At 41.3% G+C, this 72,089-nt stretch overlaps 1 protein-coding gene across 1 annotated transcript; it reads left to right on the top strand.

The window, feature by feature from the left end:
- Positions 1 to 23,772: 23,772 nt before the first annotated feature.
- On the top strand, positions 23,773 to 60,479 carry LOC308087648 (C-type lectin domain family 6 member A-like; the record flags this gene model as incomplete). Its single annotated transcript, XM_080431685.1, has 6 exons — positions 23,773 to 23,860; positions 58,361 to 58,483; positions 59,331 to 59,504; positions 59,630 to 59,745; positions 60,067 to 60,173; positions 60,374 to 60,479. 6 exons carry the CDS (start codon positions 23,773 to 23,775, stop codon positions 60,477 to 60,479), a joined length of 714 nt encoding a protein of 237 aa, XP_080287811.1.
- Between the last annotated feature and the right edge of the window lie 11,610 nt (positions 60,480 to 72,089).

Below are 72,089 nucleotides of genomic sequence, written 5' to 3'. Positions count from 1 at the left end.
CTGATCTGACAAATATTGGTTAATTGAATTGCTTGATCTACTGGCAACTACTTTACGAGAGCTGTGGAAAGTCAAAGACGCAGACAGACAGATGAGGGTGAAAACAGAACTCTCCGCCCTGCCTTCCAGCTTGGTCAAGATGATTATCAAATCATGACATGGAAAGAATCTATATGTTCCATATATGCAACTATATGTAACCTATATGCTACATATAAGGATCATATATGCGCATATATGTGCATATATACCACATATATGCCTGGTATAAGCTCCATATAGGCTGCATATATCTCACATATAGGTCAAAATCAGGTGCATATATGTGCATATACAGGGTATATAGGTCTCCTATATAGCTTGTTTATACCCTCATATAGGTCATATATGTTAATACAAGCCATATAGGTCTCCTATATAGCTTCTTTATCCATATATAGGCTCTATATGTTCATAATACAGGACATATCTTTCAGTGATCACTGTTTGAGTTCTTGGGATAATCTCACTAACATCTCTTTCAAAGAGTCTCAGCATGTCTATCTGATCACTAGTTGGGAGAAATATAATTATATACTTCATTAAGATAAAGCATATTAAACTTGAACTCAAAATGATTTCACTTGTGGGTCAGCAGTGAATTCTAATTTGTAGGTGATTATCAGTTATTAATTTTTTATTATTACAACTGCAGGTCACAGTTTATGAAAACCTGCAGATCCTGTCAGTCAGTTCGGTCCATTCCGTAACAAATCTAACATTACATTGCGGACCGTACTCTATATCTGACCAAGAAAGCATATTCTGACTATATCATATGATGTCATCAATATTAAGCCGATATTTGGCAATGTCCATATATGGCCAAGATAGAATTAATTTACAAATCAAGACTATCATCACCTGGAAATCCATTCATGAATATAACAACACTGTCCTCATCAAACCCTGCATATCCACACGTGGAGGCCACTGAATCATCACCTCCCAGATAGCAAAAGATATTAATTCAATGTTGGATTTTGGTCAGATTGGTTATTTTTGGTTGAGGTTGAAAAAGCTATGTTGATTCAATGTTTAAATACAGATACGATTTCAACATTTAAAAAAATGTCATTGAATCAATTTAGTATAGATGATGGTTTTTCAATGTTGAAATGCCCAACAATGAATTGACATTGTTTCAACGTGTAGTGCTGATATTGCACCCCCCCCCCCTCCCCTCCTCCCCCTCCCCTCCCCTCCCCTCCTCCCCCTCCCCTCGCACCCCCTCCCCTGCGAGAGGGTAGTCGTCACAACTCGCGAGACTGGGACTTGAGTTTTTCAAAGGAAACATTGGCGCGAATTGAGGCTTGTTGACAATTCACAAATACTAGACAAACTGGTAAGTCCTTTACAATATAATGTATTATGCAATTCATATACCATCATCTGGCTGTCATCGTTTGACTAAATGTTAACTTGTGAATTATTACCGTGGCAACTACAGTGCAGACCTGAGCTTGTTAGCTAGCATGCTAGCTAATAATAGTTGACTGAAGTGAGTTCTTATGGGAATAGAATGTACTATCCCGTTCAGATACCATCACCCGACTCTCATCGTTTGACTAAATGTTATCTTTATGCTGTCCGGGGTTTGTAGCTTGTGTTAGTAAATAGCAATGCATGTTATTAAAGCAGCTAACATGCTAGCTAACGTTAGCCCGCCGTTTTGTTAGCATGTTTCGTGATTAAAATGTACTTTCATTTGTTTATCTGTGTGTATACAATAACAGATTATTAGCGTTTTTAACAGTTGTATAATCATTGTTGTAACCAGCACTACTGTGAAGCAGTTCGTTCATTTAATAGTGGTGAACTAACAAGGCAGAATGTATGGTGCTAACTCACTAGCTACTAGTGTTCCAATTCACTTTGCCGGAAGCACTTCCGGTCTAGACCGGATACGGAAACTACATCCGTGGTTGCATGTGTGTATGTGAAAATTTACCGGATATAGGAGGCGGGATCTAGAGCATAATAGAAACCAGGTTAGCTCATGGAAAAGGCTTAATACTTCGGGTAATATTTTTGCCATTTTAATGAAGGCACAGTTAAGCTTTTACTACACTAAAGCAATTTAGCCTGGTGATAAATGTGGAGAAACAGCTGTGGTGGAAGAAGTAATCAGATATTTTCCTTAAGTAAAAGTAGCAATACCATAATATAAAAATACTCTGTTAAAAGTAAAAGGCCTTGTGTTCAAAATGTTACTCGAGTTAAAGTACAAAAGTATTGGCATCAAAATATACTTAAAGTACCAAAAGTAAAATGTTTGAAAATAGCAGATCTACAAGCTCACAACGCGTCACGATGCAACATGTGGTGAGCTTGTAGATCTGCTATTTTCAAATGTCCTATGTATAAAATAGGGCTAAAGTGGTTAATGTAAGTTTTATAATAATTTATATATATATATATATATACATACGTGTGTGTGTGTGTGTGTGTGTGTGTGTGTGTGTGTGTGTAAAATATTTTGGAAGGACCTGATAAATTAATAATTTGGCTGATATATATATATATTGTTTTGTGCATATATTTATTGAATTATTTGTTTCCCCCTAAATTTTCAGGGTTGTGCTACAAGAGGACTGGAGAGGATTCACTGCAATACACAAGGCCTGGCCAAGTATAATAATTATAGCAGCACGGGCACCACCTCTTTTCTATTTAGACCTGTTGTAACCTATACGTTGTTATACCATTCAATCCGGGAGCCACCTCTGTGTCTCATTAGTTGTTGCTATATGTATGGCAACATAATGTTTTATTATTTTTTTTTGTAAAAATGTTAACGTTTTCAGAAAACTTAGGTTAGGTTTTAGGAGGTGTTTTTAGAATTGGCCTAAGTCAGATGAGCCAGAAAACAGCAGTGTGAAGCGATTTTTTTTTCAAGCCACCTAATTTTCCAGGTACAGTGGTGACACTGTCAGTTATGACACTAACTGCTACACCTACTTTAAGTATTGCCATGTATAATTCCACTTTTTATTAATTTATTAATACAGTGCTGCCAGAATCCAGCCAGTACCCTTCTGTACCAACACCAAATGCAAGCAGTGGTATGTCATTAATTACTAACATGGCAAAACCAAATGTAATTGCATGAAAGCTTTACAAGCATTTAGTTCAGGTTATGTGTTCAAAGGTTACAGCGTCCACTATTCATGTCTTGTGTTCCCTTCTTTTAGCCTCTGGAGGAAGCTGCTCGGAGGATAACCAGCCTAATAATGGTAAGTGAACCACTTCACACTACTACCTCAGGGTGGACAGATTGTAAATGTGCTTTAGATATAATTCATAGTTCATGTTTTGTGTTCTCTCATTTTAGGCTTTGGTGGAAGCTTCTTGGCAGAGTTGGAGTCAATGGACCCCTGCAATCATGGTAAGTAGACTAATAGGCTAGATGATTCTCTCAGCCACTCTTAGTGTGTCTCCAGTCTGTTTCAATAGGTGGTGGTTGGATTTCTAGTCCTGCCTTACTGGAGACCATACACTGACTGGAAATGTTAGTTAAATGGGTGGAAATGTAAAGTTGAGTGCATATATGAATTCAGTGTCTCACTATTTTGCAAGGATCTGTTAATGTTGGCACGATATTATATGAGAACTTGTATTTTACAGTGACTAATTAGGGCTATTTTAATCCATTTCAAGAGGGAACCACACTGGACAAGTAAGGAATGGTATGTCTGTTGTCCCTGTGTCAACAAGAGCCTTTTTATACATTTGTGATTATTTTATTAGCCATTACTAAACAGTTGCTGTGCCTTGGCTATTGTGCCATGACATACTGTAACTTATTAAAGACTGACATATTTGAACTTATAGCTCCTGCTACTCTAAACATTAAAACATACAGTCTTGATAAATTGCATACAAGCTTTTTTAAATATTTTAATTGTCCTCTTTTTAGACTTCGCTGGCAATCATCACCCCCAAGGCTATAAAGGTGAGTTAACTAACACATTCTCAAATCACTTTTTTTTTTTACCACCAGACATGCACTAGGTACACTTGCTAGTGTATATGGTGCTCATTGATAACTACTTTGATGGTGCTTATTTGCCTTATTTTGTTCTGTCTGTCTTTCTCTAGGAATGCCAATGTATAACTCCAGCCCCTACCACACTGTGCCATCAGAGAAAACAAGGAATAAGAAGAGGGCCTTCAAGGACACGCTGATGCAGGACTGCATGTTTGGTGAGTCAATCTGCACCTCAAAATACTAGGTTTACTACAGTGTATTTGGCAATTTTTATGATGGATATTTAATTTAATTAAGTATTTTAACTTTTATCTCAAGTAAATAAGAACAGATGCATTTTCCTCACCATGGAATGAGCCTGATGGAAAATGCATCCACTCTTAAAGAAGCACTTCACCCATTTCCAACCTTAACTTCATACAAGTGGTCCTCTGTAATGCTCACAATAAGATGGCACCATTTCTGTCTCAGAGGTGGTCTTTGCCTGTGGACAGTTCAGAAACCTGCCTACCAGTGACATCATTTCAAGCTAATGGACATTGAAAATGATGACCTGTCATGTCACTGGTAGGCAGGTTTCTGAGCTGTCCACTGCCCTCCTCTGAACAGAGTAGACATGAATGGTGGCATGTTTTACGAGCATTAGTGTGGATCAATTATATGACTATGGGGTTGAAAATGGGTGAAGTGCTCCTAAGGCCACCTGCCAGCTTTCTTATTTATCTTTATAATGTTTTTTTTTTACTTTTTTCCCCAGCGGCTGCTCGTCAATTTGACCGAATTGCTATACAGGAATGCACTGCAGAAGTGGCTGCGTTCTGCACCTGAGAGGAATGGCGGGGTACCAAGGAAAGAAAGGCCATTGTCTTACGTCTAGTCCTTGACCACTTAGCAGTCTTGTGTGTTTATTTTTCAGAGTACAGACACTACTGGGAGGCGAACTGCAGTCCTCCGAACTGCAGGCCTTCCTACGATCCTTGGGGATGATGACACAGAGTTCTTCAAGACATGCTTTGTAAGTTGTCTCTAGTCCTGACTATTTCATTCCACACCACAGGATTCCCAATTTATTTTAACACTTGTTTTTGTTACTTTGATATATTTTAGTATTAGTATTACTTATCTTCCACTCAGCTTCATCAACACTTCTGTATAGCGCGTGCCAACGTGTCGTCACCACGGGGGGGTGAGGCATTGGGCGTGGCATCGGGCAATGTTAAGTCAACCTGGTTTTTACCCCTCAAAGATGTCCGCAGCTACCAAAAGACACTTGTTGACGCCCCCTTCAGGATTTTTGGCGCGCTCTATAGCTTCTTATTGTATGCACTGATGACCTATCTCTGAAAGGACCCTTTTAGTGGTATCTCCTGTCATTCCAAAGGGTCCAGTCGCAGCTCACTAGAGTCACCCCATGTGAAACCCAAATGCTTTCAAAAACTAAATGATAAAACAAATGTCATTTATCTATAGACACAGGTATCTGTACACCTTCACTTGTCTTAATGAGGGGATCTACTAATATTTCCTTTAAACTTTTATCCCACGATTTTGTAACCCTATTTTTTACACCCAGTGCCAATTGTCTATGTAATCCTGGGCACTACCTTCCCTCTGCCAACCTAGGGAGGCTAGGGCCGAGCTCATGCCTCCTTCAATGCATGAGAGCCAACTGACCTTCTTGTCACCTGACAGGGGAGAGTTTCCCTGGTTGGACGTAGCGCGTGGAAGGAACACGTTATTCCAACCAGTTCCCTTCCCCTCCATCAGGCGCCCCGGCTGGCCAGGGGGAGGCAGTATAGTGACCAGGATTACTGCATGTTTTTGTGAGGGTACCTACCCTAGGAGACACGGGGAGAACATGCAAACTCCACACAGAAAGGCCCTTTCGCCAACCCCACCTAGGGTATGGGCACTGATGACGCGGAGGAGAGAACACACCCCCAGCGCCCACAGCGTCCCCTGCGGGAATCGAACCCAGGACCTTCTAGCTGTGAGGCGACAGCACTACCGACTGTGCCACCGTGCCCCCCCTACTAATATTTCCTATAACTAATTAATGAAAGTCTAACACATCAATCTTCTTCTTCTTCTTGCGTATGTCATCAGATCCTCAGCTCCGTTGCAGCAAGCCAGTCCAGCGTCTCGTCATCCAGGTTCATCAGGCCTAGGTCGCCATGTGGTGGGCGGTGTTTCGGGCAGCTGGTCATGATGTGTTCCACAGTCTGGAGGGGGTCTCCAGGTTCACAGTGGGCACTGTCCGAGAGGCCCCACTGTTGCATTGCTGCCTCGACGGTCATGGCACGATGACCTGTGCCATGGCCTGCTGTTCTGATGGCTCCCACCATTCATCTGAACGGAGCTGGCGATCACGTATCCCCTGCACTCCTCCACAGTCACCCAACACAAACACCAAGCATGACGAATGTCCACTACCATGGAGAGGGTCGTTCGATGGCGACAGACATCCTAGCGGTCAGCGAGCCCCGACCTGACCTGAAGGCAAGATGGGAGGAGGCCCAGAGCACCTCCCCATCGTTCGACGAACTGATGGACCAAGCGGACGTGCTGATGCACTACGGTATATTAATCACAACATGAACATTAGTATTCACTCTCAACAATATTCGGTGTCCGGAGCGCTCTGCTTGCTGCTGAAACATTGGTAATTCATATTGGTCTTATAACTTCTGTTATTGGTTAGGGATTCACATTTAATTGTAACTAAGATTAGGGATTCATTAATAAAACATCAATGATGAGTAACTTCTGTCTGTCTATTCTCTTGGGTCTGTGTCCTTCCTGAGCAATCCAAACGATCACGTTCAGAGGTTTTGCTACCAGATAACCAGCAGGTAACTTAGGATGTGGCCGCCAACAGCTCCCACCTGTGGGGGAATGATGCTCTATTCATATACTGTAGGTGGCCCAGCCATAACAGAAGTCATGTTGAAATTGTACTGGTATAATTACAAACTGGAGTAATTTAATTTAACCTGGTGGTCAAACTGGATGTCCATGTACTTCCCAAAGCGACTTGAGTTGTCATTCTTCAGGGTTTTGGCATTTCCAAAAGCCTGGCAGGGGAAAAGGAGTGTCCCGGAGCTTAATTTAATTTAATTTAATAATTATCTTTATTTTTTATCCAGCTGTTTGACACTTTAAAAGCCATAATGTTTCATGTTTTCATATTATAACTTGTTTAAATAAAGTGTTAGAGTTCTACATTGGGGTTTCTATTGGATTTGATTAATGTGTACAAACTTATCACCTATTTCACCTATTTTATAGGTGATATAGGTATCATATAATTATGTTTCTTTGCATATATGTAGATATAGGTACATACAGGTCATATATGTACCTATATGTTACATACAGGTCATATGTACCTATATGTTACATACATAAAATTGGCACCTTTCCTATATGTATATGCACATATATGTACATATATGCACATATATGCACACATATATGCACATATATGTACATATACATATAGGAAAGGTGCCAATTTTATGTATGCGAACATATATGCGGTCCTATATTACAAACATATATGACGCATATAGGTTCTTTCCATCGCGCGCGCATTGATCTTTTTCAAAAGGGTACAGATCAACTTGAATTTCTTCCCTACATGAAATGAAATTTCTATAAGTTTTCTGAATGTGAAGTTATAGGATCAAAGCTCACAGGCTCGAAAGGTGTAGGACTGGACAAGTCTAGACTAGAAATATTGCATAATTGGTATAACAAATCTCGTATCACTTCTTAAAATATCATGCTGCCTATTAGATGTCGATAATAGGACTAGCTAGGTATGTGTCTGTGTGTGTCTGTGTGTGTGTGTGTGTGTGTGTGTGTGTGTGTGTGTGTGTGTGTGTGTGTGCGGGTGCGTGTGCATGTGTGTGTGTGTGCGTGCGGGTGTGTGTGTTCGCGTGTGTGTGTGTGTGTGTGTGTGTTTCACACCCAAACAACTTATCCCTATGGCATTATTTACTACACCTTCCATCCCTAATTCAATATTAAAACATAAATATCCAGGCAGGCAATGAAACCCATCGGATAATGATATTCATTTAGAACTACAGTAGAATCATATTTACAGACCAACATTGTCGTTATAATAGCAACATTTTCAAACCTGATTTGATGGTCACCAGAGACAGAAGATACTAGTACACTATTTCACTCATATTTTCAGAAATTGTTTCTCCATTTTCAATTTTATGGGTAAGAAGTTGTCGGTATACTTAATTGGGTTTAATGCAGGATGAAGTAACTCCTTGAACATCACTATGCTTTTAATTAGATTCTTTATCCCACTGTCTAACACAGATATAATGTATGCATATGCCAGGGTAAGCTAATCTTCTGCCCATCTGCTAGCTGTATAATGACCATCTCCAATGCAAGGCTCCCTCCGCTGTTCACATGAAAAACACTTGCATACACTGGCTGGGATTCAGTTGAAACATACATATAAGCCTCTTTCAAAGACTGCAAATTAAAATACTTACTTATTTACAAAAACTGAGAACTTATGCAGCTTCCAGATTCCAGCTACCTTTGAAAATCATAACAACCTTAAGAACAGTGGCACGTCCCTTTAAGTTGGAGCTGCATTCAGATCAAATTAGTCGTTATTGAGTCAAAGTGTGACATTTCATGTCCATATGCGTCCAAGTGGGATCAAGCAAGTTGTAAATGTTCAAATGAGTGTGCAAGTTCTTTTTTTAAGCATCATGCTGTGGGGGATATACACAGGACAGCACAGTTATTAAGTAGAGTTATAGTTCACGGTGATCTCGTCCATGTTTATAATACAGTTTGTTCAATTTACCAGAGGCAGTATTTCCTTAATGCATAGGTATTGGTAGGCTACCTTAAAGAGTTAATACACACCTCCCAAGGTGTTGACGAAACCTTTAACTTTTGTTATTGTTTTTCTGTCTGAAATAAACAGAGTGCTACTTGGCTCTTCAAAGAAGCACACATCTCTGTCATTTCTCTTCCCATGGCTAAGGTGTCGGAACCATGGTCTGCCAGGCAGCAGCCGCCACCTGGCTTTCATCTCTGAATTCACCACAGACATCCAACCCATGTCAGGCAAAGACAATCCCATGGCTGACTGCCTCTCCCGTGCGGTCATTGGCACTCAGACTCTACCTCAGAATCGATTATGCCCGGATGGCTGTGGACCAGGCCTCAGACCCTGACATTCAAGCATACAGAACGGCAGTCACTGGCCTCCAGTTGGTGAATGTCCCATACGCCGATGACGGCACAATGCTGCTCTGCGACGCATCTACAGCACTGCCCTGTCTGGTGGTGCCGCAGGTCTGCAGAAGTTTTCAACGCCATACATGGCCTCTTACACCCAGGCAGTAAGCCGTCACAATGTCGGCAAAGTTTGTCTGACATGGCATGAGGAAGGACATTTGTGACTGGGTCAGAACCTGCGTGGCATGCCAATGTGCAAAGATCCATCGCCATGTTAAGGTCCCATTGGAGCACGGCCACCAAGGTATGGAATAGTCTAACCCCATCCCTCAAAAAATGCAGTTCGCTGGGCTCATTTAAAATAGCCCTAAAAACTCATCTTTCTGGAGGCCATAAGAGGAGGTAGTACCAGTTTCCCGGTAGACAGACGACCCCCCTCCCCCTTTTTTGGTATATATGTGTATATATATATATATATATATATATATATATATATATATATTATTATTATTTTTTTTTTAAACTTTTTTTTCATGCTTTTTTTTGTACATAGTGGTATTTTTTCTCTGTATTTTTATGTTGATATTTGAACTGTCTGGTTGCTATATGTCTATGAAATTTATTCAAGGACCCCAACGGAAACTAGTCCGTAAGGACCTTTTGGGTCGGACCTTTTAGACAAAAGTATTATAAATCTAACTGTGTTGTTTTACATTCTTTTGCCTAATAACAATGTCAATCAATCAATCAGCAATTCACAGTTCCTGTGTTGACCTGGTGGGACCCCTTCCCCCCTCCGGGTTTACTCACCTCCTGACTATGGTGGACCGGACCACCCGTTGGCCTGGGGCTGTCCCACCGTCGGCAACGACTTCAGCTGAAGTGGCCCGGGCCTTCATTGGTACCTGGGTCGCCCGGTTCGGCGTCCCCTCTGACCTTTCCTCTGGTCAGGCCAACGGCATGTGTGAACGCTTTCACAGAGACAAGAAGGCAGCCCTTGAGGCTGCTCTCCGAGACGACAGCTGGGTCAACAAACGTCCATGGGTGATGCTGAGAATTAGGACTGTGCCAATAGACCATATTCACACGGCGGCCATATTGCCATTAAGTCAATGAAATGCCACCCCAGTTGCCACAGCAACGCAATGTTAAATTCCAAAATGGCCGCCGTGTGAATATGGACTATAAGGAGGACCTCCTTTCTTCCTCGGTGGAGTTGGTTTATGGCCAAACCCTCAGTGTCCCAGGTGATTTTATTCCCCACACTACAGTACGTCAGCATCTGATCAATGGCATACTCTCCTGAACACTGCCCAAACTTGCCTGCTAATCGCGACCTCGCACCACTGCCTGCCCCAGGTGCACATCCCACCCGGCCTTGCGAGCGGAGGGGTACGTGTTCATCCGCCACGATGCCCATCGGGGACCCCTGCAACCGCCATGCGATGGTCCTTACCAGGTTGTGTAGGCTGGCGACAAGGCATTTGTCATTGACATCGGGGGCAGGCTGGATCGCGGTCTCAGTGGAACGGCTCACGCCTTGGATCCCCCGAACGGCCACCCGGCACCTGCTCACCATCAGCAACCTTCTGTCCCCCTCCCGCTTCACCCCCCTCTGCCTGCCCAGACGCTTCGGAATAGCTTTGGCTGGGTCCTTCGGGGCCCTGGTCGTTTCACTGGGACAGTTCTTGTGAATTCCGTGGGGACGTGTGTGATGGATATACACACACACAGGGCAGTTATTAAGTACAGTTATAATTCACAGCGATCTTGCCTATGTTTATAATACAGTTTGTTCTATTTACCAGAGGCTAAGAGTTAATACACACCTCCCAAGGTGTTAATTATGACGTAATTACCTCTGCGACAGGTCTTTTGTTATTGTTTATCTGTCTGAAATAAACAAGTAAAAAGAGTGCTACTTGGCTCTTCGAAGAGGAATAAATCTCTGTAGTTTCTCTTCGCGCACCTGCACTGCTACAGTGTATTAAATCTTATAGATAACATTGCCACTGCTCGAGGTAGTCCAAGGCACTTGCCTGGAATTCTTTGAATGGGATGAGGAGAGTGTGGAAATCTGACATGGGCGATGCTCAGGCGGCTGTTTGTGGCTACAGTGGAGTCAGTACTGCTGTGGTTCTTAATTTCCCCTTGGGGATCAATAAAGTATTTCTATTCAATTCTGGGTGGAAGGAAACAATCTTCCGTTCCATCACGAAACTACATTGCACACCGAGAAAATCTTTGTGCAAAGATGACAAAAATAAGGACCAATCAAGGTTGTGGGTGGACTATGTTCTGCTACTTCAGACACGTACGGTAAGAGACACAACATGATTTTATTATTTTATTTTCACATACATTTCCAAAGTTTGTGAGACGGGCCTATTTTACAAAATAAGCTTGGTCCAATTGACCCCAAATTTGAATAATATATTGAGCGACCTCTACACAATGCAGAGCCACAAGCGATTTCACTTGGACCCATAGGGAGCACCACAAATGTATTAAACATGTGGGAAGGTAATACGCAGATGTGGCTTTGATTGATTGAATACTTTATTAACACAATTATTAACAGTACAGGTAGTACAGTCAAAGATTATGCTTTGTATTACATTGTAGTACATTGTAGTACATTGTAGTACATTGTACTTCTATTTGTCCAATTGTTTGTGCCAAATAAAATGTAGTCATGTGAGATTCATTTTAATTTGGCCATGGCCAAAATACTGGCAAATCTCAAGCAGCGAGAGTGTCATCAAAACGCAGATAGTGCATGGTTCCTCTAATGCTTCTCCGTGGCATGGTATGATTGAAAGCTAGATAATGTATCAGAAGACAAGTACTGTACTCTTCTCAATCCTGGTTATGTCCACCAGTTACGTATATACAGTAGTCCTACAAATGCCTCCACTTCATCCTCTGGCAAATCCCAGTTCACTGCCCAATCTCTATGGGTTTCTGCTGTGGTCCTATATGGACTATATATGCTCCGACATTTCCATGTTAAGCAAACATACTGCTCAGAGGACTTTCAATATTGGTCTGTAGCAATTCCAGGTATTTGCTCAACCCACCCCGTTCCTTCTTTTGACATCACGCCTCACAGAACCACCAGTCTCTCTTTCAGACACACATTCTGTGTCAGAATCTGTATCAAATTTGTTCATAACATTGATTAGAGCCATTCTCTGACTCCACTTTTAGTTAGTTAGTTAGTTAGTTTTATTTCGGTCATAATTTTTCTTTTTAAACAAAACAGTTGAATATACATTGCAACTTAGTCAACATGATGACTATTTGGCCGAAAAGGTATGGGCTGAAGCCGAAGCTTATTTTGCCCACCTTAATATCATTTAAAATAAAATTATCATACTGTAGTAGCTTAAAGAAAGCGTAAGCTCAAACAAAAGAAAATGAACTAACACAAATTTTCAAATATTACATTTCAGAACAGACGAAACAAAAAAGAAACAACATTTCTGGTCACAATATCTCTTCATACGTAAACATTTGTATATACCTTTTACGAGTTTCGTTATAACAATATCTTCTATTACTAGTATTATTTTTACCATTACTATTTTTAATTTTCATTACTATTTATATTACTTTCATAATTATATTTGTATTTAATATTTATCAATATATATCAATATATATCAATATATATCTCGATATTTTCTTCATATACATCATATATGCATTCTAATACACATCCACAAACATATATGTATGTGCATATGTAAGTACGCACACACACACATATATGGATACACAAAATCCTCTTTTTACTTATTTACTACATTGATGCTATATATCTATCAATTACCTTTGCTTTATATAATTTCTTAAATGTTTTTATTGAGTTGGACATTTTAATGTCATTATCTAAAGAGTTCCACAGGTTTACCCCTATAACTGATAAGCATCTCCCTTTGGAGTCGGTTCTTGCCTTTGCTTTCATAAAGATCGCGGTTCCCCTGAGCCCACTTAGGCCTATCTCTATTCTCTAGCAAGTCCAAAGTTTGCAGAGACGTGTAACACAACTTATTTGCAAACGGCATAATTTGCAACAGTACTAACCGTGTAGCCTATGTGTGTACCTTCATAGCTCCCCCCCGAAAAAAAAGATATATTTTTTCTTCACAAAGTAAATACTTAAATCAATAAACTATAGCCCATTTCCAATGACAAAATAGAGGATAAATACAATTGTTATATTATTCATTATTTAACAAAATATTAATTTAATGTTCTTGTTTGTGTTATTATTATTAGTTAGAATTATTATTATTATTAGTTAATATGACAATCATAACTTGAAATGTATTTCTAATGACACTACTGTATTGTATGCCACTTATGTCCAGAGAGAAATACATGCCACTTATGAGACTGTGTGTGTGTGTGTGTGTGTGTGTGTGTGGGGGTGTGTGTGTGTGCGTGTGCGTGTGCGTGTGCGTGTGCGTGTGCGCGCGTGCATGCATGCGTGCGTGCGTGCGTGCGTGCGTGCGATGCTTTACTGGTACAGACATGATGTTACAGTGACCCTAACCTTTGACCTCAGTTCATCCTCAAGTCCAAGTGGATGTTTGTGCCAAATGTCATGTAATTCCCTCAAGGCGTTCCTGAGATATTGCATTCACAAGAATGGACAGTCATGAGGTCACAGTGACCTTAACCTTTGACCACCTATTTCTAATCAGTTCATCCTTGTTTGTGGTTGGGGAGGTTGACAGATGGACAGATAAACATACTTTTGTATGTACCGACAGACAACCATTAAATGTAAATGCCTCCTGTCATGACTGTTGCCGGCGGAGGCATAAAAATGTATTTCTTTTGAATATCAGCTTAAAAATAGTTTTCTCTTAAAGTCGACCCACAAAGCATAGTTTGGACTTTTATCATGAAATTGCATTTACAAATGCACAATGCAGTAGGAACTTTAACTTGATAAACATGATTTCTCCTAATCTTTAACATGAAATTAGTCGTCCCTATTTTGGGCATGTTATGATACAGTACAGTCAAAATTGTAAGTGATGCGATGCGAGAGTAAGGACTAGCGAACACCAACTCGGGACTCCTGAATCGCTGCCCTCCATACCCTCCTGTCTAGCATCAGGGTCTTGAGCTCTGCAGTGTTTTTAGGTCCGCTGTCCTGCCGCAGTGTATCTGCGTATATGGATATCCTGTGGGGTTCACAACCTCAGCCTGATGGCCTGAAAGTCTAATATATCCCCCGAGTGACAGGGATATCCCTTTGGCTTAGTGGTTAAGATGTTGGCTTTCAACGCGGGAGACCCGGGTTCGAATTCCGGGCATTGCAATGGTGCCGTAACCCGGAGCGGGTTTCCCCGTGGGAGGAGGTGAAAAGGGAGGTGAGTGTAACAGAGTGGTTCACAACCTCAGCCTGAAAGTCTAATATCTCCCCCGAGCGATAGGGATATCCCTTTGGCCTAGTGGTTAAGATGTTGGCATTCCACGGTTCGAATCCCGGGCGTTACATCTACAACCACCGATCCAACCACTATGCCCATATACAGGGTATGGGCATATACTAACGACATCAGGGATCTCCATATATGGGCATAAATGGGACACAGATAGACAGGTACAACGGGTACTCTGACAAAGCCCCCGACATTATGACTCAGACATATCGGTCGGATCTGCGGTGTGAAGTAGGTCTCTAGAACCTCTAGTGATAGAAATAATGTATTCATCATTAAGTAATTACATGTCCACAAAAGGGAAAAAAACGTTGGCACTACGTACACCTTCTCCCCGGTCCCCAGAGACAAAACAATGATAAGTTGAGGACCCCGGTTCAAGATGGTACATGCTAACTTTGCATCATTTTAGAGCAACGATAGATAAAAACACAGAGGTGAATTTGAAGAACTGTAAATCCCTCACAAATGTAATTTGCCTTAATCATGAGTTATGTTGTCGTTAAAACTAGGACCCAGGAAAAAAATCTGATACTGCATTTCACAAGGTCAGCCAGACAGTATTTTTTAAGCTTACGGTTAGGGGTTATATACACTTTAAATACAAAAGTATATTTTAAAAAGTGAGAAGATGGGATATCTCATTAGACTACTGTAGCCTACATGCAAAGGCAGCAGTAAACTCAATGCTGCACATTAGATTTTGTGACCTATATTGCAGTCCAACCTTCCAAATAAAGCAACCACAGTGTTAGGCTCCAGCATGTGTCCTGTCGTTATAGTGTTTTATTGGGTTGATCCCAATTCTTATGTTTTTCATCCACACGTCCCTTCACTTTCTTGTATCATAGCCCCTCCCCCTTAATGAGGTACGGAAAAGATGCAAGGATGTGAGAACGGAGGAATTGATTGGGGTTGTTTTATCAGATGAGACATCCTTGCTCCGTGAAGCGTCATTTTAAGACATAATATCAATTACTTATGACTAGTCCATACCCGGTCGACGCATCCGCCACATGATCTGGCAACCCGGGAGGCAGTTCGTCCCATAGCTGGGCAGGCCTGTAACCGTAACCAAGGCGACATTCTTTTACACAAAAATGCTAATAAACAGCTGAGTTTTGGAATTTGGAATTGGAATTTCAGAATCAATTGTTCCAGCCACTGAGGAGAACCGGGCAGAACCAATTTTGGCCTCACCACATTTTGGTCTCACTCAGAGGATTCTCAAATTATAGGAGGATGTCGCGCACAGTTGGATCACTGGTAACAGTTTGTATATAGCTTGTTATTGCTCAGAAAATATGTTGTATTGGGTGCTGTATTTCTCTCTAAAGTTATTACTAAACAAGTTAATATTTTTAATAATTTCCTTCCACACAACATGACATGTCAAAATAAGACAATAAGCATTGGCTTGAATGTCCCTTAATTGAACTGTTTGATACTAATTCTCCCATAGATCCCCATATGCACAACAAAGCATTGTTAAAATAAAAATCTGAGATTGATCGGGAGGGAGAAGGTTAATTGAGCTTTTATAGGTGAACGGAAGCAACTTGATTGTAGGTGGCCTGATTGTAGGTGTGGTTCGGCTCCTGAACTTCTGCTAGGAGCTCCATTAATGAAAACTGCAGAATGAATGAACTGCTTCAACTGCTTTGGCCACTGTTTTTCAGTGATAGGCCTATTTAATGAATTTCATTATCTCGCTTCCAGTTTGATCAAGTGGGACGCTTTCACTCTATTCAGGCCACTGACAGTGAAATTCCTCTTGGTAAACTAATTGTGTAGTGCAAAGCAGTACCCCTAGTTCTGACCATCAGAACCGTTTAGTTTATTAGTTTTAGTTTAGTTTACATTATTAAATATTCAGCAAAATGTGTTTGTTGGCTCTATATCATCCCTTTTAGTCCACATTTTGGATTGCATCTCCCAGAGGGTGTAGAGTTTAAATCCCATAGCCTGAGGAGACCACACCTGACCCAGCTGGCACAAACGTGCATCCCTGGTGAACATACTATTCAGACTGTGCTCTAGCAGTGGAGGTAATAAGCACACATTATGTAATAGACTAGAGTTACATTTGAAACTACAGCCTGCTGTCTAAGAAAACAGCTTCATTCTGTTGTTGCCTGCTATAGAAACCCTCACACTGGTACACACATCATGTTTAGGTTACGTTACAATTATCAGGTGACATTCCAGAATACAACGACACGTGAATTAAAGTAATTGATTCGCATTATGTGGGTAACAAATGCGACGCCAACCGGAATCCACCACGGGGGGGTTCCCCGGTTTTTCCAAACCCGTTCACACGGCTCAGTTTAAAGGAGAGATCCAGTCATATTAGGTGTTTGCTTTGATGTGTCGCTAATCACTCACCAACATACCAGGGGCAGGTGAATTATTTCATAGAAGCCCCTCCTGTTGTCCATTGTGGAGACCCCTTCCACTGGCATAATGGAGTACTGTGTAACAACAAAAATCGCCTATTTTATCAGCTCCAAAGTTTTTATTTATCGTTTTATCATTATGCAGTGTCCGGACACTCAAACATGCACTGAATGTCCCTTATGAGCTGCCGTTCATGCAGAACGACGTGGAAGCTAGTCCTCGGTGTTGCCAGATTCTGTGAGAGAAACAAGCAACTAGCTCCATGTCGTTCTGCATGAACGGCAGCTCATAAGGGACATTCAGTGCATGTTTGAGTGTCAGGACACTGCATAATGAGGATTAGTGGAAAAAAAACGAACTTTGGAGCTGTTAAAATAGGCGATTTTTGTTGTTACACAGTACTGCTGGGGCTAGAGGAATCCTCACACCCCGCTCACCCTGGAGCACACAAGTCTGTGATTAACAGTACGGCACAGCCGTGTGAGGAGAAAAGCACGCACGCACGTGATTGTTGGTGAGTGATTAGCGACACATCAAAGCAAACACCTAATATGACTGGCTTTCTCCGTGGTGGAAAGACTAACAAGGTTAGTAGCTGCTTGTTCGGCTGTGCTTTTTACTTTTTTGCACTCTCTTTCATAAAGTTGCTTTCATTGCAACTCTCTGTCAGACTTGTGCATTCTCTAGTTTAGAGTCGGTGGGAAGGAAATTAGGTGAAGCCAATTAAACACAGTCAGTCCGCCGTTTAATTGATTAACCGAATATTTGACACACAATCGTATGACTATTGTAAATAATATTTGACTATTAAGAAAAAAAAGAAGAAATAAAATCTGCTAATAGCCAGTGGGGGTGGCTATTTTTAGAGAGACAAATCGGGAGAAAATCAACTTCATTATCAACATTTCTCTGTCCCAGCAACACACTCTCGTGGGACCTAGCAGTCAAAATTGGACGTTCGCAAGATTTGCCATTAGATGGCGGCGCCCATTTGTAGGATTTGTGTACGATTTCGCCTCTATAGTGGCTCCAATTGGGATGGTGTATCTTCATAAATTAACAATCTTTGGTGTTATGTGAAGTTTCATCCAAAGCCATCTGTTGGTCTCTAGCCCTTTGAGCGGCAAAATGAGTAAGCAGACATATTATCTATCATTGTGACAGTAAATTGAGACGTATTTTCTACATTTGTGTAAACTTTATTGGCATGCATGGCAGTGATGGAAGTTCAGGCTTTGGGCGTACTTGTATTATTTACAAAGAGGCCGTCAAACTGTGGCTCTGTCACTCTCTCTATCTCTCTGTGTCTGGTGCAAACCCACACATTAACATGCATGTTGGCATGTTGCCATGTTACGTGGGCATTGATCGTTTTACTCATCTACAATTTACCATTTAGGCATTTAGCAGATGCTCCTATCCAGGGTGATATACACAAGTGCAAGATCAGAGTATTTGGCATGAAGCTTATTCAACAAACAGGGTTAATGGTCACCTACAGTAAGTAAAGTGCAAAGAAAAACGTAGTGCTTCAAAGTAACTGTAAGATGCCACGTAACTATCAAATCTATATCCTTCTAAATATACTATCATCCTATAATTCCACTAACCTCTGTCTTGGTGTCTGTCTGTCTTGGTTGGGTCGTCTGTGCCCCAAACTGCGCATGTGTCGTTGCCAGGTTTCGCGCGCGAAACAAGCAGCAAGGTCTATGAAAACAAGGCCAAACGAAACGAACCCTACAAGCAACAAGGTCTATGAAAAGAAGGCCAAACGCAGCGCTTTCACACATATACCTTGCCTCTTGGAAAACAGCCGATCAACAAGCTCACAACGCGTCCCCACACCCACCTGCACTTTCACAGCCAAAACACACTACCACCAATATGGCCCCTAAACCGCTTACAATAGAACAACATGGCAACACTGTGCTTCTACACCATAGACCCCACCCACTCTGTGTGTGTGTGTGTGTGTGTGTGTGTGTGTGTGTGTGTGTGTGTGTGTGTGTGTGTGTGTGTGTGTGTGGGTGGGGGGGAAGAGCACATCTACAAGCTCACAACGCCTCACTCTCTAAGCCCACTACCACGCAACACCCAAAAGAAAACATTCTCATACAGCCCCACAGCATTACACTGTTGCACTCACAGAACGTGCTTCCCCCAAGTTTTGTGTGTGTGTGTGTGTGTTGGGGACGGCTCCCGCTGTTACTGTAGATCTGTATATGCGCGGGTGTTTCTGTGTGTTCTGTGCCTCCACGACGCGGCGACAACACAACCTTCAACCTAGCTCCATAAAGAACCTCTCACTCCACTATACAGCTCCGAGATGAGGTTCTATGTCGTTCTCATCCAGAATCGGTGGAACGTCCACCAAGGCTCCGCTGTTTACCCTTTTGTAGAAATCGTATCCCAAAACTAATGGTAGATTCCAAACCGCACGGATGTTTGCACGTGTCAAAATGTACATTATTTGTGTTTGCGCGACGGCCGCGTATGTGTGTTCGCGATGGGGGACAGCTCTGGCCGGGATGTACCGTTGTGTGTGTGTGTGTGTGTGTGTGTGTGGCCGCATGAGAATGTACCGCATGTGTGTGTGTGTGTGTGTGTGTGTGTGTGTGTGTGTGTGTGTGTGTGTGTGTGTGAGAGCGCTCGCAACGGGTCGCACGCGTGTGTGTGTGTGTGTGTGTTGAACGTGCTTCGCCCAAGTTACAATCTCAGCTGTTTATTCGCATTTTTATGTCAAAGACAGTCTCAATCTCGCCATGCTTATGCTGGCTGGAGAGAGAGAGAGGGGGGACAGAGGGGCGGAGGGAGGGGGAGAGACAGACAGAAAAGAGGGGGAGGGGGAGAGAGAGAGAGCTGTGTGTGTGTGTGTGTGTGTGTGTGTGTGTGTGTGTGTGTGTGTGTGTGTGTGTGTGTGTGTGTGTGTGTGTGTGTGTGTGTGTGTGTGTGTGTGTGTGTGTGTGTGTGTGTGTGTGTGTGTGAGAGAGAGAGAGAGAGAGTGTGTTGCACTACAATCCTTTCGTGCAAAGGTGGTAGCACGTCGCGTTTAAGTAAATCTCTCCACCAGAGACACAAAAGTTAATCTCATCTAGCCATTACACCATGCCGACTCCGAAAATCTGTACAAGTTAACGATACGGCCGTTTCACAATCTCGCCCCTAAACACGGTCGCCCCGGCTCGCACCGAACGGTCTGGGGTGAGCAATCTGCGCCTAATTGTCTCGCCCCTAAACACGGTCGCCCCGGAACGCAACGAATGGTGGAGAATGTTTATTTGTTAAGGACGCCCATGCATTCTCCACTGTTGAATGTGCACACTTTAAGTGCACATAATTATATTGTTGTTGTTAAGTTGAAATAATAGTTTTACAAGTTGTAATAACAGTGTTGTATAATTATTTTTGCTGTAGTAATCAATTCATTATAATATAAGTACAATGAATGACAGAATATATATATATACATATTGTGTGTGTGTGTGTGTGTGTGTGGGTATATATATATATATATATATTTTTTGTGTGTGTGTGTATGTATGTATGTATGTATGTATGTATGTATGTGTATGTATGTATGTATGTATGTATGTATGTATGTATGTATGTATGTATGTATGTATGTATGTATGTATGTATGTATGTGTATGTATGTATGTGTATGTATGTATGTATGTATGTATGTATGTATATGTGTATGTATGTATGTAGGACGTGCAATAACCCCACGTTTGCAACTACTTTTGCCTGCGCACTTCACCGGGTATGGTCTAGTGTAAAAAAAAAAGCAAAAAAAAAACACACAAACTAAATAACATAAAATAATATGTTTTGTTATTTAGTTGTTTGTTTGTTTGTTTTCTGTATTCTCATGTTATATGATCATGTAACCAACATTTGCAGAACTAGCATCTATCAAAATAGGCTAGGTGGAGTCTGGAGTGGTGAGTTTTCAGACTGCAGCAGAAAATGAGCAGTGAGTCTGCGGCCCTGACTGAGGGGGAGGCTATTCCACAGCTTGGGAGCCAGAAGGGAGAAGAGCGCTAGCCAAAGTGTTATAGGGAAAGGACAAACAGACTTCCTGTGTTAGCTAATCTAAAGCTGGACGTGCACGACAGGATTGTTAAAATCCTAAACGATTTGGAAATCTGGTTGCATCACACACTCCAGGAGAATCGTATGAGATTATCTTATACGATTATTTTAAACATGCACATACTATAAGACAAAAAATTAAAGATCCATCACACACTACTACAGTATTTTATTAAGATTCTCGGGCTTGCTTGAACGCAGCACCTCACGTGGATTCTCAAATTATAGGAGGATGTCGCGCACAGTTGGATAACTGGTAACAGTTTGTATATAGCTTGTTATTGCTCAGAAAATATGTTGTATTGGGTGCTGTATGTCTCTCTAAAGTTATTACTAAACAAGTTAATCTTTTTAATAATTTCCTTCCACAGAACATGATCCATTTCATCTCACATGATCACATGCGGAAGCAGTAGCTGACTAGAGGTGGGCCGGTGGTTCGCCCGACGTGGGAGCGTTACGAGCAGTTGTGATATGTAGTGTTCTTGCTACATAATATCTACAAGCCTCAGCTGTCCAACGCACCGCACAGGTTGTTTGGACCACTAGCCTTGCCCAAAGTTTGCATCTGTCCCCTTGAAAACTGTCTTTCTCTCGGTCGCGCACGGCTCCCTTGCTGTCCCACTCAGACAGTAGCGATCCAGATAAATATCAAACATGTTTGAAAATGATCGGGACGATTGGTTATGTAGCACTATATTGGATCACTCCAATATGATAATATATCCCTCCGCGGCGGCAGAGGCATCCATCATTGTTTGCAGGTTTTTCTGTGTACAAACCAATGGCCGATACACGGCTTGGTCAGCCTGTATTGCGGCGCAGAGGGTTTCTTGTCCTTTGTGCCTCTGTTTGCCGAAACCCTCCCGCTCTGCCTCTCGGGTACCGCACCTGCCCTGTAACAAGTTGTGGGAAGCTGTGTATTGTTAAGCTTAGGCGGCTTTGCAGTTTTTCCCCCGTGTTGAGACACACACGCGTGCGTGCGTGCTTTTCTCCTCACGCGGCTGTGCAGACTCACAGACTTGTGTGCTCCAGGGTGAGCAGGTGTGAGGATTCCTCTAACCCCAGCGAGTGATCCGACCATGGGTGTGCTTTGTGTTAACCTTGTGTGTTCCACGCGAACAGGTCTGAGCCTGCTCGACTTGGCGAGCGGCGGTCACATTCGGATTGTAAGCACACCATATCCTCCCTCTATGAGGCCATGGGCTAGACATACAGGTGAGTGACAGTGTCTGCATTGGGTGTGAGAAATATACACTGGGATTTACGCTGTTGTTTTTCAAAATCACTTGGTGTGTGTTGTGTCACGATGGCTTTTGCCTGACTGACTTGCGGTGTCCGCATGTCCGCAGAGGACACTTGTGCGTTGCCTTGGACTGGACCATGCACGCTTGGCATATGAGGACCCTGCGGGCTGCGCGCATTGTGAGATTAAGTGGAGTGGGAGCCTATGTTACACAGTGGTGTATACAGTACGCACATAGTTCTGTCTTCACCTCGTTTAAGGCTGAAAGCTAACAAATGAGCATGAGTGTTGCATTACAGTGTTTTTTGTCTCCATACAGTACAAGCGAAGCCTTATGGGGGGGTAAGTATAAGAGGAATATACACTGTTTTATCCTCCCTGTATGAGGTCACAGGCTAATACATAGGCGAGATGACGGCAGGTGTAGGAAGCCTACACATGGTTCTGTCTTTGCACCGAATACAGCTGAGAGCTTGTGTTCGGCTGTGCGTGTTGAGTCACAGTGGTTAGACCCCGATATTAGCTCGGCTATATGGTGGGTCTTTTCTTGATACATTATGGAAACTGCAAGTGTGTAGGTAACCTACACATGGTTCTGTCTTTTGCCCCGTATGCAGCTAAGAGCTCATAATCGGGCGCACGTGTTGATTTGCAGTGTTTAACCATGGTTGCATGCGTAACCTTGGTTCTGTACACCCCATTTACGACCGGGGGCTGCTAAACGGTTGTGTGTGCTGGGTTACAGTGTTTGAACCTCGGCCCGTATACGCTTGGCGGTATAAACGGTGGGTTTGCTCTCTCGATATATATACAAAGAGGAAAAGGGTTTTACGCTGTTGTTTTCCACGCTTTGCCAGCCTTAGACGTTGATAATTCACTTGAAATGTACTGTATCACGATGGCTTTTGTCTGCCTGACTTGCAAAGTCCGCATGTCCACAGAGGGCTCATATGACACCTGTATACGTTGCTGTGGGGAGACTGGGAGACTTGTACGGCTCAGTGGGTTCTCCTCCAACAGTTTCCTCGTCCTGACAGGAGACGGCGGCTGTCGTTCTGACAGGAGACAGCGGCTGCCGTCCTGTCTTCAGCGGCTACACAGAGACGCGTCGCCTCATGGTGACAGGGGTATGTTGGTGAGCGTGGTCCCGATGGCACCCCCAGTCCTCCCTGATGGGAGGGATGACGTTGGGCAGGGTAGCATACGGGGTGATGGCTCGCAGCCCCAGTTGGTTATCAATAGCGGTGCCCAAGACGCCCAATGAGCAGATTGTTGCTGTCTCTCATCTCAGGGTTGCTGTTTCGGCTGCCACTATGACCCACTCTGCTTTCACAAGTCCAGAGGACCTTGTGGCTTTAGGACTTACGTCGCCTTCAGTTGTGGGCCTGGCCCCTGAGAGGAGTGGGTGGTCAGATTTGGGGCTCCTTGACGGTGTCGCGATTGATTGATGAATTGAATACTTTATTAACAGTTTGCAAAGACAAGCACAAGTACAGTTCAATATAAAGGTCTGTTAAGAGGATTTTAAACCCAAGAAAGCACTATGGCTTGTTTCCATTGGGGTCCTTTGTACTCAATTCATCAAAACTAACACGAAACTAACACTAACACGAAACCACGTGCCACGCTCCACCAGGGGTGTGGCTACCTCTTGGGCACAGCTCCAGGGGGTTCCCCAGTCTGGTGTCTGTGACACCTAGTACCTTTGCTAGGTTCTACCACGTTGATGTGGTCCCTTCCGACTAGGTGAAACAGGCCGTTTTGAGGGTTGCCTCCGCTTCTGTGGAAACGGATGACAGCTCTGTGGAAACACAACAATGGTTACGTATGTAACCACCGTGATGTGAGCGATTGGATCACTCCAATTGTCTCGCAGTGTCCTAGGTCGCCTCGAAAGGACACGAGGAAGAAGGGTGCAGGCGCGTTGCGCCGCCCCCGCCCGCGGTACACCCCCGTTTTCGGAGTAATCTGTTAGTCTACCTCGGATGCCTCCGCCGCATACTACTCCCGCCCAGCTCCCGCCCACAGGGGTAGGGGCCAGATTCCCTCGTGAAATCAAATTGCAATGCGATTTCCGGCAGGGGGGGTTACAAGGCTAGGGTAGGACACACCCCCCCCCCCCCCCCCAAATCACCCTGATTATCTGGTAGTGTGAGCCCAGCTTAATTGTGCAGGAAGGGGTGTAGGAGTGGATCCTGTACTGGAGTTAAGGGGGTGCGATGCCCTTAATTGTCTTGTAGGTCATCACTGGTGATTTGCATTGGGTGTGGGCGGCAAACGGAAGTCAGTAGAGCCAGTGAAGGGAACGCAAAAGGAGGGAGACGTGAAGACATTATTGTCATAATTGGAAAACAGTTATCATATGGAAATAACCAATAACTTTAACAACACAGAAGAAAACTAAAATAAAAATATTTATATGAAACATAGGTTTTATTTTATTTCATTGTTAATTTAATCCTCAAGTTCAAAATAAGGACATAGCAGGCTAATGTAAATCATCGGTTTCCAATTACATTGGGCATGAAACATTGACAACATAAGATAGGCTGTATATTGTAACTTTATCACCACTGCACCTTGAAAGGAATGAAATCCCTTGGAGGTGCCTGAGGGCCTGAAAACAATGTGGTCTTCAGAGGTGATGGCTCATGGATAAATAATGTAAATACCAGAGTCAACCATTCCAAAACTTTTTGCGTGTAGAGCCGAGGAATTATTTGATTTAGAAGACCGTTCTCAAGTCCTTGGATTACAGGCTGCTACTGTATTGCATGTTAGGGACTGGCATTTGTCGTTTATGTTAATTAGCATCCCATTTGGAAAAAAGCACACGTCACAACACATTATTACATAAAAATGTGATCTTCTTTTTTAAGTGGTGATCAAAATAGCTGAAAGCATTTGATGACCAACAAAATGGCTATGAAGAGTCTAGAGTCGATATTAATTCAACCCACTTATTGTGAGCCCCCAGGGATTAATTTCCCAAAGTAATTGTTGTTTTTGTCCCCACAATGCAAAAATGTATTGCTTCTAATTAGTGTGATAATGGAAAGGAAAAAAACGTCACTTAATAGCACTGTTTGAATGAAAAAAAAATGCTGATGTAACTCTTGTTCAATGCAAATCAGTTTCTACCAATTAAATCACAGTGATCAACATTGAATATTTTCTTGTGGAGAAGATTAATTATTATCATTGTAGCCTACTAAGAATGCATATTCAACTAGACCAGACAAAGCAATAGATATTTTCTGTATCACTAATACCAGAAGTTGCGTAACAAAACAAGCCTAACGTTATAATCTTCAGCCACTCTTCAGCCAGAGAGAAAAAGTAAAAGTTTTCCTTTTTTCTAAAAAAAATAAAAAAATAATAATAAAAAAATAAATTGTTGCCTTTTTCTGCCTTTATTTGATAGTATACAGTAGACTGACAGGAAATGGGGAGAGAGAGATGGGGAGTGACACGCTGTCAGGCTTAGCAGCCTTAGTAGCCTAGGTGCCCGGACCGCTACGCCAGCCGCCCGGGCCAAAAAAGTCTTAATTTTTATGGCGTATCAAGGATTATTATTTATTTATTTTTAAAGAAAGTTGTGACCATTATATTCCTGCTATAGGAAAGAGTGATTATACCCTAAATAATTTGTCCCTAATAGCATAGGCTATATGCACCACTCCTCCAAGAGCACCATGGCAGCACCTGGAGTTAAGAGAGTGAGAGTGAGAGACTCGTAAATTAATGCTAAGAAATATGGTAGGCCCTATATGGTTTGTGAAGCTCCCGGTGTATCAGTAAGAATGTTGTTTGCAAAAAAAACAGGGGATGTGGTACTTCAGGGGACTTCTTCTGAACATGGGAGGCAGTGGTGGACAAAGTACTCAACTCCATCACTTGAGTAAATGTACACAGTTTAGTGTCAACCACTGACAATATGGATAAAACAAGCTGGTTGCTTTTTAATCAAGTAGTTGAACCCTGAAGCTCTATATGTATCCTTTTTATGTAAGGTTCTTCTTTTTCTTGTTTATTTTATTATTATAATTTTATTTTATACTACTACAAGTTTAAATAAAGGCAATAATTGTCAGTTGAAGCATTTGAAACACATCGTCTCTATTATGGGGGGAACATTCGGCAAAAATAGCAGATCTACATGCTCCCAGCTTTGTGAGCTTGTACATCTGCTATTTGTGTGGCTATTTCTAGTGGACACACATTTCCACATTGTGGCAGGTGATCTCCCTTTTCACAATGCAGATTCTCTCCGTTGTTTATGTACGGTATGGCTGTTTTCCACCTGCTGTGCCTGCTGAGCAGCACAAGCTGCTTTAGACTGCACACAGCATCTGTTCTTTCAAGATACCCCTTTGTGATGGTTTAACATCCAATAATAATAAATATCTTATTTAAGTAGACGAGTCAAGTTGACCCAATTCAAGAAGTTCACAGCTGTTTGACTAAAAGAATGGTGATAGATTGAGGGCCAACATTTTTGAAGTCTCTTACCTTTTGAATTCCCTTCACTGGCTTGCTTTTGCTGCCCGCACCCAGTACAAAACACTGATGATGACCTACAAAGCACCCCTTTACGGCAGGACATGATTCGACCCCACACCCCTTACCGCTCACTTAGATCAGGAAGTAACCCAGGAAGTCTGTTCGTCTCCTCCATAAAACACCCTGGCCAATGCTTCCCTCGTCCTAAACTTTTCTCCCTCTCAAGCTGTGGAATAAATTCCCTTGCAGTCAAGACTGCAACATTCAACTCCACCTCACCCCTAGCACTCCTCTTTCCTCCTGTCCCTTATTGTCACCTATTTTGATAGATGATAGTTATACTACGCTCTAACATCATATAGTGTGCATACCAAAAAATATATAGAGAGAAAAATATTTAAATAGATGTGTGAAATGTCTTCTTTTATTTTCCCAAACGGATTATTTGACAAAGGTCACAATCATTCAAAGGTAGTGTGTATTCATGTTCTTGTCCACCCGGCTCCCATTGACTTCAATGCACTCCTTCAAACGTTCGGCTCCCAGTGACTACTAGAATATGAGTATGTGACGTATGACCTCTCCTTCTTCAAAATTAGTTTTTGGGGTCATATTCAACAATCTGACAGGCCACCACACAAAAAAAAAATTAACCCTGTAGTCTTAGTGAAACGGATTTGAGTTGCAGTACTCAAAGCACTTTTTTCTGTCTACATCAAATCTCTATAACGCGCTGCCTCAAACAGTAGTTATGTAGCGCTATATTGGATCACTCCAATATAATATGATATATCCCTCCGCGGCAGTAGAGGCACTGTTAATGTGTCACGGCTAGGGGCGTCGCCCTCTGCGATGCCTCAAATTCCCACGCGGCACCACCCTCTTCCTCTTTCCTTCTCTCGGCGCGGCATCAAAGAGGTGGACATTTATAGAGCTCCATAGGTAGATCTGTTAAAGGGATATTTCACTTTAAAAAAAAACTTTTGGTCATTTTATCGTCTACTCAGGCTTTTGTCAGCCCCCCAGACAGTTTTTAAGTTGCTTGATTCAGTATTTAGATATTTGATATTCATTTTATCAGACACGCCCCCTTCCTATACAAACCCATTATAACTTCAAACTTTTTTTTAACATGTTAGATTCATCAAAAACACCCGTCCTTGTTTCTGGTGACTCATCTTGCCCTCCTAATACGTGAGTTTTTTTTTTAAATACATTTTTTCATTTTTTTTTTGTATTTAAATTTTTTCATTTTCCAAAAACAATGTAAAAAATTAATGAAAAAATTAATTGAAAACGCACGGTCTCCTAACGTATTTTAAGGACAATATCAGTCACCAGAACCAAGGACGGGTGTTTCTGATTAATCTAACATGGTTCAAATGGAATTTGAAGTTGTATAGGAAGGGGGCGCATCTGATAAAATGAATATCAAATATCTAAACACTGAATCAAGCAACTTAAAAACTGTCCGGGATTTTTTTGGGGAAAGTGAAATATCCCTTTAAACCTATATATTATCATTATACATTTCAATCCGGGTCAGCATCTGTGTCATTGTAGTTGTTGCTACACTATATACTGTAGTAACATTAATTTATTTAAGTTTTTCACAAAACGTAAGTTAGGATTCAGAAGGTGTTGGAATCAGCCTCGGTTCTTTAACATGCAGTCAGTGGGGGCGGTGGGGGGAGTGGGGGGAGGGGGGGGGGGGAGCACAGTGGAGTCATAAAAGTTAGGCTATGTTTTTATTTTTCTGAAAATCATGTTGTGGGCTGAATGTGGGCATTCAGCCCCAGTACAGTACTACAGGGCCGTGAGTTTGACACCCCATGCCCTGGTCAAAGCTATGTTGATTGTTAATTCCCACCATCCTGCTGGCTTGTACTGTAGCCTACCTCCTCCACGCCTGCCCGCAATAGAGGCTATGCGTGTGACATCATCGTACAGGAGGTACGCGGGAACGCCTACTGAGTGGCAAAAAAACTACTTTCTGGCCTTGACAGCCCATGGCAGCTGAATGGAAAGCTTGAATAATCCTCTTTCTATCTGCAAAGTTTTTATTTCATAAAAATCCATACAAAATGTTTCATTCACTTTCTTGGGTAATCCTCGAACTGCAAGTGGTTTTTGCTTTTCAAATAAATCAAATCAAATCAAGTAGGGGTGTAAGGTAGCTTTTTGTTTGTTTATCCAATTCCTGGTTTGTTCATGTTTTATTTATTTATTAGTAAGTAAGGCTAGTAATTGTATTTTTCTTTTGGTTAGGCGTTTAGGTTAGGGTTTTTCTTTTGTATCAGTAAGTTTTGGCTATATTGTAAACCAACACCCTGAAGTTCACTTTTCACTTGAGAAAAGATAAAGAGATCTTGCAGTCTCTACAATGTTTTTTTAAATAAAATAAATTAATTTTGAAACGGCTGTGGTCCTCCATTATTATGTTACACTTCCTACCCTATACAGGGGGTTGTGTGTGTGTGTGTGTGTGTGTGTGTGTGTGTGTGTGTGTGTGTGTGTGTGTGTGTGTGTGTGTGTGTGTGTGTGTGTGTGTGTGTGTGTTTGCGCACGTGTGTGTGTGTTCGCGCGCGCACGTGTGTGTGTGTGTGGGGTGGTCGTCGAGCTACGGTGTAAACTAGGCTTTGACCTAGTCTTGTTTAGTCTTGCATGCACCTGGTTAGAACAAATCTATGCCTACTGCAGACAACCATGCACCAGGTACAAGCTTGTCTTTGCTTGTGCCTGGTGCCTGTACCCATCACAAGAACAGACAAGCAGGAATAATGTGCTCTTCTGTACTTCTGTACTTTCCTTTTCTGTTTTTTTCTTCTGAAATGAATAGACAGGCTATGAATCAGAAGGACCCCGGTTCGTTGTTAAATAGCACGCATTGAGAATGCTAATTTGTAGATAAGTGAGGGCTATAAGGGAGGCCATTGTTTTCGCCTGCTTCTCATCTGCTTGAAATCGCCTTGATATAACCTGTAAGAAACCTTCTCCCTATTTCATATCTCATTATTCATTTGATAGCGTTGCACATTCAAGCAATCTCCGCCTACATATCCTCGTCTGTTGTATGATTCTCACTTATTTATGCAGATGGAGAAATTATATATTTTTGCATACATTAGGTTCCATTGTTTACACATGAAGAAATTGCTCTATAGTGACCTCCAAATAAGATAACAAATCTTAGATGAGAGTAAATGTTGCTTTGCGTTGCTTATTCTTGGTAATGGAACTCATTATATGAATGAGGAAGTATTCACTATATCAGATTTATCAAGGCAACAGCGGGCAAATGTTTTCCTTTCTCTCCATAAGGTTGATGAATACAGTGATATTTTTTAGATGCAGTGTTTAGCACATAATTACAATCAGCATTCAGCATATCAATGTATTAATAAATCAGGCTCGTTGGAATCCAACTTCAGGCCCAAGTTCAACTTTGTGGTAAAATATTTCTCAGCGCTTGTCTGAAACATTCAAAATTGCTTGCAACAGACTGGGAAGAAACCGGTTGTATCCAGCTGTGTTCAGTCCTTTGAAATGTAATCTAGTCATTAGGACAGGGCTCAACAATAGCTTTCAAAATAGGTGAAATCAGTCTCTCCTCTCTGTTTCCACCATACCATGCTGATACCAGACATTCCCTAACAAAAGCTTCAGTAGACAACAGTTCAAACAAGAAAGGACATTCAATTCTAGCAGTTTATTACCACCAAAGATCCCCTTCACACATCAGTTCAGGGAGTCACCTTCAATACTTCAAAAAAGGCATCAGTGAAAATAATGGTGTGGACAATTGAATAATATCTCAGGGAAAACTAAAGAATAGCAAATGAAGCAGCACCCTGATAAATTGACTCTCTAGTGGATTCCTCTGTAAATAATTGGACTGGAACACTTATCGTGATATCAACTTCTTGAATAGGAGTGAAGATAAAGGACAGAGGCATTCGGCTTGGCTGGAGAGACACTACTGCTGTGATTCATACTAATTTAGATAACTCATAGGATGGCTGTCTTCTATTTTCCCCCATTAAGTTGTTTTATATCGTATCATGCTTGTTGCCTGTGCTCATTCCTCAGATCCTTATGTTAACGTAATGAGCAATAACGATACTGCGGATGATTTCTCAGATATACACATGGCTTCAAAGTAGCACTGATTATATTGCACAGGGCTAGCATCCAGGGCAATGTTTTATGGACTTAGTTTGTATAGGCTAAAGTGCTTTTTACAGATCAATGCCATTCTCTTCTCTTAGGCACCCACAAAATAGCTGTTATAAACCGTAAAACTACATTGGCTGTTGTAGTGAGGAACAAAATACCCGTGTATAAATATGTCCATACCAAGGCACTGTGAAGGATTAATGCTGTCCAAATCATGATTGGTTTCTTTGCAGAGGAAGAATTGAATCTTCTATCAATGAATATTAAAACTCTGCAGGAGCAGTGAACATGGAACATGTTAGAAAAAATAATAGTTTTAATAGGTTAGCCCTAGTTACTTTGAGTTAGATTTAATCAGTCAAAACTCACCTTTCATGAAAGAGAGCAGTGCTCCATTCCCCACTCCAGTTATTCTAAGGCCTTTGCCACTATGATTTGGTCAGTCATCTACCTTTATCAATATCTTCCATCTATATTGCCTTGGCTTATTTGAATTTCATGCCCAAATGCTAATATTCTCGCTTATGATACCATCAGAATATTATGTCAAGGGCCCCAAGGGCTATCAATTACATTGTGGTGCGTGTCTCCTTCTGTGAAATGGAGAAAAGTACGGTGGGAGCCTAATTTTCTTTCCCTGCAGGTAAAAAGGCAAGCAATCCTTTACCTTCATTATAGAGCAGATGCAATGATGAACCCTTTGTCTTGAAGGCAAGTCATTTAACCTCCTCTCACTCCAGCCATGCCGTTTGTCACTGCACAGTCACACCATGGCCATGCCAGAGGAAGGCTGCAGGGATCAATGTCATGCGAAAGTCAATGCAGAGAAAGGAATTAACCACTTCCAACCTGGCATGCCTATGGGCATGTCATCATCATAGGCAACATTTCTCAAAGATTTCAAACATTTAAAAAAATAGCAAAAAAAAAAACAGATCTACAAGCTCATAGCGTGTGAGCTTGTAGATTGGCTATTACCATGCAACACTGTCGTACAAGGCAGTATAAATTAGGCTCATTGGTTTTAACATGGCTGGTCGAGATTCTTTCTTTTACAGTGGAGTTCTTTGCTTAGGGCAGTGGTTCTCAAAGTGGGGTCCGGGGACCCCCAGGGGTCCTTGAGAGGGTTCTAGAAAATAGCTGATCTACAAGTAGATGTCACTTGTATTTTTGTCTCCGCCAGGCCGAAATGCATGGCCCAGACTAAGTTTTGCACCCTGTCCATCCGTCCACGTGTCCGTCTGTCTGTGAGCAGGTAATCTCCGGCACTGTTGGCCCTGTCACTGCAAAACTGTGCACACACACACTCCCTGGATGCCAAAGCTGAACGTCTGGCCCGAACCTTTCAACCTATTATAGCGCCACTAGGAGGCCAATTTTTGCAAAACTATTTTTTTAATATTACTCCTACAGATTTTGTCCAAACATCACGCAAATTGGTACACAGTATCTATAGTCATGTGATCAACACAGATCTGTCCGATTTCCCATATTCCATCCTGATTGGCTAAGATTGGCTTCCAAAGTTTGCAGGAGTGGTCCTCAAATCATGAACGCAGCGTGCGATTGCTGTGAAACTTTGCACACACATTCCCACTAGGCCAAGGAAGAAATGCCACCCTACATTTTTTAAATCAGCCTCATGGTGGGCTATAACAGGCCACTTAGCATGTTTACCTATAACTGGACAGATCGGCGTGAAACTTTGAACGCGCACACTCCCTAGAGGCCAAGGAAAAACCCCATTTTTCACCTCAGCATTTTAGAGCGCCACCAGGAGGCCGATGTTTGCAAAACAAATTAGTTGATATTACTCCTATACAGATTTTGTCCAAACATCACTCAATCGGTTTTCACATTGGCCTTAACATATTGTGTCTGTGCAATAACTTCATCAACATTAATCCCTCAATTTATACAGATTCCACTCACCTCTATAATGAACATTGCTGGCCCACAATAACCTACCTGACCTGGTGGAGACCTGTGCTCCGAGTAGCACTTTTTCTAGTTACCACTGTGAATCTGGTGGAAACCATGTGTGTCCTTCCTTATCAATCAAGTAGAATTCAATGCATAAAATCATTAAATAAGATAATTAAATACTGTACAATAATTGTACCAATGTAACAATGGTTAGCGAGTGAGAGATTGAAATAAAGGATAGACTGCACTGGCATATTAATATGTGTAACTGGAGCAACATTTAAATTAGAAGTCTTTCCCAAATTATGGGCAGATACAGGCGATAACAGTAGTAAGAGACTCTGGCTGCAAATTGCCTAATTTAAACTCATTACAATGGGATAAACATATCTAGAAACTCACAATATTATGCGTTGTGAGCTTGTAGATAAGCTTGTATCATATGACTAAGGATAAATCCGGCTTAAGAGTTCACATGATGGCATGTGTATACAGTAGCTAGGGTACAAATGGGGGGTCATTAATCATCTGTAGCTCATGATATTGCCTTACATTGCTTGCTGATACAATTTGGTTTCGAAGTGCTGAGTGAGCTCGTCATAGCGAGACAATTTTAGCTGTCCCCTTAGCCTGACTGTTGGTATAAATTGGTTTCTGAACTGCTGAGAAGGACATCTGATGTCAGCTGGGTCAGCCAATCATTAGCATCTGATGGTGGGTACAGTTCAAGTGCTGCTGAGGAGGCCATTTGAAGCCAGAAGGACTACCTGTCCCACTAGTATTTGCTTAGATCAATAGTAAGGTCATTCGGGGGATATTAAGGGCTAAGTGCAAGCCGAGGTGGAGGTGTTAGGGTTATGTAGTTGAGGTGTAGATCGTGATAGGTTTTATGGTGATTGATTTTTGTGTAGTTGGTCAAAATGCAGCGCTAGCAAACCACCATCATTCTCTCAACTTGTGTAGTAAATGAAAACTTCTGCTTTATATTGCTCTGTGATGGTCATTGGGCCATATACAGTAGGTTAACAGAATGTGCTGGCTCAAAGTAAAACTATTTTTTTTCCTGACCTCTGGAAATAGTGTTCTGCATCAAAAGTTCCAGATAATGTAGCACCAACATGAGTTTTCTTACAAGGCCAAATAATCCATGAGGCTGCACAGATTTGATTCATATTTGTCTTTTTTAATTGAATTAGATTTTTAAAATTCAGCATGGATATATATGTGTTGGATGGAATTCATGCACAATAGCAATACAAACAGTCATATGAAACAAAATTGAAATGGAAAAACAATAACACATAAATCATTGTTATCATCGCTGCTACTCGTATCAGCCCACTGCGGTATGTGGGTTGCATATAAGTATTTTGGAGTGTGCATGTATATGTGTAAGCGGTAGACTCCAGCATGAGTCCTAAGGAGTTATTTCATGAGCATGTTCGTGTGAGACCTTGCCTGAGACCTTGCGTGAGAAGAAAGCGTGACGTGTCTTTGTTTATGTGAATTCTCTATCATCAAACTGTTTGCCCAGAGAGAGAAAGAGCGCAAGAGCAGAGAGGTTATGAATGATGTGACTGAGACAAATACGTTGAGTTATTTTCCATGGTAATGATGGCACATGATCATGCGCCACTAAGCCCACACTGGAAAAGCACCACAAGGGAAAATAGCCACAGACCCAGGCCGACTCTTACCCCCAACACTGACATGGATCTGTATTTTACTGTGAGATTCCAGAGGAGGCCGGGGGCTCTACTTTAAAGAGGCACCATAGAAGACAGTATAAATGGCTATGACAGTTTGATATTGTATCTAACTAGAGGTTCGGGCCGCTACGCGGCCCTCCCGTCTCACCGCTGCGCAGGGCTCCCGTCTAGTAGCCTGTAGACCAGGGGTGGGCAACTTTGGTGATGAGAGGGCCACTATATTTCCATAATCACTCCAGAGGGCCACATTACTGTCGGGCAGACACCTCTTATCTTCGTATTTCCACTTTTCCCGTAAATTATAAAAATCTAAAATCGCCATTCTATGTCACACACAAGTAGCAAAAATAGCAGATCTACAAGCTCAAAACACGTTGCGGTGCGACGCATTTTGAGCTTGTAGATCTGCTATTTTTGCTTGGAATCCTGATTTTTATTTCGCTTTTTTGGAAAAGTAGCATTTTTATTTAATTTCAAATGCATTTATATATTGATGTTAACTTTATGAACTTAAATACAAATACATTGGACATAAAAAAGACAATAACATTTTAATACTAGTCATTAAGCTACTAATATAGACTGAAGTAATTAAAACGGGTCATGTTTGCATGTTTGGAATTGTAACAGCTGAAATCAATAATATATCAGTATTCCGATATTAACCTGCGGGCCGCATTAAGTGAAGGTGGGGGCCGCATGTGGCCCCCGGGCCGTCAGTTGCCCATGTATGGTCTACTCTCATACGAGTCCTCATGCTCTCTCTCTCAATACAAAATGATGGTCACTCGACCATGCTCTCTCCGTCAAGACAAAGTCACGTTTCGCTTTCGTTTTCGCCTCCGCGCACCGCTGTTGCAATGAACGTCTACAGCATACATGGGCAACTGACGGCCCGGGGGCCACATGCGGCCCCCACCTTCACTTAATGCGGCCCGCAGGTTAATATCGGAATACTGATATATTATTGATTTCAGCTGTTACAATTCCAAACATGCAAACATGACCCGTTTTAATTACTTCAGTCTATATTAGTAGCTTAATGACTAGTATTAAAATGTTATTGTCTTTTTTATGTCCAATGTATTTGTATTTAAGTTCATAAAGTTAACATCAATATATAAATGCATTTGAAATTAAATAAAAATGCTACTTTTCCAAAAAAGCGAAATAAAAATCAGGATTCCAAGCAAAAATAGCAGATCTACAAGCTCAAAATGCGTCGCACCGCAACGTGTTTTGAGCTTGTAGATCTGCTATTTTTGCTACTTGTGTGTGACATAGAATGGCGATTTTAGATTTTTATAATTTACGGGAAAAGTGGAAATACGAAGATAAGAGGTGTCTGCCCGACAGTAATGTGGCCCTCTGGAGTGATTATGGAAATATAGTGGCCCTCTCATCACCAAAGTTGCCCACCCCTGGAGTAGACGCTGGATATCCTGACACGCAAACAGCTTGGAGACGCAGACAGACAGCCACGCATGCGCGCGACTCTCTATTGTATATTAAGATGCTTGATACCATACGTATCTGTCTGCTATTAGTTTTTACTCAGAGGGAGAATTTCAAGTTCTTAGAAAGAAAAACACCAGTCTGTTAGTGTTCTGATGCCTAAAAGTGCCATGCACAATGTGTACATTAATATTCATAATTTCTTCCAGCCTTGGATGAGGTTACGACTTGCAACTGAGTTAATTGAATTCACCTTAGCATTGCTTGGATATTGTCTTTGGTTTGGTTGGGAGATGATCGCACCACAACTCGGGTCCGCGGCCGTGTATGCGCGGACACGCACGTGTGCATGCACGTTGGGGAGGCACATGTCAGAATGTACATTATTTGTGTTCGCGCAATGGCCGTGTGTGTGTGTGTTCGCGACGGGGGACGGCTCTGGCCGCATGTGTGTGTGTGTGTGTGTGTGTGTGTGTGTGTGTGTGTGTGTGTGTGTGTGTGTGTGTGTGTGTGTGTGTGTGTGTGTGTGTGTGTGTGTGTGTGTGTGTGTGCGACGGCTCGCGCGCGTGTGTGTAGGCGACGGGGGACGGCTCTTGCTGTTACATCTGTATATGCGCGGGTGTTTGTGTGTGTTCTGTGCCTCCACAACGCGGCGACGGGATGTGCGTGTGTGCACACACTACAAACTCACTTTCTATCCCTGATACACTGTCTGTTCACAGCGCATAAGCCAAACTGCACACTTTGGGTGCTCATATCCACCTACGGGTATGGTCTAGTTATTCAAATAACCTGAGAACGGATTGCAGGATTGATTATCAGGGCGTGCCGCCCTGATAATCAATTCCATAGTTATGGGCAGTTGAATGTGGCTTGTTTTCGCCAAAAACAACAGAAAGCAGAGACAAATTTACTTTTATAAATCCTAAATTACTGAACGAAACCAGCTTGATTTTGTTGTGATCACGTGATTTCTGGGTGTACTCTTCTTGGATAATCCTGGGATCATTCACAGGCTGCGGAAGAGCGCCCTCTATCGTAAAACCACTGAAAACACAAATCTCGCCGTTCTCGTCATTGGCGGTGTGAGCCATTGCAAAATATGACGAGAACTCTCATCATTGACAGTCAAAGAGTTAATGTCACGGTCAAAGTCAATGTCAAGGTCACGGATAGGCAGATTTGCATGAACCTTGGTGGGAATACGGAGGGTCCCCCAGGGCTCTATACTTGAGCAAATGTTTTTGCTATAAATAGCCAATTTACAAGCTCACAATGTCACACAACATGTCACAATGTCACATTTGTGAGCTTGTAGATTGGATATGTATTTATTTTCATTTTTCAATAGGGCCGCTTAAGTGGTGAAATGATGGTATTTAAATGTGCATACAAGAAAGAGTATGTTCTCTTTTCTCCTCTGGATATTTTAACACATACACATATAGAACATGTCACATGCATATAATTACATACATTTCACATCAAAGAATCTTGGTGCTGTGCTGCTGGCTCGGCTGTCAAATGTGTAGATGCAGCCAGAGCTTACTGAAAGCAGCATGTCTGTTACTTCAACAGTATACTGTAGGCTGCTTATACCAGCCCATGCAGCTGTTGGTTAACAAGGCCCCTTTTTCTGTTCCGATACATGCTTCAACATTCAGAGCGTTTATACTCTTTGTTTAAATAGTCTATAATGTATAAGTGCAGTGCATTCTTATAAACATGATTGTACTGTATTTAAGACATTTATATAAACAATTTTTGACCTGACACATTTTTTTATTTTGTTTTCTTGAAATAAGATACATTCCCTAGTGCCCTTTAGACAGAAAGTATTATTGTCTCCGCCAGGCCCCCTGTCCGTCCGTCCGTGTGTCCGTCCGTCCGTCCGTCCGTCCGTCCGTCCGTCCGTCCGTCCGTCCGTCCGTCCGTCCGTCCTTCTGTCTGCGAGCAGCTAATCTCCGCCACCGTTTGCCCGGTCGCTGTGAAACTGCGCAAACACACTCCCTGGATGCCACAGCAGAACCTCTGCCCCACATTTTTCAGATCAGCCTGTCATAGCACCACCATGAGGCCGACTTTTGCAAAACACATTTTTGGATATTACTTCTACAGATTTGGTCCAAACAACACGCAAATCGGTACACAGTATCTCTATAGTCATGTGATCAACACGGATCTGTCCGATTTTCCATATTCCATCCTGATTGGCTAAGATTGGCTTCCAAAGTTTGCAGGATTGGTTCGTTTTGAACAAAATGCCTCAAATCATGAACGCAGCATGCGATTTCTGTGAAATTTTCCACGGAGATTCCCACTTGGCCCAGGAAGAAATGCCACTTGAAAACGTTCACATCAGCCTCATGGTGGCGCTATAACAGGCCGATTCAGTTGTTACCTATAACTGCACCGATCTGCGTGAAACTTTGCACGCACACTCCCTAGAGGCCATTTTTCACATCTGCCTTTTAGAGCGCCACCAGGAGGCTGACTTTTGTAAAACAAATGTTTTCTTCTTACTCCTTCAGATTCTGTCCAAAAAACACGCAAATCGGTACACAGAATCTCTGTAGTCATGTGATCAAGATGGATGTGTCCGATATTTCATATTCCATCCTACTTGCCTAACATTGCCTTACAAAGTTTGCAGGATAGGTCAGTTTTTAACAAAATTCCTCAAATCATGAACGCAGTGTGCGATTTCCGTGAAATTTTGTATGCACATTCCCACTTGGCCGAGGAAGAAATGCCACCCTTTTCACATTGGCCTGTTGTAGCGCCACCAGCAGGTCTAATTTAGCAAACCACATTTTTGGAACAAAATCATGGCCTATTATAGCGCCACCAGGAGGCCATAATAACATACCTGACCTGACGGAGACTTGTGCTCCGAGGAGCACTTTTTCTAGTTTTATACTTAGATTTCAAGGTTTGGTAAAAAATAAAGAAGCATGCATGTCTGTCTCTGAATATAAATCACTCGAAATATATTAATGTGTGAAATAGCTTATTTCCCTGAGTCATAAACATGGTTATCTGCTGTCTTGTTGTTTTTCCTAACAATGTATTTATATAGGACAATATGCTATCAATATTTGCATGCTTCACACCACTTCCAGGGTTGCATTCCAGCTGCACACAATTTCATACTGGTATATAATAATATGTCATATTTCTGTTACAGTTCACAGTTAATGAATAATGTGTTCAATGTCACATTTTATTGTAAACCTTTTCTATATATGATTGATCCATGTATTAAACAATAGTTTTTATTAACTTTCACAAATGTATGTACTGTATATGGGCTAATAATATCATTGCGTTGTAAAAGGAGGAGTAGGATTTTTTGTAGACAAATCTATTTTTAGTTACAGTGATACTGTGGGCTACACTTGATTTGCTTGTTGGGGTTTAATGCACTTAGTACAAGCTCAACATAAAATTGCCCTTTTTATCTTTCCTTGCTAAATCCTTGCACATCGTTAATGAGAATACATCCCCTGTAGCCATATGAAGTACTAAAATTGTGTTTCATGCACGGTTGGGACACACCAATTCTATTATTTCAATTCTATTAGTAGTTTTTGGTGTAAGGAAGGGACCGAAGGGTCACGCCTTCTACAGGCTTAATAGAAAATCAGTATTTGGTGGGATTATCAAAGTTGCTGAATCAGTTTGCTGTATTCATAATTTAGTGCAAACAAGTGACATTAAATGGATATGTTACATGTTACATGTGGTGTCAGGGTGTTTTGGCAGGGTGGTGTAGGGCACTGGTTTGTTTTCTAATTCATGAAAAATGTTTTGAAATAATAATAATAATTAAAAACAAAAAATAAAGGGATATTTACTTGTGACGCATAAAGATTTTTCCCAGACCCAGAGTTTGTGAAACAGTCGTGTGGGGGGTCCCCTTCTGGAGATTTTGGGTAGACCCTGGGGCTGGCCTAATAGGCAATGTCCGTGACTGGTTGACTCCACATTGTTGAAACACAAATGCATGACAATCACTCCCTCATGCAGTGTGCAAACAGCCAGCGATGCAGGTATCCTGTTTCCATGTTCTGCTATCCCTGCAAACTCAACACGGAAACATATGCAGCATTATACAGTCAACTGTACAGGGCATTTCATATTTTACTGGGCAAGATCTCAAATTACGTAATGGCCCATGAACTGCCAGGCTTTTATAACTGACAGAACACAGACGAGGCACTGGAATGCAGTCATTTGGTTCTATTTTGCGATTTGTTTTCCCATCGGTGTCAGTAACATTTTTAGTTGGTGTAATTCCCCTACCCTGTTGCCACCGTCTCTCTTGCTGACTGCTGTTTTAGAACAAGCATCAATTTAACTGTCTCGTGTAATTGCACCAATGGAGAAGTCAAGTTGAGCTAGTCCTTTGTTAGTTCATAGTCAGCGAGATAAATGCATACAAATTGCGGACAAAATTTGTTCTGCCCGGTTCTCCTCAGTGGCTGGAGCAATTCATCTGAATTTGCACACAGCCATTGACCATTACCATGTGCACGGAACAGCGAAGCCTGTTTTTCGATTTCAACAAATCTCAGCTGTTCATCAGTTAGTTTTTCTGTAAAAGCATGTCGCCACGGTTACGGCTGCCCAGCTGTGGGATGGCCCCGCGAGATATGGGACGAACTGGCTCCCGGGTTGCCAGATCATGTGCGCATATCCCCCCACGGGTATGGACTAGTTTGATACATTTTTTAAAGAATGGCTCAACTTCCAGTTCACACTGGTTGTCATCTGAAGAGAGTAGAGTATATAAAAAATAAGACAGTATTCCTGTCCGGCTATTCTGTGTCCGGCTGAACTAATTGCCTAGCACCCACAAAAAAGTAAGTGTTGGTGACTGCTGACTGATGTGTCTTTAATGAATGTTGATTCACAAGGGAAAAGAAGGATGTTGTGGACATTCAGATAAATTAACTTCAAAATAAAACCTGCGTACTCTGTGAAAGTCATGCTACTAATCACTGTGTTAGTCTTATTTTGAAAGAAGTCTGTTACTAGCTGCCATGGTGCTGTTAGGGAAGATGAATAGACAAATGAATGGATAATAAGTTGTGGTTGCTTAGCTTCACTTTTTAACAACGTGAAAACCATGCACAGTGGAGCTCACTCACTCAGTCGCGCGCTCGCTCACTCACTCACTATAATTACATGGCAGGTGAGAACGGGGCAAGATTATCCCCTTTTCATTTTAAATGACCATGGCCAGAAAAAAAGGCTTAATTTATCTGGTCTAACCCTAAATATGCCAGCATGGCTTTAGTGACATGGATTGACACACATATTCACAGTGAAGATACTACAGTGGAGAGCATCAGGGAAACAACATGAGTACAAATCTGAAGAATACTGTGGTACTTCGTGGTGCGCTATGCATGCGCCCAATCTTGGTGCCTTTTTCACCACTGCCCTATTGATATGCTTGATGATAGTGGGGTGGCAGGCCATGGGCAGGTGGAAGCTGCCACTCTACCACCACACCCTGTTATGCAAACTGCATGCTGCATGCATCGTTCTTGCAGACAATCTGACAATCGAGCATACAAAGCTTGTTATTGCATGGAAGTGTCTTCCTGCATGATAAGCTTCTTCTCTACTGTATGTCTGTACAGATTACCTTCATACATATAGAGTCAGACTGTTTTCATTTGTGTATAAAAAGAGGCCTTGCAATCAATTTTATTGAGCAGAGCAAATTATGAGAACAGCTTGCGTCATGATATCGACTTATTGGGAAATAGAGGAGAAAGGCTCGGAGAAGTTCTCAATGCTGCGATTCAGTACAAATAATTAGACTTTGCTCGATATGCACAAGTGGGACTTGAACTCGCTGTATGTTTTTGCTCAAGTGTAATTATGTTAATTAATCTCTCTCACAAACAGAGCAAGATTAAACATCCATGATTGCAGTGGCTGAACTTTCCAGCCCATCAGATTTGCACGTTGCTCCCATGCGATCTGTTTATTTTCAATTAGGCCTGAAAGTGAGGAATGTCCTGGGCTGGCAGAGAGAAGGGGAAGACCAGCAGCAGCTCTCTGAAATTCTGCCACGGCCTGCTGCTCATGTTCATTCTCAACACTGGAGCTTCTCTGGCAGTGGAGCTTCTCACACAAAAGCATGCGTGCACACACACACACACACACACACACACACACACACACACACACACCCACACACCCACACACACACACACACACACACACACACACACACACACACACACACACACACACACACACACACACACACACACACACACACACACACAATGTTGTCTAATTAGTAATATTTTATTATTTGGCCTTGATCAAGTTATGGGATTATATCCTTCACAACAAGGTCAATGAATAAATCTTTCTGTTGCACTACATATTCTACCCTTCAGCAATTATTTCACAACTTGCATGACATGACTGGAAATTCCTGTGCGTTGTTTCTTGTAAAGGGAGAATGCTGATGCAAGACTTCTTCCTCCTCTCGTCATGTTCCTTCTGACTCTTGACATACACCCCTGCTGTTTGCCTTCACAGGCTTTATCTGTATCATACTAACACATTTCCTTACCTTGCAGCTACCACAGATGGTAATATAACTCAGACTTGCATTGAAAGAGCATCTAGAAAATGATCGGAGATTTTATTTGACGTGTGTGTGTGTGTGTGTGTGTGTGTGTGTGTGTGTGTGTGTGTGTGTGTGTGTGTGTGTGTGTGTGTGTGTGTGTGTGTGTGTGTGTGTGTGTGTGTGTGTGTGTGTGTGTGTGTGTGAATTGGTATTGCATCAATACAAATTTTTCATTGACAGACCCCAAAAAAGTCCAAAATGGCGTTTGTGGTCGTGAAATAGGGGTAGTAGCAGTTGAGGCTGAATTGGTCTACGTGCATGCCTTTCCATACACGCACCACTGACTTTATGACTAGGGTTGCCAACTCCCAGAATGTTTTGTTTTAAAAACTAAATCAACATGCTTCACATGTTAGTCTCTGGGGTTGCTTGGCAAACAAGGAACTGTGTCAGTGCTCCCTGACTTCTATACTGCTTCTCACTTTTCTTGTGGTTTTCACTTTTAGTTTTTGTCCCCACTTATTTCTATACTTCTAACGTCTCTTTAGTTTTTTCTGTAGGACATTCAACTTCTGAGCCGGGTAGGACTGTCACATTGTCATGCATGCAAGTTTGTTGTTGTTTGAATGGAGGGAGGGTGTGGGGGGCAGCAGAGCCTATCGCTATGAGGCACAGGCCTATCGTATCTTAGCAACACTGAAAGTGCTTCTCTCATTGGTCGTGTCACGAGTAAAGACCAATGAGCTGAGCATATTTCCACACACCAGACTCACACAAAGTTCTTAAAAATCTAGGGCATACATAATTTTTTGGGTGTAATAAGGGGTAGGCCTACTGAATCCAAATCGGCTGTATGCCCAGCTCAAAAATGGCAGCTAATGCCTCAAAATGTACCATTTAGAGATGGCGGCCAACACCATGCTGAAAACATATTGTTGACTAAACAAGGTAGAAACTTTACTGTCATAGCTTTTCATATATGGGGAATCCAATGCCATATTATATCTACTTATATAAAGGGCACATTGCTACTTCCGCCGCTGACGCCCACAGCCATTCCATTCATTTGGACCTCTCGCCTGCTGACGCCATACCCACAGCATTGATTTCGACTAAACACAACAACTTCATCTGACATCTCACCACAACACCAGCCACAACGTGCACGCTGAATTTACGGGTGGCGTAGGGCACTTCTCATTGCTCACTACACATTTTCCACCTCGCAACATAATTAATTCTACTCACCACATTACGACCACACCGGACGGGGAAACACTTTCGCACTGTTTACCGTCAGCACAACCGAACGCCAACGGCCACAGCCAAAACAACACGAAGCGGCGGCCATTGCAATCAGCGGTGTTCGCTCGCAAAACTATGCACGGGATGGGGGTCATTATTTACATTTAAAGCCCTTCAGGGCGATTAACCACCATTATCCCGCTTATTACACGCCTACTTAATAAATACATAAATACATTTACCCAAAAGTAACAACACAACGAAGTATTTCCTTGCTTACGGCAATCAAAGTATTCCATAAGTATTGGGCTGGGCGGACAAGTACACCTCGGAAAACAAATGACTCAATAAAAAAAAAATCGCCCCAAAACACACGTAGGCCTAATAATAGAGCCCCGTGCGCGGCTAGCGGGCCGGCCGCCCGACCTCTCTTAACAAGTCATTTCTTCACCAATGTGTAAAAGTGTCTAGCAAGACTTAAAAAAGAAAGAAAGAAAGAAAGAAATTCAACTCGCCTAGAGCAGTGTTTCCCAAACAACGGGTTCTTGGGTTGAGACCCATTTTGGGTCACAGATCAATTTTTATGGGTCACGGGTAAAAATGAGAAATTATTTCAGAAGATAAAAAAGGCAAATATTTTTCAGAACTTAAAAAAACATCATGAAAATAGCAGATCTACAAGCTCACGATGCATCATGATGTAACATGTTTTGTTACCAGGTTTTAGAGAGGATAACAGCGGTTATCCTCTCTCTTGAATCTCTTGAAATAATCACCTAGATGTCTGAGCTCCACTAGTTTGTGTCTGTTCAGTGTGCTGTTCAGAGCACCAAGACTGTGTCTGAACTGACATATAATTAACCACTTTCAACTTCATTTTGACTGTGTCTGAACTGACATATAAATAACCACTTTCAACTTCATTTTGGACATAAAATGTTTGAAATGTTTCAAATATTAAAATAAATAAAATGGCAAAAACAGCAAGCTCAATATGTGTCACAATGCCACACGTTGTGAGCTGCCGACATCATCAACACGACGTGATTGTATAACATTGGGCTTGTAACGCCTCCCCTGGCTGTTGAGGGGAGTGTGGTGTTGTTAAACAAGGCGCTCCTTGCTTCGCCTGTTTAAAATATGTTTAATTCAGCTGATCAGAATTTATTGGTTCTTGGGTAGGTTCAGAAAACTGAAGCATGCGATTGGCCCGCCCAGATTTTACAAAGCAGTAAAGCCCTGATGATGTCATGGCCCTTTGAACATGGCAATTCTTCACCATTGGAGAGGAAAGAATTACCAACTCGAGCTAAAGCCCACGGTCAAAATAAACGCACACGTGCATGCACACACAAATAGGCCTACACACACACGCACACGCACACGCACACGCACACGCACAGATGGACACACACCGACACACATAAATCCAAAGCAGGAAATTGTCCAAAGCTTGATGCTTGGCCTCGCTCAACCTTTATTGATCTGCTGCCTCGTGGAGGGCAAGGTGAAGGACGTTCACCTCCATTACATGGATAGGAATTAAAGAGAGAGAGAGAGAGAGAGAGAGAGAGAGAGAGAGAGAGAGAGAGAGAGAGAGAGAGAGAGAGAATCACTGATGCATTAGAAACCCACACTTGCAACAACCTGTCTCAAAAGAATCTTCAGAGATGAGATGTTTTTTAAATAGCCGATATACACATATATAAGCGTTTGGAATTTTCAAGCATTTCAAGGTCATCATCAACTAATGCCACCAACAGACTGCCACTGTATAATATAGCCGATCTTTTTTTGACAGTAACTGTAGAACGCACAGGCTGGCTTCATCCACCCGTCTACTTGTACAGTATGTCAAACAAATGCTGTGTTTTTTATTGATGGTCAAAGCTCATCTCTACACTGCAGCATGTCAGAGTATCAATGAGTATACATCACAGGGGAAGCGGTCACCTCAACCCCCACAACAACAATAAATCTAGTAGCAAGAAGGCCTTGTATGATATGAGGGAAAAACCCTCTTCCCAGCTAATGAGGAAGGTGTGCGACAATAAAGGACACTCCATCTCAAATGGGTTTCTGTCAACACAGACCAGTTATCGTTCGACACTCGCCAAAAATATCTACAAACTTGTAGATCTGCAGGGCTTTTTTTTTTTAATAATCGACTAAATTGATCTGAAATCTGATTAACCCATTAAGACCGGGAACGCATCTGTGTGTCATTTTTAGATTTCTTTGGCTATTCAAAAAATAGCAGATATACAAGCTCATAGCGCGGCACCGAGTGCCGAGCTTGCAGATCTGCTATTTTTGAAAAATCTTGAAAATTCGTGGCAAAATCTTGGATTATATCTTTTTTAAAGCGAACATTTGTAAAATATTTAGTTCCAGGAACACCCAGAAGCAAAGATTTGAGTTACAAATGTCCGCAAAAGAAAAAGAAAAAAAAATCAAATATTTGCACAACTTTTCATGACTTTTTCAAAAATAGCAGATCTACAAGCTCATACCGCGGCACTCGGTGCTATTTTTGAATAGCCAAAAGAAATAAAAAAATATGACACACAGATGCGTTCCCGGTCGTAATGGGTTAAATTAACACAACATTTTACTGTGGAATAATAGAGAATAGGCAACATTATATTTGGTTATTATATTATAAATGAGAAGTTATGTGGCATGAGACGGAACACAAGGCTGAGGGCTTGTCTGTGTGATACTTTTACACAGACCTACGCATAGAGCAGATCATTCACAGTTGTTTTTTTTACAGAACGTCAATGTCATCAGAGGAAGTGACAAGTGTGACAGTGTGAATTTGGCACGGAATGGATACATGAACTTAATTTCAATGTGTGATGCATTTTATTATAAGGTGCAGAATGGAATGTCTATAGATCTGGAGACAATCTGGCTATAGGAAAAGATTGATGCCTGATGTAAATGGTGTTCTATACTGAAATATTTAACTTTTGTTTTATAATGGCAGACACCAGGCTCGGATTCTCCAAATTTGGGCACGGACAACGTTATCGGCTAGACTCTTTCAGAGCCAGGCTGTCTACAAGGAAGTGAATGGTGGTTGGATTGGGCTAGAAACAAATAAACCAAATTCGAAGTCATAGATACGTCATAGACTACTGCCGCCAGAGACTGGCCACATGTCCTCGTGAAGCCACACCATTATTGGACCCAGTCTTGTTTGCTTGCAAATAAAGCCATATACTACATACAGTAGCAGCATAAAAGGTAAGCAGGGTTGGTATGAGTTATTTGCTTTAAAATGTAGCGTGTAAGTATGAAGTCAACTACTAAAGCATTAGAACTCAAAGTGTATCAAAGCTTTACTGTGCAGATACTTAATCTACTTTTGTTTGTTGGAAATCCAAAATGTGAAGCCAGTTAGTAAGTAATAACCTCCACCCCCCACCCCCCCAAAAAAACAACCAGATAATCCTTGCGGTGACTGAGTGGAATGCGTCTGTAGTTCTCAACGAGAAGAAACGGAAAAGGAGGAAGTAGATGTATCCTAGGTATTTATTACCACGGAGGGCGGGACCTCCGGACAGGAAAGACATCTAAGTCCAGCCAATCAGAGTATCGCCCGGAGTGTATCAAGTAATGCTTCTATGTTGTTTCTATCCCATAGGCGAGATTCGAAGCGACCTTAGTAGTATAACAACCTTTACACTTGTTACCAGATTGCCTGACTTTGCCGTGAGATCAGTTCACTGTTTCAACAGTGCAACATGACCATTACGTATATTATATGGCCAGGGTTATATTCAGTGCATACAAAATGTTTAGCATTTAATGAAATGGTGAGATTTCAACACAAGATGAAGTTGCAATGCCTGTTTATTGCAGGTAACGTAAAAACAACAACAGCCATCCCACAGAGTTAAACACATTAATATTATTCAAGTGTGCAGGTTTATGCATTTATAGTCTACTTCGCATAAACATCATGAGCTAATTGCTTCCTTTTATCATTTAAAACCCTCCTTCATAAACACCACAGGGTATAATATACTGAACAAGCACTACCATAATACAGTAGACTACAACCTATAAAACCATAACAACAAAAATGAACCTTTTGTTGTAGGCCTACTTTTTGAAAACAAAGTTTGGGAAGTATACTTCACAATAAATAAAAAGAACAAAACACGGATAACATTAACAAAGCAATACAAAGAAGATAGATGTCATGGCTCCTGTGGGGCTCGTATTCTTTTCTATTATTTATTAATTTGTCTTGTCAAAATTCTACAATCTACAAACGTCCTCATATGATGATGATATTTCAGTGTCCTTATCATCTATATTTCAGCCTTTTTGCATTAATCATTTGTAATGATACATAAAACATGCTGTTTGTTTGTATCTAGGCTCTTCAACTTTCCTGTGCCTGTTTGTGTGCTTCTTGTTCCTTAATGCATTTTAAATGAAGTGTTGCTAGGTAAATAACTGTCTATCGCTGTGATAATCAAGACTAGAGAGACACTAAAGTTCAAAATAACCTCTGCAACAAGTTGCTTATTAGATGCTAGACACCAGTTAGACACCAGATTTCCTGAAAATGCTAAATTTAGGTTTTTGCCCCACTTCAATCTCTGATTATTTTTCACAACTAGATTAATATAAGTATGTTATTAACTATGAACAAAACCACACTGATAATACACCAAAAAACAAACAAACACCTAAACATGATACTCTGCTTTTGGAGACTTTGTCATTGACTGTGTAGTGGAAGGGCTCAGCCAATCACAGATAGCCCCCAGTCCCTCCATCCCCACCACAGTTAATTTTCAAACATGTTTAGTAGGGGACAGGTCAGAGGTCGCGCTAGGATTTTAAACTGCCGGTCACAGTGTCCGATCGGACATCTGATCAAAATAACGGACATAATAATTTTTAATGCATGAATGACAAGCAGGTGCATAAACGTAGCCAATAACAACAGTTAACATATATTTGGGACTGAAAACAATTTGAATGAAAAGTAAAAAAAATAGTGGGATATAGAAAATAATTACAGCTTCATCTTGCATTAGGGGATTAATTATATAGGCTGCAATCGTGCAGGTTGTGTCTATGTGTGTAATGATTTCTCAACAACGTGTTGCATCATTAGTTTAGTAACACATGTACTTCAGAATTAATCTTTCATAGTTTTTATATATATATATATATATATATATATATATATATATATATATATATATATATATATATAAATATATAAATATATATATGACCCTTGAACATCGGGGCACGTTGGAGGGATCAACAAACCAAGATTATTGTTCACGTCTCCATTTCCATCATATGAATTCCAGTGATGAGAGAGAAGGAAGTCGTTCCAATATCTAGGAGCTACATTATAGCAGCCTTGTCATAAAGCTCCCTTGGCCCACAACGATTTGTAATTTGTAATTACAAGGATTGATTAAAATGACCTCGCTGGGGGTTGCAATTTATTTAAGAAAAAATCCAATTATTTGACCACTGAGGCCTTCAGCTGACAGATTGTGTTTCTGTTTTCTTCTAGGCATATCTGGAAGTAAAGAGACACAGCTGTCTCGCTGTGCTGTCTGTCTGCTGTGTGCCTCGCTAAACCAGCATTTATTTATTCACATGCCTTCATTCTATTTGCTATGCAAATTACACTTACCTCTATTTCCCTTGGTACTGTATCTGGTTCCATTCCATGCACCCAAATGACTGAATAACACACCTTAACTTGTGTTGGACGAACCATGAACCTGTCACCAGCAACATCACTCAATGCATCATTCATCAATCATAAAAAGTAAATGATGCTTTCCATTGGTTTTAATCAGATCAAATGCTACACCTGTCAGTTTGTCTCTCAGAAATAAGACGCTCATGTTTTTTTCCCCTGAACATGGCAGCTTGTTGTGAGGTATGGACTGTAATAGTTGCAATAACAACAGATGTACATATGTATCAACATATCTTATCTATCTTTCTCTTCCTGAGAGGACCAATGGAATCAAGTTATCTTTGAACTTATTGTGTTTTCCACAACATTTTCAAGGGATACAGTGTACCCATATGTATTTGGTTATGTCAAATGAATCAAATCAAATCAAATCAAATAAAAAAAATCTAATCGTCCGAATCGTTTTTTCCACTACAAATCAAATCTCACAAAACTGCTCTAATCTGGCTCTATCAATCTTATTTTGGATCTGTGATAAGATTATCATTTATTATCAAGTGATGAGCATTCACAACCCCCCCACACACACACACACACACACACACACACACACACACACACACACACACACACACAAGTTGCACACACACAGATCACACAAACCAGCTTTTTATTTTACCAAATGAAAAGTAGCAGAACATGTCATGTGAGTTCATTTCACAAGAAGATCCTGTAGATCATCTTGATAAAACACTATATATACAGTATATATATGTATATATATATATATATATATATATATATATATATATATATATATATATATATATATATATATATATATATATATATATATATATATATATATATATATATCGTCTAACTATATATATATATAGTTAGACGAACAGAGAAAACAGCTTAAGTCTTAAGGTTTCCTAAAATAATCTATAATCTTCACTGGTGGGGGGGAAGCAACAGGAATGGAGCATATCGTTTTGACAGGCTTTAGGCCCAGATCTTCACACAGTTTGTCTGTTCTTAAGTAAGTAAATGCTGGAGGATATCATCTCAGTCTCACGGCTTGCATCCAAAACACTCCATCTTGAGTCCATCTAGATTTATTATCTAGCTGCATGTAAACACACAACAACACTGATGTTCCTCTATTTTCATAAGACAAAGATGTTACTGTATGCAAAGGCTCATGAGAGAAGAGATGAACATGTTATCTACAGTACATCTGTGCACTCCCACACACAGTCTCCTCTATTAATCAAGGATTCATTTTCCTCTTCATCGAGAGTTCCGTTTATTCCTTTAGGAGATGAAAAAGTATTAATTTGTCCTTAGCTCTAAGCTCTCCATTGCTACAGATTTAAAACAGCAGAGTGTCAAAACTCACAACAGACCGACGGCTACACTTTGTTCAAAAAGCATTACTGTCTTAATCTCTTCTTTTGTTTGTGTGGCAACGGGAGTGGTGCAACTAAGCTGCATCCACTCTCCATGTTAGGATGTTGAATAATGCAAATCCGTGCAAGCAGCTTATATATGTGACAAAATTGCAGTGAGCACTTTATCTCAATGAGACAGTTTAAGCTATCTACTTTTGTGTTTAGTACTATGACCAGCCTACTGTACTTTTTTAGAAGCCCCACAAACAGGTGCCAAGGCTTATAGAACCAACATTTTGAAGATTTTGATGTGGGCATTATGCAACATATTGCTCCTCAGTAAAATCATAACCGTGCCTCTTACAGGCAAACATTTACACCAAAAAGTGTTATTATTTTTTTTGTTTAAAAAAAATCTATATAAAAATAGCCTACAAGCTCACAATGGGTGGCAGTGGTTCAGGGGTAGAGTGGACGGTAGAGCGGCCGGATGGCAACCGTGAGGTTCCCAGTTCAATCCCGGGCTCTGCCAGAGTTAGTGTCGAAGTGTCCTTGAGCACCTAACCCCTAATTGCTCCCGATGAGCAGGTTGGTGCCTTGCATGGTTTCCTCCGCCATCGGTGTATGGATGTGTGTGTGAATGGGTGAATGTAATGCACAATCTATGTAAAGCGCTTTGGATAAAAGCGTTATATAAATGCACCGTTTACCATTTACAACATGTCGCACTGTAACGTGTTGTGAGCTTGTAGAGCAGCAGTTTTTGCAATTTTTGAAAAGTATACAAATAGGGCTTAATGGTTAACTTAAGTGTGTGTGTGCATGCGTGTGTGCATGCGTGCGTGCGTGTGTGTTCCATACCTGTAGCACCTGTGTACACACTGCATGTTCTTACTTATTTTCAATTTAAAAAGCCCTGTGACCAATGCCTCACTAGTCTACAGCCTGTTTCAACCAAGCAAAGCCATGTTAATAATGTATTCATGTCATCACATGTGTATTCACACCAATCACTGTCAGCATGTAAGTGTCGTTTCAAAAGACCTTGGCATTGATTGTTTTGGACACAAAGTCTGATGTGACTCTGTTAGCATGTCGCTGCTAACACACAAGGACAATTATCTCTGTCGGTCGTGCACATATGGGCCCGTTAGCTGGCCAATTACAGCTGGACTCTGTTGTAGATGCTGAAGGATAATAGAGGCAGTAATTATGATGTGTTCATTTTAATGAGATTTTATTGACAAGCACGCTAACCACTCCTCGTCTGCGACCAATTTTGACCGCTTGTAAATAAAGCCTTTCAACACAATTATATTTGACATTGTGTCTGTCACGCCATGGACAGGTATGCAGCCATGCATTCACATTTCATTTTTGAAAATGAATCATGATGTAAACATTACTAAAATGAAAGGAATTATGATGCACCTGTACACAAGAAATAAAGAAAAAAAGCAAGAAAAGCAAGCAAGGCTTCCAAAACACGCCATGGGTCTGCTTATAATGGCCAGCATCCAAAGAGCTCAGTGACTTCCTGACAAATTAAAGAATTCCTGTTCTTATTTCTTGTAAGATATTCACCGCCAAGGGGATTAATCACAAAGACGTTCCAAAAATCCATCAACAAAGGAAGAAAGAAAAGAATAGGTGGAATAAGCGAAGCTATTGCATCACAATGTGCAACAGCGTTTCATTGTCATTCATTGTCCTCTGTTCTCTCTGCTGCTTCTTTTTAGGGGCTTTTTTCTCGGTCACCCTCTTTACACACACACACCATCTCTATGACACCGCCCACTTCCATTTTGATCACTCAGCCTCACTTCTATCAATCTGTCTATATTATTACACCTCTTCTCACTTCTTTCTGTTTGGTTGCATTTTCTTTTCCTTTGTGTAGCATAACTCTGCTTTCTCACCTCTCGCCCCAATTCTCTCTTTCTGTTTTCTCTTTCCCCCGAGGCTTTAAGGTCATGGTCAGTCATTAATAACCATGTGCTTTAAATGCCGTTTAACCTTATCTCTGCATGCTTTATGTACACCCGATGACTGATGGCGCAGAGTCGCACTTCTCTCCTCCAGGTGCTCCTACACGACAACAAATCTCTCTCTCTCTCTCTCTCTCTCTCTCTCTCTCTCTCTCTCTCTCTCTCTCTCTCTCTCTCTCTCTCTCTCTCTCTCTCTGGCCTGTCCCAGGCAGCCACCTTGTGTCAAACCCCCTTTCTCGGTATACAGGCGTGCTACTGCAGAGACTCTGACAAATAGAGATAGGGATGGCCAATCACATGATTCAGTGAGCTCCCGTCCGGTATGTGCACCCTGTCGAAGGACACTGACGTCATGGATAGGACCAGAGCTGATGCAGTGACTGAGTCAATGTCACCCCATGTTCTGCTTAGCTGTTAGCATAGCGCGAACGGACTCTGCAACCTCCTGCCTTTACTGGCCTTCCAGCCTTGAGTTTAGTAAGGTGGAGGCACTCGAGTGAAAGGCGAATCACCCTAAACTGCCACTTTAGAGCCTGCTGTGGGTAATGATGTTTGTCCAACTGGGCTGAATGTGTGTGTGTGTGTGTGTGTGTGTGTGTGTGTGTGTGTGTGTGTGTGTGTGTGTGTGTGTGTGTGTGTGTGTGTGTGTGTGTGTGTGTGTGTGTGTGTGTGTGAGAGAGAGAGAGAGCAGGCAAGTCTCATTGCATATGGTGAGTGCATGTGTCATTACATCTCTGGGCATCTATTTTAATGTGTTTTCATTTATATAGCAATGAAGTCATTGTCCATTAAACACTTAATACAAAAACAATCTGCTGTCACCCTTAGTAAAGGTCAGTACACAATAATGATCATTATAATGACCAAATAATGTTGCGCAGGATGGTTTGCTACCATTGCCTGGTTACACCATCCATTTATAAATCACATTTAATTCTATAGTCAAGTTGAGATATTCATTAGGCTGAATCTAAAACTGTGTGCTTGTTTGGGGAAAGGTTTTCTGAAAAGTAAAGCATTTTTATCAGTTTACTGGGTGAAGTGAGTAATACATAATTATGGTTATAAACAATGGTGGCATAGTTCCTTTTTTTATTTTTTATATGCCTTGGCCTAGAACACTTAATTCTATACTTTATCATCTAGCGGCCCACCTGAAATAAAAAACAAACAAAAGACATAGTCATGGAGACAATAGAGTCTAATAATTCCATGGCCTTACTGACAAATCTTTGGCTATTGTAGTATAGTAAGTTACTATGTGTGTAATTTGTGAACAGTCCCAACTGAGCTGTGTGTGTGTGTGTGTGAATGAAGTGGAAACCGAGCTACACTTCCTAACCGTCTGTCCATTGTACCAAGACATCAGAGACACATACTTCCCACAGATTACAACCACACACAGAGATTTTGAAAACATGACCAATGACAAAAAACTCCCATATCTGCTGGGCGAAGTACAACAATGTGCAAACACAGCAGCAAGATTCGTGAGTTGCTGTGATAGGAGAAGGATATCAAACGGAACACAACCACCCTAAAGACTAATCATTGTGTATATTCCTGCACTACCTGCACCCAGTGATCTTGGTACATAGAAATTGATCTATTGAAGATTCTGACTTTCAAATGTACATATTTTTTGTTTTGATTGTATTGCTGTATTGTTGTATTGTGCTTTCTGCTTTGGCAATGTAAACGCATGTTTTCTCATGCCAATAAATTGAATTGTGTGTGTGGTGAACTGCATGTCAATAGTGAAAAGCCCTCCAAACACTGTCAGAATTATCGACTACAGTACTGTTGCACATCTCTCTAGCATTACCATCCTTCATCAAGTCTGTGGAGGCTTGCCTGAAAGAACTGGCTGACAGTGAGACTTGCACTTACACATCAGGCAACTTTAATAAGTCAATAATTGAATGAAGTTGATCAATATAGATACAGTTTTGTCAAGCTTGTGTGGAAGATGGGACCTTTCATGTCATTGATTTGTATATTCCGCTTTCAGGATGTCACTTTCATTATAGTGTTAATTGTTTTGAATGACTAACAAGGCTTACACTAAAGGCAATCTACATTGTTCTGATTTAAGTAGAAAATGCATTGCACAGCAATGTTTAGGCAACATTGACTCAATTATTCTTGGAAGTCTCATGTTAATTACTTTGAAGAACATGTTTAAATCTGAAATCTGAAAATTAAGCTATTAATAGGAAAATGGTCTGTTCATGTATGATATGAGGCTGAAGCTGTGAATATACAATGACATACTATATTGACAGCACCGTATGGTCCTTTATGATTCTGTACAGCATTAACGGCTGTTCCAGACCATACATATGGAAAGCAAAATGATCTTGTTACCCCTTTATGGGGTCAATACGGTCCATGGTATTTGCATGTCATCACACATGTCATCAACACTTATTTAAGAGTGTCAGGGGATACTGTATGATTTTGATGGCACTGCACACACATGACATGATTATTTTGCCAGTGAGCACATTCCAGATATGCTCATAATACTGTAGCTCGACATACACAGGTTGAGGCTCTCAAAAAGTAAGTTTGTAGAAATAATTGGTTATATGCTAAATTGAAAACTTCAAGCACTTTATTAATGTGCTGTATTGGTGGGTACAAAACCTGCTGAATACAAAATGATCAATTACAGCTGTGTGCAGCAGTGAGTCAGGCCAGGCATTTTGAGGAGGAAGATAAAACATAGGAAGAGGAGGAAGACAAATGAGAAATACAGGAGGGTCCATCATCAGAATTGTTCGACCTAAATTATCATCAAACCTTGAAGTCATGTAATTCACGCATCACAGTGTCTGCGATAGTTTACATGGGCATAGAATACCTAATGCAATCAAATTGCTTTTACTTTTTTAGATACAAAAGAGCAAATTGCGACACTAATACTATGAGATTATGGTTGTCATTTATTTTCATACATATTGGATATTTATTTAGAAAGAATTTGCAATAGCTGTTTACCGTACTGTTTACAGTCAAACATTTTTGATAATTCAAAATCTGGCCGAATAGTTTGTGGAGGACAGTCTGAAGATGCAGTGTAGCAAGTTTGGTGTCACTTGAGCGAATAATGTTGTTTAAGTCGCTTAGTTTAGTTTGTAGATTTAATTAGTTTTACAGTTTTTTTTTAGATTAACTTATTCCTGCCAGCTCGAGCATATGAGCATTTCTGCTCACTCGGGCCTACATTTTGATGAAAGTTGCAAAGTGATAGTAGCTCTCACCATTGATTTATTATGAATTGTCAAAGATTTTAACTTCAGGCGGTTGCTGTAGCGGCACCAATAATTGGCTTGCTAAATTGGTGTCTCCTTTTAAGTCTCTTCTAAAATGTACTCTATTGAAAGGCATAATGCTTTATTTCACCGTGCAGTTCATTATATTTGGTAATTTTGCCAGACTGGACACTTCGTGGCCTTTCGTTTAGTTTTTTCTTTGTTTTGCATTTCAATAAGTTTATTTGTTCTTTTCTTGGGACTTTTTCCTTGGCCAATGGAGGGTGTAAGAACAGTGAGTGTTCTTTCCTTTCCTTTGTTAATCTCTTCTTATTACGTGATTTTGTCTAAAGGCCTGTCCATAATGTAAAAGTTGACATGTTATTGTTTATTGTTTTGGATTTGCTGTTTGATGAGATTGTCTTCAGTTTTATGTACAGTAGTGCACCCTTTGTATCTTTATTGTGATAAGTGCTCTGGAGGCTAGCCGTCTGTAAAATGGTCAGTTTGTGTTTATGTCTGTGTGTCCGGAGTTAATCTTTCAAACCGCTGGACCAATCCACGCCACATTTCTTGCGTACACTGACTGCCAGTAGGTCACAGAACCTCCAAAATGTTTTCCCACAAATTTTGTATACTTTTATTGTCTCCGCCAGGCCGAAAGGCATGTCTGTGTACAGCTAATCTCCGGCACCGTTGGCTTACTCGCAGCGAAACTGTGCACACACACTCCCTGGATGCCACACTCCCTGTTATAGTGCCACCAGGAGGCCGATTTGTCAGATAAAAAATATATTTTGTACACTGAGTGGAAGTCACGCCCTCTAATCGAATATTAATTATTATATTAGAATGTAATTTTTTTCAATATTCAAGGAATATTCCATATTCAAATATTAATTTACCAGCCCTAGTAAATACTAACATTTTTCTAAATAAATTCAAGGTGGCCTGTGGCCGAGGTAATAGCACCCTGTGTGAAAATACTCAGATACAGTGACATGTACTCTGAATATTGCAATCATATTTGTTGCCACATTATACTTTAAGGTGACCACAGTGCAGTCCAGGAGTTGCACGCAAACCACAATTACTACGGGTGCTGGATAATAAAGACAAATACCAAAACGAAGAAACATATCTTCTCCAACGCTACAAGAAAACCGCATTAACGTGGAGTATAATACAAAGTTTTGACCTCTGCGGTCTTCTTAAGGTTGTCTACATTAAACAGAGCATGTAGGGGCGCAAGCATATACAGAGAAAGGTGGGCAGAGCTCCCATCAGTCAATGAATGACATATGGGACACCACCACCTTTTTCACACTACAATAGTACCAGTAGTACCACCATTACTAATAAGATAATTAATTAGTCAAAAGGTAGGTCAGCAATCAGTGTCAGAGTGAGCAACAATAAACAAGCTGCAAATATTCCCAACCCAATAGATAGTCAGGAAAATAATATGAGTCTCATACAAAGACTCATGTGCCACTGCCCCGTACAAAATATATGTCCACATTATAAAAGAAATACCATCTGAAATGAATAAACAGTAAAGCGGAACAGCAGGAAAATAAGGAACCATAATAAATCTGTCTGTTATGTTCTCCTTGGCTTCCTGCAGCTACATATATGTTAGTGTATCTGTCCTTATCTTTTTATTGGGTACTTAGAAAAGCTCTATATAAATCTGGGCTATTATTATTAATGTGTTTATTTGTTGTCTATCATGATGCATCATAACTTGCTAAAATATGTCACTTATTTATAAATGGCTTAATTACTTTGGAACAAACGTCTTGAAACCTTCTCAACAAATTGCTTAATTGCGGACAATAACGTTTTCTAACCTAGTCTTGCAGGATAGTGTCACTTTTTTCAGTGGCTGATGTGATTTGAAACCCTCTCAAGTAGACCTCATATTATGTTTGTCTTGTGTTGTTCAGACTCTGATGAGACGTTGCAGTGTTGGACAAATAAGAAAGGCTTCAGAGTGGCTGCGGTGTGTGTTGGAGTGCTGTGTCTTCTCCTGCTCCTGTTGCCTGCCACCATTGGTATGGTCGTACACTGTGAGTGTCATTCTATTAACACTGTCATTGTATGTATGGTATATTTTAATCAGACAGACAGACAGATAGTCAGATAGTGTTGATGGCTGTTTCTTTAAACACTTATTTTGGGCGTGGTGGTGTGATACGTGCAGTGCGTGCGTGCAGGCAAATTGACCATTTCCAGAGATGACGGGACATATATTTCCCCACCTGGATGTGTTTGGTATTCATGGTAGTGCCGGTGTGGGAGGAGAGGTGTGGTAAGGGGTGTGTCATTTGCAAATCAGCAGGAGACTGATTTGTGCCATTCGCTGCCCATGTGTTTGGACCTGGTCTGCAGCATATAGCATGCAAGGTGCATCCTCGCTTCAGTAATTGGCAGTTCCAAAAATCCTAATAAACTGCTCTAAGTTAGGAAAGGTGAAGAATTGTCTTCCTCACTCCTCATATGCCAATGGTCAACGCCCATGTACAAGTTCAGATTGACTGGTCAGCCCACTGATGAGGACAGAGACAGACAGACAGAATTTCTGAACAGCCTTGAATTCATGGAGATGTTTTTGTTTTTTTCCCATTCCTAAGCCAATAATTTGATGACCGGGTCATTGGTCAATAGGAGACTCCTACTACCGGAGACTCCGCCGGCGCCGGTCATAAAATTATTGGCTTAGGAATGCGACAAAAACAAATAGATCTCGTTCAAGGCTTCATGGGGTGTGTAATTGATAGAAAATAAGTCATGTTTTGGGTGAACTACTCCTTTCGTGGCAGTTCACCTGGGCTCTTTGTCTCACTGGCGAGTAAAGATTTACCGTCAAAATGAAGTTATACGTAATGCTCACCAGTTTGTTGATTCTTGTTGCAGATTTTGAACTTATGGAGAAAAATAACAACCTGGCCAAAGAGTTCAACGAGATAAATACCAGCTTTAACAACCTGACTGAAGACAGAAACACATTGCTGACCAGATTTGACCAGTTACAGACCAGCTATACAAACCTGACTGAAGAGAGAGATGACCTGAAGAAGAGGCTCTGTGGTCAGTTAGACATCACAGTTTTTCTTCATTGTTATATCATGTTGTTCATCATTTGTCATTCATCTGAGCAAATGAAAGAACAGTTGTTACATTATTTTTTGTGTTAGAATCCCATGGATTTACAGTTGGTGGTGGTCTGTGTTATTACATCTCTACTGTGGAGAAAACCTGGGAGCAGAGCAGACAAGACTGTATAAACAAACAATCAGACCTGATGGTCATAAAGAGTATTACAACACAGGTATGATCTTTGTGTGTGTGTGTGTGTGTGTGTGTGTGTGTGTGTGTGTGTGTGTGTGTGTGTGTGTGTGTGTGTGTGAGAGTGTGAGTGTGAGTGTGAGTGTGAGTGTGAGTGTGAGTGAGTGAGTGAGTGAGTGAGTGAGTGAGTGAGTGAGTGAGTGTGTGTGTGTGTGTGTGTGTGTGTGTGTGTGTGTGTGTGTGTGTGTGTGTGTGTGTGTGTGTGTGTGTGTGTGTGTGTGTGTGTGCGCGCATATTCCACTTCATGGCGAAACAAATCCATTGTACAGTTTGAGCTTCAATAACCAGAAGATTTTCGGTGCAGGACTTTGTTGTCAGTTTAAACCTGCAGAACGTGTGGCTGGGTCTGACTGACGTAGACCAGGAAGGAGAATGGAAATGGATGGATGGAACACCACTGACCACACCAACGTAAGACTTATCTTCTACAAGTACACTCCACGTTTACTCTTTTTCAGCATTTTTCTAAATGGTATGAAATGCTATAATACATTATACAATTCTATGTCACTATCCAGTTATTTGGTGTAATTATTAGAAAACTAAATATTGTGAGTGAAAAAACATAATTGTAAATTATCATGCTGATTTAAATGTCCATACTTCTCCAGGTTCTGGAACCGTAATGAGCCTGAGGGTGGAATGAATGAAGACTGTGCTGACGTTTATCGTGGAGGATGGAATGACAGTCCATGTTACAAAACGCTACATCTGTGAATTAGTTATCTAGTGAAATCATCATTGTCTCCGCCAGGCTGAAAGGCATGGCGAGAGATTATGTTTTGCACCCTGTCCGTCCGTGTGTCCGTCCGTGTGTGTGTCCTTCTGTCTGTGAGCAGCTAACCTCCGGCACCATTGGCCGGGTCACTGCGAAACTGTGCACACACACTCCCTGGATGCCAATTCAGAACCTCTGATATCCTCCGATATTTTCCAAAAATCACGCAAATCGGTACTCCGTATCTCTATAGTCATGTGATCAACACAGATCTGTCCGATTTTTCATATTCTATCCTAATTGGCTAACATTGGGTTTCAAAGTTTGCAGCAGAGGTCTCAAATCATGAACGCAGAGTGCAATTTCCGTGAAATTTTGCACGCATACTCCCACTAGGCCGAGGAAGAAATGCCACCCTTTTCACATTGACCTGTTACAGCGCCACCAGCAGGTCTAATTTAGCAAAACACATTTTTGGAACAAAATGCCTCAAATCATGAATGCAGTGTCCGATTGAAAGGCCTAAGAAGAAATGCCACTCTTTTCACATTGGCCTATTATAGCGCCACCAGGAGGCCACAATAACGTACCTGACCTGGCGGAGACCTGTGCTCCGAGGAGCACTTTTTCTAGTTGTGTCTAAAACAGCACAGACACAGACACATTGCTTGATTGAGAACTTATGAGCTATATTATTTGCTTGTAAGTTCATTTCACTTGCTCCCACTCACATGAATTTAGTAATTACAGTGTATGATGAAAAAACTCAACAGAAAATATGCTAGTAATGTTATGATGGTGGGTACATTCATCTTGAGTTGCTTATTTTCTGTGATGGATTACGCATCTCCATCAAACAGGGTGTGTTATGTAAATATGTATGGTCTCTTTAATGTGAAAGCAGTGAGCCAAAAGTGAAATTACACTTGTTTTATGCCTTAATACTTGCACACTGGGACCAACATGTTTGCTCTCCTCTGCCCCTCATGCCCTTAAAACAACCTGCACAATCAAAAGTGACAAACTATAGTTTTCATTCAAAAGTAATTAAATATAATGACTTGCATCCTGCATCATTATTTTGGGACATATCACCTTAAATTAGCAATACAGCAGGCCAGGAAACAAGTTCTAAATGCTTCTATATGAACACTTAATTTACTGCTGTTGTTAAAAATTTCCCTACACTAATGACGTCCTAAATACTGTTTTAAGTCCATGCACATAAAGTATGTATCTTTGTACATATACGTACGTACATAGCATTGACAGACATGTCATTGGATTGGATAGAAAGACACACATCCCTCATCTGATTTGACCAATCTTACATTTTTATATTACTTATATTTCATCTCATAATTGGTGCTTAGTTTTGCTTGATTAATACAGCCCCCCCCCCCCCCCCTCAGCTAACACTAAGTGTAAATAGCCAAAGTGTAAATAGTCTACAACCACGTCTCATTTTAGAGTGCTGGCATATTACCATGCTTGGCAACTTGATAACCAACAACATATTGTGTGCATTCTTACTGGTGTAAGAAGTGTTTCTGTGCTGAGGCACTGCCAGATGCCCTATTTGTTTTAACCAGAAGAAAGAAAGGTCATATACCTTGTAAAGACAAATAGAGGGTCACCTTAGCCACTTGGCAACTAGTGTTTGAAATGCCCACGTAATCTTATTAGAACATACAGGTCAAGTCACTGAGTGCAAGCTGGCAGAAGTATATCGTTTGATAATGAACTTCCTTGGCAAAGGGTGGCAAAATTCACGTATGTTACCCTGCTGCTATAGCAACCACACAAACCACTTCTCAAAACAGTACTTCTGAAAATACAGATGGTACATTTGCTGCATTAATTATATATATGCATAGTGCATGATATTGCTCCTTTGAGCACCCCCAAATAGAAATTGTGCCACTTTACTGCTTGAATTGGATCCTTTTCAGGTGGTGGTAAGATAGTGTGTCAGTGTTCATATGGTGCTGATAAGTAAGGGTTTGCAGTAACATTAGGTTAATGAATCTATTGATTACTGGTGGTTACTTTTAATTTCTGAACTGAGTGCTTCATAACTGAAGCCTTCATAACTGTTTAAATGTCCAGCTAATCTAAGGCATTGCTGGAGTGGTTGGAGTGAAACTTTGCCCGCACATTCCCAGTAGGCCATGGAAGAACCTCCACCCCAAAGTTTTTAAATCAGCCAGTGCTAAGGCCGCTTCACATTTTGACCTATAACTCTTGAACTATAGGTCATACAGTCAAAAGAAAATTCTTGGATCATGACGGAACTACCCATATAGGCCCCGGGCTATCGACTTTCCGCCATGTTGCGTCTTTTTCAAAGATTACTACTACAGATTTTGTTCCAAATTCACACAAACCATTTATCTCTTTTATATCTATTGGCAAATCCTGAATGCAGTGTCCAATTGAATTTGAATCACATATCAAGGGACCACTAAACAACGCAGAACCAAAAGAGATTTCCCTACGCATAGGGGGTGCCACAAATGCTCCGAATGTCACTGTTTCTTTCACCAAATTAAGTATAAAATGGTATTATGAGTCATTTGACAATGACCGCCAAACAGGGTTTTCATATTCTATTCACCTTATTCCTGGCCACGCCCACTGTGGGCCTGGCCATGCCCACTGTGGGCGTTGCCAGGTAGGGGAGTAGGGGAGGTGGGGAGCCCCATATCAATGAGTTTCCTGTTTACCAGTGTTTCCATGTCTGCTTATAATAAGCAATTTGGGATTTTTTTTAAGTGTAGTTGCTTAATTGGGCTTGCTTGCTTTTTAAACCAGTGGTTCCCACATTTTTTCATGTCAAGGACCCCCAGATTAATATGTATTTGTCCGCAGAGTTGCAGACCCCCATCTGAGAATATGTGGAGCCAGGGACCCCATACAAGATTTGTGTTTTAAAATGTTTAAAAAATATTCAAAATATTTTAAACTATACTTTATCAGCAAAAGAAATAGTACGCGGCTGGGGTCGGCACTCCAATGCTCAGTGAGGCACGGGCAGGTGCCAACTCAATGGTGCCCCATGTAAGAGGCGATGGCGGCGCCCTGGAGTATAGGAATAAGGTGAATACTGTTTGCCTATAATTGGCTTCAAAGATTTGTGGCCGGGACAGATAAAGCCCTGGGTAGGCCACCCAGCCTGGCAAAGACCTGCGCTCAGAGGAGCACCCTTTTATAGTTTTATAATGTGTCTTCATGCTGTTAATGTTTTGTGTAAAGAACTTAGAATTGCCTTGTTGTTGAAATGTGCTATTTTGGCTTGAAAAACTGGAGCCCTTGTAGCGAATGCCCTATTGGCCTCTGTAACCATAAGGTCAAAATCAGCAAGCGACATTCAGGGAGCATGAAGGTGCACAGCAAATTCCATGGTAATCCAGGGTAGCTTTCAAGATATCTTGTCTGGGACCGACCAAACAACATCGCCGACATTGACATAGACCCCTGCCACTAACAATGCAAAAAAAAGTTTACTGCTGAGTTAATTTGTTTGTACAGAAGCAACATAGGCATAAACCACACATCCACTGTGTGGCTGGTTGTACGGCCCAGTTATAATTAATGGTTACAACTCATGCATTCCCCCCAGAAATTCTGTGCCAGGCCTGCATTAATTCTCCATTATTCCCATTTCAAATAGGCCACAATAACCTTCTACTGGCTCTGCAATGACCTTTCAACTTATATGGCAATGAAAGTGAAAGGGAATAACAACAATAATAATAAATCTTGCAAAACCCAACACTGTAATTGGCGTCAGGGACGTATCTGGCACGGGGGATACGGGTGACTTGTCCCCCCTGGGCCGCGGACCGGTATTTGGGCCGCGAGGACGCAAAAAAAAAAGGCACGTAGCCACTGACACGGCCCGTTGAAAGATGGGGAAGAGGGGGTGGGCCGGGGAGGGCTACATTATGGCCCAATCACATCACTTGCTTGACACCAAAAGAGCGGCCCCCACCCCTCCCCTACCTGTGTGTTTGCACGCTGGCGCTCTTGACCGTTTCATTCAAACTCAAATCTCAGTCAGACGGTCACGAATGCAATGAGACAAGTCACAATGCCACTGAAAAAACGTAAGGGGGGTGCTGAAAAGCAGGGGGAGAATTATTATTATTATTATCTTTTTTAAACTAGTTGAAGATGCCACATGTTTTCAAATAAAAGACATGTTTGCTGCTGCTGGAAGGGCTGCTTCTGTCCCCGAAAATGTAGCTCCCCGGCAAGTGAAGCAAAGCAGGCAGACACAGAGGCTGCTTGACGTGCCCTCCAAGCCGCAGAATCAGAGTTAGTTGTTATTATTACATTTCAGATCAATCAGTTGGATAATATAGCCATGTCTTTGCCTCCTGTTTAAACGTTATGGAATCATTACAGTGGCGTAATGCAAAATCCCAGGGCCCTAATACAAGGCGGGGGGGGGGGATGGGGTATGGACCATTTCGCAAATGGCAATAGAGGTGGTGGTGGGTGCGGTAAATGTATTTTGTCCGCATACAGCCCAATGAGCCCATATGGTATAGTCTATCGCTACAACACGCTCCAAACTGAGATACATTGGAAACTTTCCTCCACTCCTCCTAAAGGAAAGTGTGTCTGTGACACACTTCAGACGGCATGCGTAATGCATCGATAGATAACAACATTGTTTATTAGACATGATCAAAATGACTATAATTAGTGCTTTGCAATTAGCCTATTATTAGAGCCGGTCATCACGAGGAAAGTGCTAATCATCATTGCAAGCCCTCTGCACCACACACTATCAGCTGTCATATTCTCTCAGAAAGCACTACAGTCGGCACTGCCAATGTCCAACCATACATTACATGAAGGCCAAACACAGCATTCAGGGTATACTGTATAAATTAAATCTAAGCACTGCACGTTGTATATTGACTTAAAGGGGAAGTCCTTTATAAGGTCGGGAAAATCCAATTGATGCAACAGGTGATAAAATGGACAAGTTAGATGGTTCAGTCTGTTGTCATGAATCGATGCAGTCCCCAGTCTATTTTTGATCCTTTTCAGTTTGCAAAATAATCTTTCCCCGCTACTGAGACAGGGGAGAGATACATTCTGAGAGCAATGTCAACATTGGAAAACAAATACAGGGAGACAAGAGACACAATGCTACCGAAATCATTACAATATTGCATTTGAAGAACCTAGGCAAGGCGAGCATAGAAAATGAATGAATTAAATGAATAAAAGAAATTGCGTGGGAAATTGCGTGGGCCCACAGAAACTGTGTGGGCCGATGCAAAAGTGGTCCCCACCACCTCGTCCCTGATCGGGCACACACATGCTTTTATAATATGCTGTAGGCCACATAGAACCCAAACCTTTCTGAAACATTCCTCAAATCTTTTGTGGTAATTTAACCGAAAAAAAGTGTTTGTTTCTACTCATCATAGTCGATATCAAAACATGAAAACCATTGCTGTGCCATGATCCAGTGGAAGTTCTTCCTGTTTATCATTCAGTCTGAGGCAGAATGCTGCATGCAAATCACCTGTTCCTGCCTGAGCAACAGCAGGAGATGGTAATGTAAGTATGGGGCAACACTTTAAAATGCTACTCAGATTTGCATGAACAAACAAACATGAACTTCTACCCAGTAGGGTAAGGCCTGTCAATCAGATTTACATATAATCAGCACAGGCAAGGTTTGCAAACCTTGGCTTTCGGTGTCAGGGTCCCTGTTGGCCGAGTGGTACTGTAAATTAATTGTTAATATCAAAATTTCCATCAGTGAGTTGGAAGGCAATACGGCATACGTGACCCGATTATATTTATATGTATGCAGGCTTTCCAATTTGTCACACCTGATGACATACTTGTGTGTTGTTATCCTTAGGCCATTTCCTGTTGCAGTTTGCTTTAATGGACTGTGGTGATGGATTGATGGGGAAATGTTTCTGATTGAGTTCCACATATTTCATGGTGTCTAAAACATAAAAAAAAGAGCAGGGAAAGGTGCAAATGTCAGGATTGTACAAGGTTTGTGAAGCAAGTTATTTTGTCATTATAAAATATGGTAAGTCTTATGTTTTTAATGAATGAAAAACAATCAATGAAAACAACACATTTTTATTTTGCAATTGAAACCAAGCAACTGACAAATATAAACAGTTTGCAAAAATATGTAAATGTTGATCATCGAGCTGTTAATGATGATAAAAGCTTTTATGCTGTAAAGCAAATATAACCCCCAAAAAAGTCTGCATCTTGTGATCTTATCCAGGTGTCACAATGTCCCAAAACAGTAAAATCTTAATTTATCCATTTGTAACTCTGAAAGCATACAAATATAACTCTCAAACTTGCCACTGAAAGCTTGATGCTGGATGCTGGATGCTTATACTTATTGTTTTCTTTGCTGGCAGTTTTTCCAATTCCAAAAATCTAATATCATAATAATTTTTGACCAAATACCTCAATATTGATATTGTGATTATATTATTACACTGTTGACGATTTTTTTTCTTTTTTTCTTTATTTATTTATTTATTTTTTTTCATTTTACTTTATTTTATTTCAGCTTTTGTTTTAATGGGTGGTCTAATAAAGCAATGATACATACAGTAGTCATTACAACTAGAAATGTCTTCATTTTAAGGACATTCTCATTGCTATGCAAATATTATGAATGTATATCTCACAATGAGTTTTCCCCCCTAACAATTGTGAATTTTATCTCAGAATAATGTGTTTTTGTCTTGAAATTGTCTTTCAAAAATAAAAATAAAAACTTGGTTATAAAGTTGCAATTGTGATTGTCCAGCAAGTTTGCAAGATTGTCAGAGTAGACAGACAGACAGACAGACAGACAGACAGACAGACAGACAGACAGACAGACAGACAGACAGACAGACAGACAGACAGACAGACAGACAGACAGACAGACAGACAGACAGACAGACAGACAGACAGACAGACAGACAGACAGACAGACAGACAGACCCTCTCATTATGACTATCCTGCAGAGCCACACAGTTCATACTGAGATATTAAGTCTGAATTACAAGACAACTCACAAGTCAAGCCTTGCTACTGTATTACTCAGTGGAGGAAATTGGGCTTGCATAGCAATCAGCTCACTTCAGTAGAACAGATCACATATTGTTCTCTCTCTGTGTATGAATAGATAATCGTCCCCAATTCATATTCATCCCACATTCACTTTTTGCCCTATGCCATACAGTAGCCTACATAAGCACAGCAACACACGCTGTGCATATGTGATCAAGGCTGTTCATTCATCTTAGCTCATCGGTTAACTAGCATTACAATATATGGGTCTAGCAGAAGCTCCCAAACTTGCATTGGGAGATGAGATACCTATCCTATGGGGAATGGAGCTGTCTGATGAACCTGGAAGAGCTTTAGAGATGGTGCAAGACTACAGTTAAATTAGTCAGCAGCCATGAATAACTCTCCAAAAGACAGAAACAAGACTGCGTTTTGCAACAGAATCACACGCTGTAACTTCTACACGGTGTAAATTTGTAGATTGCTAATTTTACTATTTTAGAAAATGTTGACATGCCCAAAAAAGGAACGCCAGGTTGAAAGTTGTTAACACAGTGTGCACTTGCCTGTAAATTTGAATCATGCACCTCTCCATTTAAGCATTCAATTTGTGATGGAGGTTATGATTAAGGCTTCAAAGTGGCTTGTGGGTGGGGAAAGGAGCCAATCAACTGCTGTAGTCAGTACAGCACCAGCCTGCTTGCCAAGTTGAATGAAAACCTAGGATGGGGCTTGGATGAAATACAACCAGAAATCAAGAAGTACCTCTAATGTCAAATTGTCAGGCAAAACATTCATTTTCACAAAAGAGCCAACAATACCAGAGAAACCTTTCAAGGACTTAGAGAGAAGTGTTGATTAAGACATGATGTGGGCGTTGACAGATCATTGTTACCAAACAAGTGAAAGTGGTGTTTACAATTCAGACAGATTCCCCAGCATAAAGTATTTAAATATTGACCTGAAAAGGATGGAGAAGGAAGATTATTGTCTTGTTTGTAAGAACGTGTGATTGTAGTTCCACAATGTCTTGGCAATACAACACCTGATTATGGAATCCAATGGTGACAAAACATGAAATGTGCACAAACAAGGGAATGGTAGAAATGACTCAGAGATTAACACTTTTACAACGTGGGGCCAGGGGCGGACTCGCCCCACGTTGAAAAAGTGTGTGTGGGGGGGGGGGGGGGGGTTGCGTTTCACGGCAACCCTGTGTAAATTACGCCACTGCTGGAAAGCATCCCAGCCCAAACGTTAACGTAACCAATAATTGGGCCGCGCGGGAGCAAGAATATTTTTCAAAAATATATATATATATTTTTTGGGTGGCCCACTGGCCCACGGTATGCAAAATTGCCAGTCCGCCCCTGCGTGGGGCCCTAATGCTCAGGGGCCTACTTCAACAAAGGCAAGGCAAGGCAAGGCAAGGCAAGGCAAGGAAAGGAAAGGAAAGGAAAGGAAAGGAAAGGCATGTTTTATTTGTAACAAGGCAACTCAAAGTGCTTTACATAAAACATTGAATATGAAGACATAGAACAGAGAGAATTAAGTAAGTGCAAAAGAAACACACCATTACATGAAATTTTAATATAATAATGAAAGAAAAAACTCAGTAAAGGCAGCGGGCGAATCGGAAGGTCCACAGCTTTGATTTAAAAGAACTGAGAGTTGTAGCAGACCTAAAAGCTCTCTGGGAGTTTGTTCCAGATATGTGGTGCATAAAAACTGAACTCTGCTTCACCACGTTTAGTTCTGATTGTGGGTTCAGAAAGCAGAACTGTCCCAGATGACCTGAGAAGTCTGGATGATTCACAGTGTATCACAAGATCAGAAGATAATTTCGGCCCTAAACCATACAATGCTTTATAAAGCAACAGTAGTATTTATAGAAATAGATTATTTGACAGACAGGGAGCCAGTAAAACAATCTAACAACTGGAGTGATTTGATCCACTTTCTTGGTATAACACACAGATGCATGCATAATATACTCAACTACTGTTTAATATAGTTGTATTTACAAACTTCTAATAATCAACTTAACATTGGAACACACTGTATATCTTGACCAAAAAGGCTTCACATGAACTATGCATTGATCGTTTGGAATCATTAGTTCCATTTGTACACTCTGAGTTAAATTAACACTACAACTTTTACAGTGTACAGTACATAGAGACAGAGGCCTAAGTTGGGTAAGGGGAAAGCTTTAGAGCAAAGTCCCTCTGTACCTGGCTGCCAGTGAGACAGATAGACAAGGATTACTTACTGTCTACAAACCATCTGGCCTCCCATTTTGGAAGAAGATGGTCCATCAATCAGCTAAGTTCCCCATTCGCTTGTTTTTTATCCGATACAGATATACACCTTTACAGCTTAGAGATCACTGTAATGGGATTGCACTTTTTTTGAACCCTTGTAGTATGAAGTGGAACACGTATATATACATACTGTGTGTGTGTGTGTGTGTGTGTGTGTGTGTGTGTGTGTGTGTGTGTGTGTGTGTGTGTGTGTGTGTGTGTGTGCGCGCGCGCGTGCGTGCGCGTGCGTGCGTGCGTGCGCGCATGCGTGAGTGCGCGTGCGTGAGTGCGCGTGCGTGCGTGTGTGCGTGCCTGCGTGTGTGTGTTTCTGTCCACTGCTGTAGGCACAATACAGGCAGAAAAATAACAACATACGCACACACACACACACACACACACACACACACACACACACACACACACACACACACACACACACACACGCACACACACACACACACACACACACACACACACACACACACACACACACACACACACACGCACACACACACCTGTTATAGCACTGTGAATAGTTAAAAAGGAAAATAAATGTTTTCACCAGAACAATCAACATTTCCCTTCACACATAATAATTAATTACAAATGCAGGTCACAGGCACAGAATACACAGTGGAAGACCTTTATCTTCTTGTGTGACAATTTAAAGTCATGCCATCATCTGATAGCAGGCTAAATTAATAGAAACCGATGGTACGCACTGCAATCCTCCATGGCTAACCAAACACGCCGCTGGCAAGCAGAGCTAGTGGGATGTGCCAGAGGGCACCCTGCAGAACACAGCCAGTGATAGGGAAATGCCTAACAAAACCATTTCAAACATGTTAATCGTGTTACACAGTAAAGTCCTGTGTGTTCATTTATGTATTTCACTCCTAGAGTTTACAGAGAACAGTGGACGCCATTCAAAACATAAAAAGAACATGGCGGCCACGTCCATTGAGTTTAATGGAGTAGTGGCGCCATGTTATATTCGGTTCCTCAAGCTACAGTATATACTGGAACCAAACGGACCCATTATGGGTCCGTTTGGTTCTATTTGTACACTCTCTGAGTTAAATTATGTAACACTGAGCAGCATGGTACAGTAGCAGTGTTGCCAGGTATGCTTATTATAATTTCCCCCCAAGATTTCATTTTTAAATAGCCGATCTACAAGCTCACAACGTGTCGCATCGTGACGTGTTGTGAGCTTGTAGATCTGCTATTTGAAAATAGCTGATGTACAGTATACGTTTAAAGTGCTCATGCGACCCATAGTCGCTTCTTTTGGGCTTGTTTTCCTAGACCTGGTTGCTTGTTTCTCTCCCAGAATCTGGCAACACTGTACTATGCTATGCTATAGTTCAACTGTAGCCTACTAAGTGAGGGAATGACGAATAAAAGGACGAACTTGTGGCCAGGGGCTTTAGAGAAGAATCCTGGCCCACATTAATATGAAGCGCTAATGATTGTAGGCGGTGTTATTAAGAAAGACAAGGGAGGATTGAAAGGTCAAGGATCATGGCAGTTCGCCTCCTCAGGCTTCGTTCTCCGCTGCCTTGATATACATACTTCACTCTCTCAGACAGAGGGGTTTGCATCATTCTACAACATCAAAGGAGTCGCTCATTTTCCGCCAGCTTTAGTGGAAGACCTAGGGAAATGGATGCTGGGGGATGTTCGTGTGTATGTCTGGACAGTGTGCACGTACTATGTGCGTGCGTGCGTGCGTGCGTGCGTGCGTGTGTGCGTGCGTGCGTGCGTGTGTACGTGCGTGCGTGCCACTGAGGTGGGTTGCTGTTGAGTGCTAATGCATGTTTGTGGTTGCTAAGGAACTGTCTGGCATACCATCAATAGACAGACAGACAGGAACAGGGAACGAGAGAGAGAGAGAGAGTCTAAGCAAAGGATTTTCACAAAACTCCAAAGGGATTACCTGAGACCCTATTTAACTTCTATTTGAATTGTATAGGACATAGAGTCAGAGATATTTATTCCACTGCCGTTTAATGCAGATTGTAAAAAAAAACTCCTGATGTTGTTGTTTTTAGGGGTGGGGGGTCCAAAAACAATATTTTAATTTCACATTTTGGTAGTATTGTTTTGTATTAAGCAAGCGAACATGAACTAACTTCAGGCAGCAACGGAGAGCATGGCAACTGCATTTCCTTGTATAACATTAGCACTATAGCAGGCTACATTATGAATGCCCCATTGTGCGATATGGGGTCCCT

The sequence above is a fragment of the Gymnoscopelus braueri genome (assembly GCF_963280865.1).
Source record: "Gymnoscopelus braueri genome assembly, chromosome: 1".
NCBI lineage: Eukaryota > Metazoa > Chordata > Actinopteri > Myctophiformes > Myctophidae > Gymnoscopelus > Gymnoscopelus braueri.
Note: the sequence above shows the minus strand (reverse complement) of the source record. Positions and strands in the feature narration are given on the sequence as shown.